Source organism: Saccostrea echinata, unplaced genomic scaffold, assembly GCF_033153115.1.
Source record: "Saccostrea echinata isolate AGI-Se365-2 ecotype Australia unplaced genomic scaffold, CSIRO_AGI_Sech_v1 ptg000018l, whole genome shotgun sequence".
Classification (NCBI taxonomy): Eukaryota; Metazoa; Mollusca; class Bivalvia; order Ostreida; family Ostreidae; genus Saccostrea; species Saccostrea echinata.
In genome coordinates this window covers 3500492-3572580 of record NW_026889767.1, presented here as the reverse complement: position 1 = coordinate 3572580, position 72089 = coordinate 3500492, and the positions used below count along the sequence as shown (strand labels likewise).

Sequence of the window (72089 nt, the reverse complement as noted above, 5' to 3'; positions counted from 1 at the left end):
TTAATCACTTGTGCCACTCTTATGTATTCATGATTTAAAAATATTAAATCTGTCTACAGACGTGCACGGGCGAGCATTTCTTCAGTTTTTTATTATTGTTTGAATACGTGCATATCAGATAAGAGCAGGGAACAAAGATATTAAATTACATATGTTCACCATCATAACAGCACTTTGAGCTTAAAAATAAACCAAACACCTGAATTAAAAATCAGTGTAAACAAATTCTACATGTCATGTGAAGAGAATGTAAAAGAAATGACTTTCCCCGTCCAATCGCTGTACAGCGACCATCAGAATTTCGGAGCGTAACAAAGATCTGATTTTAATCATATTGTTTCCCTGTCATGTCAGCTAATGCTTGCAGTGACTTGACGTCATATGCTATTATGACGTCATATCTAGGTAGTTCAAAGAAGTTACTACAGCTAGTACACTGTGATATTTTAAGGACAGCCTTATCCTAGCCGCGTATAAGTAAAGAATTCTGTAAACAAATTATTATTCGCGACTTTTATTCACGATTTGTCGATCTGAAATCCATCTGTGATGTTTAGTTTTCGCTAGAAATATTCTTTTAAAAAAAACACAATTAAAATATAGGATAGCGGTAGAATCTAATTGCGATTAAAGAAAGGTCGCAAAAACTCGCATAATTTTCTTCCACGGGTAAAAAATGACTTTCAGTAAAAAGAAAATATCCTCTCAAGGGGATCACTTTTGCTGTAAAGGATGAAATTTTAAAAAAAATAATTTTGCTGGATAGGATTAATTGATGTGTTGTCTACATTATATGTGTGTGTTATATGTTGTTATACGTCCTATTCGAGAATTTTTCACTCATAGAAAAGTCACCGGCGAAGAGCTTCAAATTTAGACTTTTTGTCGACACTCAGGGCCATTGAGTCTTTATCGCGCCAACGACGTCCATAACACAGGACATAAATTTTTAAGGTCTTATCCGAAAGAACTTTGACAATGTCATGTAAAATTTAATGCATACTGAAAATCGAATTTTGAACTCTGAAGTTTAAAGAAAGTAGAAAAAAATGTTTAAAGTTCGTATTTTGTATGTATTTTAGAATTTCTTCTTATGAACCATGTTTTATTGAAATCTGAATTTATCTCTCGGAGAAATATCATTTTAAGGGACTTTCAACTAAGATTTATGTCTAGTAACCATGACCAAAAATTCCTTAAAATCTAAAGCTGATGCAAAGCCTTCCGTGTATTTAGATGGCCTACCAGTGTACGAGGTTTTATTGCAATGGGATCAAAACTGTAAGAGGGGTAATGTTTTGAAAATTACTTACAGAAGGATTAACAGGTGGAGAGTCAAAAAGACGGACAGGCGGACAGACAAAGTGGACTTCGCCTTTTTATTACATGTCAATGACTATTTCAGCTAAAATATATGTGATGTCATTGCAATTAAAAAGAAATATACTCAATAAATAGATAAATAAAATCATCTGTATGGATAGTTATATGTAAGGCAAATGCATGTATCTACCATACAACATTCTACAAAAATAAGAACATCTTGTTTAGACTGCATAGTAAATTACATTTTATTTCGTTTAATTTTGATGTATGGATATATTTAAAATATCGCTGTCAATACTTTTTAATAAGATACGGTTATCTTCATACCCTCTTCTTTTGTGTTGTTGATGTCATTTTTACATGTGACCTCGCACTGTTCTTGAGTTTCGAAATTGTTTTCATTTCCACCGCATCCTCCGTATACAAACTCTGTACAATCTTTTTCATTAAAATAATATCTTCTGAAAAATGCTCTACATGGACCCTTGACCTTTGGCTGTTCACAGACAGAGTTTGACACTGTAAAAACGTATCAACGGTATGCATTTCAAAGTAACATTTAAGAAGAAACCATAGAGCTACACCAAATACTTTCAAGCAAGTTAAATCCAGAGAGCGCTCGTAGAATGATATTTTTTTCTCTCAAAATGTATAAAAATTCAACCTGGAAAAGTCAACAATTCTCTGTAATGGACATATTTCATAAAGTATCATTCTCTCTACCTGTTTTTGTTCCATTTTGTCCACATCGACTCAAGCAAGAATCCTCATCGTCAAAGCGGTTTTTATTACCACCACAACCACTATACCAGAACCGATTACATCGACCAGATTTGAAATTGTAAAACCATTTGACAGAAAAATCCGAACAGTTTCCCTTGTCATCTTCCATTTGGCATACTCCGAAAAGGGTCACCTCAGGCTCTAAAATGGAACCAGAAAGCTCTGATGAGACTGTTACTTGTATTTATAAAGGAAGCAGATAAATTGCACCGTAACTTGAAACTTACATGTACTTGTAGTAGGTATGGTAACGCTGATAAATTTTGATTGATTTTTTATTGTTTAACGTTCCATACGATATTTTATTACTCATATAGAGACGTCACCATATACTGGTGAAGGGCTTCAAATTTAGATCTATACTCGGCACTCAAGACCACTGAGCAGTGAAGGTTCTTTATCATGTCAACGCCTACCGTAACACGGGACCTTGATTTTTAAGGTCTCATCCGAAAGACCCGTGACTTTCACTTCCAATGCCGGGCGCTTGGCGAAGGAACAGTCACTACCTATGTTTACGTCTTAGGTCTAGACGCGATGCGGCGAACGAGAATCGAACCCAGACCTTCCGATCACGATGCAAACACACTACCACTAGCCTAACGTGACCGGTACGCTGAGAAAAAGAATTATGGCTATTTGCGATTTTCTTTTTTTCAAAATTGTGACCAAGAAGAAAGCAGTAGTGTTTCAACTGAATCCCAATATTACCCTGTTTTCATCAAACTTTAAAAAAAACCTTATTTTTGTGAAACCCGATTTAACAGACCTATGCATCTTAGTCTAATTTTATTATCTTGGTATGCAATTAAAATTGTAATCGCGATTTTAAAGATACAGAAACATTTCATATTCACTAGCCATGCAACACCATTCCTCGATATCAAAAACCTTTTCTTAGAAATGTGTAGCCTTGTTTTTCCTATGTACCAAGTTTTACTGAAATGACTAAAACTGTATAAGGAATATCATCTATAAGCATTTTACATAGATCTATATTTTTAATACTACATGTATGGCTACACCTTTCGTTAAAATAAAAAGAGACGGTTATTATGTATCTTAGTATAATCGTCTTTGTACATGTATGAAGACATCAAATTCAACTAAAAGTGTAGGAGAATCGTTCTGAAAGTATTCCACAGATTTTTTTAAAATTATTTTTATTAACCATGACAACACTCATCGTTACAATTGAAAAGACTGGAGAACTGTGTGCAGGGTATGGTGTACCTGTCTTTCAATAAGACAAAATTTTAGTACGATTGGGCATCTGAAAAATTCTGAGAAGGATTTATTTACCAACCAAGAAATGAAATATGGAATTGCTGATTACTTACTGTCTTATTCAAGCTCTATACCTTTTTTTATATTTTCTTTGAAAACCCCTTTCAAAGAAGCCCTTGATCGCCTATTCTGATATGTTCATGTGAACAAAAATTGCAAATTTCCAATATGCAAACCACACAGTATTCTAACATCATCTTCAGAGTTATTACGTAATTAATATATGTGACATCACAACTTGTGCATATTTTCCAACTCATTGATATCCAGCTCATTAAATTCACTTAAAGGGTTAATATTATATATAACCATTCTCAGAACTTTTCAAATGTAGCGTTCTGAAACAATTTCACATAAATTTCTATTTTTAGTGACCACTGCAGCTTTGTTCGTTAAAATTAAAACCAGATAGGGAGAGATATGTATCTTATAATAGTCTACTTGCGTATTAAGTCTTTTAAAATCAGAGAGGAAGGAAGACGGCTAAAATAAGAGAGAGAGAAACTTGCGGACACACCTTCCTTATCACAAGCTCTTGGGTCTTTGACCAATAAAATTTAAAAATATCCAAAGACCTTATTCTAATTTAAACAAAAAAATTATCATTGTGATGAAAGGTCTAGTAAACCCCTGTAACTATACTTTTTTGCAGAGCAAATAATGCGTGTAAATTATTAAAGATTTCTAATGTTTTGCAACGATTATTTATTAAAACTTTTATAAGTGGACTAAGCCATCAGTGCAGCTTTGAATCACAAGTGGAAATCACAAAATCATGTTTTACTGCATTTAATAATCGTAAAATAATGAAAAGCAAAAATTCACAAAGCACTTACCAATTGAATTCACACAGGACATCGGCCATATTTGTGCGAACAAAAGAATTGAAAACTTCATCTTAACCTCCAAATTGATGTGTACATGTACATGAAATAGAACAAATGAGATACACTCTTTCAAGTTTATTGACATGAAATGGAAGTGTTCGCTTTACCCCTCTGGTATCCCTCTTATGATATTCATTTTCGACATGAGTGTCTAATACTTTATAGATGGTTATAGATACAACAATTAGAATGCTGCCCCGCACTTGAAGTATCAAGTAGTTGAATAGGTCAAACAATCAGTTACCTAAATATAGAATAACAAGTCTGTGAACGTGTAGGGTAATGAGAATGGTGAAGATAATGCAAAGTGATCAATCTCAAAGAAATCTACAAACAGTACATATCCGTGACCAAGAAAGTCTACAATCAATACAATTCTGTGAAGAGGGCATAAAACACGCACCCCCGGAAAATCCAGAAGTGGGATCAGGAGGAGTAATCACCACTGTCGACCGGTTACACCCGCCGTGACCCCTATGTATTGATCAGGTAGACCGAATACTCTGTAATGAAATTTTAGATTAAGAACAAACGCCTAACAATTGGTATAAAACATTAGCCAAAGTACGACACAAAGATAGGGTACATTTGCTAACAAGTTCATTATAACGATCATGGAATTTGCTGACTTTAAACGAGGTTGTTAAAAATTCCCGTAACATCAAAGTATTTGTCAGTAGTGTACCTCGGTTTAAAACAGATCGTACTCAGGGAATACTCTTGAGTATCGAGTGTATTGGGAAACGTAAAGACCATATGCAGGTAATAGCGAAATATAATAAGGAAAGTTGACGATGGAAAAGCTAAAGTAATCTCGTCTGTCGTACAATCTAGTTCTTAGTTGGCCCTTATAGTCAGTTAAACATTCAAATATGAAACATATGTTAATCGATAAAACGTCCTTGATATATCAGAATGTATGTTTTCTTCTTCACATTTAGAAGTTTTGAATAAATTCTGCTTTATTGAAATATAAAATCAGTTCGGCTAATAAAGGTGCACCATGTGTCCCATCGGAATGCCAAAAGTTTGTTGGAAGTCCTGGTCCCCAAAAATTTCATAGATGGTTTAAATGAGGAACTCCACCATCCTTTTAATATCAACTTAAGTGCACTTGTGTGCAGAATCAGTGATTTTTAACAAATTAATTTTGTTGATGACCAAATACAAGATATGAAACATTTAAGTTTTTTTTTTTTTTTTTTTTTTTCTTATTTTTTTTTTTTTAGAAGCAGTTGTCGATATCAAAAAGCCTAGTTTTTTTTTTTTTATTATAGTGATGAATTATTATAAACATGTAGAAAATTCGTACGTTTTGATGTTAATGGCTCTTTTAAAAAATGATTTTATTTTTTTTAAATATTCTTTGAAGTTTTTGATAATCCGCATCTGATTTACACCATTCAATTACAACAGTTAATATTTTATGAGGAATAAAGATAGGTGCTTGGTAGTACATTTACTGGACCCGGCGATGTATCTTTCTATGTAAGAATTTTTCGAATAGGTCGGGTAGACTGAAATCACTTTGGCTGACGAGTATGTTAAAATTATATGACTGAAATATGATGTTGATGAAAAATCATCCTTTCATTCAGAAAGTGAACTGTTAGTTTGATTTCAAGACGTAAAACCAAAATCAGGTACTTCATCAAGGATCAAGGAAAAAGATAGGCTTTCTATAGCTAGTTGAAACAACATATATTTAGAATAATAAGTTGAACCTATAGAAGATATATCCATATATGAATGTAAAAACAAATGAAATGTAATCACTTGTAAAGGATAATTGAAATATACATAGGTTACATTTCTTTCTTCATATTCAAAGTATTTTTACGGAGTTAGTCTTAACACAATTTACAGTAGCGATTGCTTCATAAGTAAAACTTTGTAATACAAATACAAATGTAACATTGGATAAACAAGTTTGAAAGACATGTGTAAACAGTTCAATAAAAAGATGTGTTCTTTTTCTGTGTAAACAAGATAAACAATAAATGATGAAATCATAAAACAAAAATTAGAAAAAAAAAAAAGTTGACCTTTTCACGTTTCTACAACGCCATTTTAATGGATTGGGAGGAAGACACTTATGAGATCTGAAGTGGCCACTTCAGTGTTTCTACTCTGACAACTGCACGTATCTGTTCACCTAAGAGCTTGGTTACACTTCTTCAAATCAAGGCAGACACACGAACACATCCTGTTTTAGCCCGAGAATTTTTACTTTTATTTATTTTCTTAATATATGTATTGCAGAGGATGAAACTCTGTCATTTAGTAAAATAAAAGTGACAGAACTTACCGAAAAATAACTTCATGAAAGAATTTCTTCCCACATTTTTCTGGCAAGATCCAATAGACAATTGTACAGTTAAATCCTGTGTAAATCCCCACTTATCTTATTTTAAAATCTTTTGCTCTGTAGGATGGATCAGCCTCAATTAGATAACAGAAAACAAACTTTAATGTATAATTAAATATATTTATTATAACATAAAAGAGTGCCTATAGATTTAAATAAAGTACTTTTTCATGGGTTAGAAAACTAATAACGCAAAGACATATAGATAACATTCATAAAACCTCCTCTTAGAAAAAAATCAGTATTTCTTACAAAAATGTAAATTGATTGCCTCTTCTTTCTTTTAAGCTTGCACCTTTTGTATTTTAAATTTAAAAAAAAAAACAACTTTTTTTTAATGTATATAAATTTTACACTTATTTATGCAAAAGAGTGGTTTATTTATTTTCAAGGGGGGGGGGGGGGGGTATTGTTCAAAAAAATAAAATTACATGTAATTTCCTACACGAGCATAAAAACGCAAATTATATTGTAAGGTTATAAGGGAATGTTTACAAAAAACACAATACTTTACACTTAGAAATGTAATTAATGAGTACACTGTGCCAGAATTAGACGTCAATTCAGTTCAGATATTAATACAAGCACATAGAAATTTAATACAATTAGATATTAAGCTTCTGTTGGGGCTATAATTACACATGTCGGGCAGAACTTAAAAACAAGGGGGAAAAAAGGTTTCCACTCATCATGAAGATTAGAATTTGTTTGGCCAGTTATGGTGCTTGGTTTTTCCATTGCTTTCGTACTGAAGTAGACTTCACATAGGACCTAGTCTTTCCCTGTAATGTAAAGTAACGTAAGGAATGAGAGGACAATGAAGCCCTCAGTTGTTAATTACAAAAGAAAGAACGTTTATTCCCTAAGTTCTACCTCTGTATTGAAAAAAACCAAAACATGTGCAGTATATTTAAGCTACATTTGCCTTATATGAATTTCATGTCCAAAAAATTATCTGATAAGTTGATTTCACTAACATGTATGTTTAGCTTTTAACGTAAAGTTTACAGAGGAGGAAGTTGTATTTATTATTGCTTGCCTTCACGTGAAATTTCAGCACTTTTTTTCGTATCAAATTCGTATAGACGGATTTTTCCTCTTGATGGGTGTGTTATGTGAACGGTTTAACATTTATAGTGCACACAGCTCCCGGTATGAGCAAAATTAACAATACAAAACTTAATCCAGTGATGCACTTATATCATATTTAAATACCTTTTCAAAACGAGTGCAAACAGTATGCTGAAACAGGCGACACTTGTGGTTATTCCCGCTATTTCGATTATCGACGTCATCCGACGTTGTAGTACATGAACTATAATGTAAAACATATTGCAGATATATCAAATTCAGTGATGTCATTTAATTAAATTCAATTACCATTTTCCAATAAACATGATTTTCTCTCTTTCTTCTGAAAACTGAAATAACCATATCTATATAAATTGAAGCTGATTTTTATGTCGTAATTTCCTCAAATATTTCTGGAAATAACATTAACCTATCAATGTCAATTTCTGAAATAATATTCCAATTATCACTGTCAAATACTTAACTCGGTGCAATTACAAAATCAAACTCTTACAGACCATTAATCTTCCCTAAGCTAATTCATACTTCTCTGGAAGCTTTTTGATATATTTTACTTTTTATGTAATATAAAAAGGTCAATACAATACAAATCTGTTTCTTCTTCATTATAATCATACAACAACAATTTTTACTGAAACTTCACTACAAATACTAATTTTTTATGTAAAATATCATCATATATTTACATTTGGTGTGTTTTTCTACTAAAGCAACTATTAAATTGATTTGAATGTCATTTCTGTATATACTCATGCGTAGAAATATACCCGTAGAAACTCACACTGCAATGAGGTTTCAGAGACTTATCAAAATATAACTATATAGGGCCAAGAAAAATCAAAAACATGCAGTGTATTTTTGCTGCTTTTAGATATGTAAAATGTAAGTATAAGGTTTTTTTAAAACAAAAATTCGTGTGAGTTATTGGTGTGTAAATTACAAAGACTTGCACGAAGGGATAGTTTTATAGCGCGCTTCATTAAATGAGACTGTGTGATTTACAAAATTAACTTAAAAAAAATTCTTATTCATTCATTTATACATGCATTAAAAAAATTGAGCTGTATTACACGTTTTTAATAAATAAAGAAAGTACATAAAAAACCCTTCAATTTAATTTAGGATGGAATACAGGCAAAGCCGATATATGTAGTATGACATACTACATCAAGGATAAAGTTAAAATCTACACTACCATCAATACAGAATGCTCCTGCGTAACCCTCTTTACATTTCTCACATGTTCCGTTCTTTTTATCACACACTGAGAGGCAGCCTTCACTACAAACTGATTTGCAGTGACGTCCATAAGTTCCGTTCAGGACAATCTGGAAAATGTTATCAAAATAAATATTTATGATACTTATGAATACGATACTAAGTTAGTTGCTTAAAGTGCAATAAATATTCTTATTTTCTTGGGTCAAAGAGGGTCATTTTCTAACATCATTGCTTGATAGTCTTTATGATTTCTTAGAATTTTTTTTAAACAATAACATAACGACCAAATTTTGTATTTTATGTAATAATCATAACCTGTTTTCCTGTTTATTAATTAGACATAATGAATCTAGAACATATTGATTTGCTTCGAATCATGACATTAAAATGTAAGATTAGGGAATTCTCTGAGGTTACAGACTTTTTCAAAAATGAAACAAGATTCACTCAGACAAACTGTCTAGGCAGTGATTGTTTGTTTATTTATATCAAGTGATATTTTTGCTAGAAACTGCAGTTTTATCTTAAATATATTATTTACTTATAAACTATTTTATACGTTAAGCGTTTATCAAATATTTAATTGTACATGTGTGTTGATAAACACATCATTCAGTTTAGACAAGCATAAGTCTACAGGATAATAATAATACTCTACATTAAATATCTGTACAGATTTTTTTTAAAATAAACATATGTTAAGATTATGTTTTTTTTTTCATTCCAACACAAGCATAGCATTTCTATTCCATAGCAGTTATTCTGCATAGCATTTATACTGCATGTCATTCATAAATCATACATTTTTTTCTTCATTTCATGCATATTGAAAACTATTTGAAAAAAAAAAATCTTTTTATGGAATGGAATACCATATGTTAGATAGAAAATGCACTGTAGTTTAATTAAGTCATATGATGAACGATTTCATAATATTATTAATGACAATAATAAAATTCCGTTTCTTTAAAAATTTTTGTCATCATGAAATACAAAAGAAAACAACAGAAACTTTGAAAGATTTATTCCATCGAATCAATACAAGTTATATTTACATAAAAAGACATTTCTAAGAAAAATATTGCCAATAGAGGAGCGGAAGCAGCACTCCATCCTAGAACATGTACACCTTCTGTTGATTTTATGTTTTCAAGTATTTTTTTTTCTCAGTTGTAACTCTAGCAGGGTATCTGTTGAAGGAACAATCGCTCTCTACAATATTGAACATTTTATATAATAATTTGTCGAGATTATGTTTAGTAATTAAAATACATAATAAAGTAGTTCATATGTTTTAAACATTTTTTTTCTTCAATAATGAAAGCATTTTTCAATTACATACAGTGTATATCTTCCACACATCACAAACTAATATTCAGCTAATCTTAGCTCAAACTTTAACCAACTCTCAATCCTGTTGCCCATAGAAAGCAAGGGTTACACCTATTTTAACAAAGAAAACAAAATAAATTGAAGCTTATATGGATGAAAAATAGGTTGCTGAAATATCTAGGAAAAAGGAATTCTTAACATAAATGTTCAGTCATATTTATTTTCAAATGTTTAGTCATTGTTGCTCTTAATGCCACCCTTTATGTAGTGATGCACGAAAAAGATTAAGATAGCAAAAAGGAACTTTACAGCTCACACAGTCAGATAGAGTGCTTCCTGGATTTTTTCAGCAGGTATTACTAGATGCATATTCAGCACTCCACCCCATCGGTTGACTTTGATAAAAAAATGTATTTTTGTCAAAATTTGTTTTAACATGAAGTAGAACATAACTGCTAATAATTAGACAGGGCCATTTGTTAAAAAAAAAAAAAAAAAAAAAAAAAAAAAAGTCAAAATAAATGAGCTAGAAGTAATGGATAGAAAATTCCAAATATACAAATATTACTAACATGTACATGACAAATCCTTTCCGTTCCAAAATTGGACATGGCTTAATTGTATTTGGTTAATACGTTAACCAAAGATTTGTTTCACGACTTGTGTATACTTTACAAGTGTAGCATACCACGATTTTGCAAAAATGAAATAAAACTTAAATCCTCGTTAAAAAAACGTTTTATGAAAACTTACCAAGACTTACCGAGAAAAACTGTGGAAGGGATGGTTAAATTGGAATAAGGAAACGTAACCTGTAACTTTCTTCCTACTTAAGCTTATCTGTAACAAGAAAGATATTTTTTGTGCTCTTTTTATTTCAAGAAGATTTATGACAAGTCTTTCTCTCAAACACGGAAAAATTTTTTTTCTCATACATATATGTACATTTTGTTGAAAAAAGAAAAGAGAGAACATATTCTCATCTCAGAGAAACAAAAAATTATTAATTACCTGTTTAAATTTTAATGAAATTGGGGAGGAAAAGGCTTAGCCTTCATTCATAATCTTTTGTATTTCTGAATACATTTAGATAATACTATATAAAGATAGCGTCATGTCGGTACAATAAATATGCATTACTTTTCCAAGGAAATAAAGAGAAATAATCCTCAATGGCTGACCATTTCATTCGTATACATCATACAAGTATGTACATACCTCAATGGTGTTCAGTCACCAAAATTATATTCCCGTTAAAATACATATGCTTCAGAATTTTTGCGAATTGCCAACTTGATAAGCGAAAAAGAACTCAAAAAAGATAAATTTCTTAACAAAAAATTATATTTAAACAGCATATTTTAAAACGAGTAGAAAATTCTCATCTTCAAAGTGCCCAAATTATATCAAGCGATCACCTTAGGAATTTAGGAATCCAATGCAAATTACATCTTATGACCTCAAAAGCAATAAGGGAGTTTTTATTGCAGGTATTTGTTCTCCATTGCGAGCTATATGACACTTAAAATTAGAAAAAAATGGCTCTCAAATAAAAGGAACTCTTATAATCTCTATATTACATGTAAATACCTTTCTAAGTTGAAGATGTGTCTAGATGTTTTGGCTATATATCTAATAAATGTGTTTATTTAATTGTCGGGCATTCTTTGTTAAATGAATATCAAAGATAAAGAATAATCGGACTAAATATAGCTTATTTAAAAAAAGGAACTAAGATAACTTCATGCGTACAATTGCTCTATCCATAAACCTCAAAATTGACTGTCGCCCTATGTTTCATTTAAAACATCAGTATAAAGTAAATTGAATCTTTTAAGCGTCTGTGTATAAGACAATAGTTTTTGTTTTTTGCTTTTGTTTGTTTGTTTGTTTTTTGGCAGAAAACATCTTAATTTTGGTAAAAAAGAAGAAAAAAAAAACACATGAGTACACCTCTCTATCCCGAAAAACAAAATGAATAAATAAAACGTTCATAAAATATTAATTGTATGGCAAAGTTGACGAAAATCATAAAGTCATGATGAATAAAGAGAGATATACGACAATTTTGATAAATCCTTATCACCAAGGGCACTGTCAAATAAAACTGCTAAAGGGTTTTGAATTTTCAGATTAGACATTCATTTGATCCAAACTTATAGCGATATTTGATGAACTTTAAAATTTTAGATGCCACCTCTATCCCATCTCTGTATTGTTTCAATGTACTTTTGAGCTTGATAACTTTTCGTTATCTTCCTATTTCTTGCCGAAATGACAGCTTTTGAAAAGAATTGTACAAATTGTATCAGTATTTTGATGGAGAAATCCCCTTTCCCAACCCTCGCCTGATTGACTTTGTCTAATTCAACCCCAAACCCAATTTATATGTTTTCCTGCCATATTTGTAATACGAGGATTGTTAGAAACGTTCGAAGACACACTGCTTTACAAAAAATTTATTGTGTACTTTGAAGAATGACGTATGTCGTATTTTTATGACGTATTCTTGTATTTTGTTTATTAGTATGTAAAAAAATTACTAAAACTTTGAAAATATACAATGATATATACAATAGGAATCACGGAACAATTCGCTGACGTTAGGTGACGTGACAACCCGATTCGATATCTGTTAAGCTTTATCACAATTCTAAATATCTTTCATTTATTAAGAATTCCCATGCCTTTGTCCTGCTTAAAAATTCAATTCTATATCAAGGCATGTTACTTTTTTTTCTAAAATGTTTCTGTTGCGTATCAGATATTAGTGAGATCTTCAAATCAGTGTCTACGCAGTTAAGTGGTCAGGTATAGAAACAAAGCAAAATCCATAGCTGCAACGCCCATGCAATAAGCAGGGTATTGTGGTATTGCAGGAGTTGATCATCATAAATGTCAATCCTCCCATTCCTACAAAGTTGCTACCATTTGAACTCTTTGGATCTAAATGCATGTAGGCAATCTCCAGCGGTATCTTAAACGTGTTTACTCTTTTTGGGCTATTTTCTTGTCTGCACACATAATTTTTAATAGCTAGGTTCTCCAAGACGTTCAGTGACGTTGCCATTCTATCATAATTAGCGATAAAACAGTCATTACCCCTCAAATTTGATTAAAAATTTCTCCAAATGACATTGCATGAACATTGTAGCGACAAGTGAATTATCATAAATTTTAATGCGCTAGAACAGTGCAATTTCTGATTTCAATTAAATGAAATAAATGTTAAATTATATGTAATGTTAACGTGCGAAAAAGTGAGATGCACCGTGAAGCATGTTTTATCTAATTCATATAACCATATTTTTTTTTAGGATCATCAAAAAACACAAAATCTTTGCATATTTATATTGGAAACTACTTATAGTTTGTCTGCAGGGATATACTGGTTTCATACAAATCGCGCTCTCAGATTAGAACTTTTCCTCAAACTTTTCTAAAAACACTCCTAGATTACACTTAGTGTTGCTATGTTGAAATGGTAATTTTTAATTTTGAAGTATACTGATAGCAATGCATAATAATGCATTTCAAAATAGTCTGTCTCCTTCCGCCCTTTGCGATCAAGTCTCTTAAAGTTTTGCATGCATGGAGCTATAAAACAGTTTTTGACCAAACAGTTATAAATCTCTTAAAGCAATTCCACGAAGCAAGCCAATTCTGGTTAACAAGATGACTGACACAATGTAAAATAAACATACTTATCAATGCCTAGCAGCACACAAAGGAAGTGTACAGATACCCAAGCATTGGAAAAAACCTTTTTTGGCATTGGAGTGCCCAGGAAGCAAAATTTGTAAAACTGTCTTTCTTTTGATTTTTTTTTTCCAATAGTACATGCTAAAAATGAATAGCCACATATTTTAAAAGTCACCTATATGCGCATTTTTGTTGATTTTAAATAAAAAGCATTACTGGGGAAAAAAAATAAAATTCAAGCATTCAAATAGTTGGATCTAGCTAAATTGAAAAGTTTGTTAAAGCTTTTAGTGCCTAATTCAAGCTATGTAGCTTAAGCAATGTATTTAACCAGGTCTGTTTAACATGGCAAATTATGTTGAATATCCCCTTTAAATTTGTCACTTACTCTGATTGTAATCCTATCTTGCAACTCTTTCAACATATATGTCATAAGTACTATAGGATGAATTTGAAAATACCTGTCACTTTTAGGATCCGATAGATATCCGATACAAACTCACCAGCAAAAGTGTTATTACATATTTTGGTACATAAGTCCTACTGAGAAGCGTTCAATATTTAGCATTTTTGCCATACCTAAAGGATTGGATCCATGGTGGCAGACTTTTAAAAAAAAAACACTGATTATTCTATGCATCCAATAATTTAGGAAGAACCCCTGAGCATAGGAAGCATTTCAGAGTAATGTTAAAAAATTATAACGTCTTAAGAATAAGGGGATATACTTGTTTTAAATATATCATGCCAGAATGTTGAAATGTTGTTTTTAGGTTAATATTATTATCTTACGAGGTTGAGAAGTTCATTATGTAATTAAAATGCATTAATCTTTTGAAAATCTTCTTTACTTATGATAACTAGTAGACAAATTGAGTACACGGTGATAGCAAGCAAATTTTCTTTCTTTAAGTTAGATAATACATCTAACCCCTAGGAGGGACACCCCCACACTAATAAATACCGGGAAAAACGGTGTAATATCTTGAAAATAGTTAAGATCCCAACCTTCGATAATATTTCTTCCAACTTATTTCAAGATTCATTGAGTATTATGTTTAGCAAGTGCTCCCAGGTTATCCCTAATCCTCTCATTCTATAATTGTTCAGAAATTTTTAAAACGGTTGAGATCTCCATCCCTAAATCGTTTAAATTCTGGCTGCTTATGTCAAGATGCATTCAGTATTATGTTTTACAAGTACCCATGATCATTTGTACCCCTCTCTTTTTTTAGTGTTTAAATATGATTAAAAAGGTCGAAATCGCCCTATCATAACCAGATATGTTCTTGTTACTCATGCCAAAATACATTCAATATTATGTTAGACAAGTGCCCCGAAGTTTATCCCCAGTCCCTCTTTTTATTCTTACGTCATGATACATAGATGATCTTGTTGAACAATGTACTAGGGTCATCTCTAACGTCCTCAATTTTTAATTCTTCAAATATAATTTAAATGGTTCGTATTCCAACCTCTATACCAAATATATTCTTTCGACTTGTGTCAAAATACATTGAGCATTATTATGTTTGCAGTTTACGGTAACATTCCCAACCGTCACTTTTATATTTGGTCAAATATTTTTATTCAAACCAAATGCCATATAATCTTGTTAATTATGTCAAGATTTATTGAGCATTATGTTTGGTACGTGCCGTGGGGTTAACCCCAACTTTCTCAATCTATAATTTGTCATATATATTTTTTTCGACTTTTGAGATCACCTCCCCTAAATTTTATATATTCCTGTTGTTTATAAGTGCGTTTAGAACAAAGAATTCATTTGGTCAAGTGTCCCCTGCGTTTCCTTATCCCTTAATTTTTTTTTAACTATTCAATTATCTTTTTTAAAAAAAAAAAAAGAAAAAAAAAAGATAATTACATGTATATTCCAAGAGATGAATCGGCTACTGCGAAAAGATTGAAATGAGTTCGAGTTACCAGGGTTTGTAGAAAACGTTGTCCCCCTATCGCCTCGGATGAAAATCAAAATTCTGAATCTACAGGAGACAAACAATCATAATGCAAAACATGAACGGACTACTGCAAAAATGTTAAAGGACTTCAGGCAACCAATATTTTTGGGTAAAGGCTGTTTTTGACCCCCGATGGCAACCAGGTTGAAAAACAAAATTCCTACAAATTATATTGCAAAATATCAATGGGCTACTGCAAAAAATTATAAGAGTTGAGGTAACCAGATTTTTTATTTTTAAAAAAGGATCTTTTTTCGACCCCCATTTGCCCCGAGGCTGAAAATCCAAATTCCGAAACCTTATTGCACATCAAAAGGAGACCATATATATAATGCAAAATACGAACGGACTACGACAATGCATTTAAGAGGAGTTCAGGAAGCTGTTTTTTTTTTTTTTTTTTTTTTTTTTTTTTAGGAAGCCGTCTTTTTTTTTTTTATCCCGAACTTACCGCAGAATGAAAAAAAAAAAAAAATCGGAAACCTTATTGCACTTTTACGGCACATCACCAATCAAAGTCCAAAATACACAGCGTCTGCAACTAAATGTAAGAGAAGTTCATGGAACTAAGTTTTGAAGAAAAAACGTTTTACCCCTATTTAGCCCCAAACGTAAAAATTTCAAAATCTTATTGAATGTTAAGGGTATAACCGATCATTTCCTAAAAAAAAAATGTGACTGACGTACAGATTGGTTGGATAATAATAGTGGATTATACCTTAAATTAATTTAGAATGTGCGGGTATAATACCTGTCTAGATTTTTTTTAAGCAAGAATGGGCTAGCTGTTAATGTTAAGATGATTTACTTTGTGTTCTAAAGTTTGACTGACCCACATAACTATGAGTTAATATTTTCCGAGGAAATATGCAAGTTCATTTTTATTGATCTTTGAATTCTTCTACCAAAACCTGTAATTTCTATACAATATTTTATATCTGATTTTAAATTTTGGAAAAATTAAAAACATTTTTTTTTCTCATGGTAATAATTTAAGCTGCTACGAATATTCAATTTTATGATACATGTATATTGTTTTTTAAGTAAAAAATGTGTTTAACTGGCATTTGCTTACAAATTGGAACAGGTATATTGATTAGGCAAAGGCAGAATGAAATACACCAATCATCATCGATGTTCACCTTTTTTTTAATCTCAGACTGATTAAACAAAAGGGATATAAACAAATTAGAAGGATAATTGAATAAAGCTTTATTATAATATAATTGAGAGGCTTGTTACACTAGAAAGGAAGAAAAATAAACATTAAAATTGGTGATTACAGAGCGAGCAAAAACACTAAAGTTAAATATTTATTTTTGATACTTTCAAAGATTATGAAATGTTTTAATGTATAAGCATGAAAAGATGTCGTTTATTTCATCTCATACATTATCAATATACTAACTATTCAGTTTTTAATATTAATTTTGCACAGGCCCACATAAGTCAAATGAGATATTATAAAAAGATAACTCATCAACATTGCTAATTATTCTCGGTGAATGAGTAATTTTATTTACAAACGGCATATACATTTAGTTATTGTACAATTCTTAGACTCTTTCAGAGAATTCTTCTATTTTAAGTCGGTCGGGGATGTGCCGTTTGCCTTTAGTTCAGCTTTGCCCTTCTTAAAAGCTAGAAATTCTCTAACAGAGTTTAATATTTTCCTCTGAATTACAAGAAGTTGAGAAAACTCGCTTTCTTCACATTTATCTCCATGATATCCAGGTTCACACAACCCCAAACAAGATCCGGTCACGTGATGACACGGTTTGTTACCTCTGCAGTATCCACAACGTTCCTTACATTCTCTTCCATACCAGCCATCATTGCAGGCTAAAAAATAATTGAAAATAAGAAAAATAACTGATAATGATTTAATGTCAGAGGTCTCTACTGCTTGCTTATCATACTTGGTGCAAATTTCCAAAATGTAATTTAAGACTCTTCGATCTAAATCCCACATGGAAAGGTAATCTGAAGATTCTTGTTTTAAAAAAAAGAGATCTTTTCATCAGTTCCTTTACTTTATGCTAAAAGCAATTTCTTAAGAGATTAAGGACCCTCTATACACTAGAGGAAAATATTTTTTGGACATTAAGAAAATTATAGTGTGTAAAGGTGTAAGTATTGAGCTTATCTATCACATTCTCAACATAGGGTACCTTGCATTTACCCCCAGGAAAAATGTTCAATAAAAAACTGATGAACATAAATCACTCTTGTTTACTTATATTTTTAAAAGAATCTCCTTTATATTTTTTTCATTATCTCCTTCAAATAATTTATTTCAATAGTTTAATTTGCCTTGTTCACTTCGTAGCATACGTCCTCGTGAAATCGCCGTTCATTTTTTCCCGTTTGAAATAAAATTATGACAGCCTGATATAATTTTCAAACCTTGATTGCATTTTCTGTCTCTTCTGCGTATCCATCCTGGTGCACAATTTCCCTCGGGACAGGAACCATTCACGAGGTTACATGTTGCATTATTGGCACAGTGCCCACAGGCAGAGAGACAATTTTTGCCGTAGCTCCCACCTTTACATGCTGTAGTACGTTAAATTAAAAAAAAATGAATGAAGAAGTATTTTATATAGAAAATCAGAATTTTAGCTATAATAGTAAATCAAAGTATTTTTACTACGAGTTTCAACCTTTCCTAAAATTCTTACAAACGATGATTTAATATCAAGAGGGGTTTTTTTAATATCTATAAATTATCAAAATAATCATCATTAGTATGGAATTTAAGAGATAATTAGGCTGGAATGGCAAGAAATTCTACAGTTAAGTTCCATAGTCAATCAATCTATTAAATATCTACTATAGTAAATTATCTTTAAATATGAATATTGTTTGTGAGGGTCAATTCTATCAATGAAGAAATCATTTATTTTAATGCCACAAATGCGACCCTCTATGCATTACTGCCTGATTTCCTTGTTCTTTACCTTTTATATAGACCATTTCTCCGTAAATAACATGCTGCAACACTAGTTCTTTATATGTCAGATGTAATTACCTTTGAAATGAGACTTATCTTGACGTTAATGGTCAAAATTTGCTGTTGATATATCATTAAAAAAAACTGAGATAAAGAGACGACTCCAGATATACATATATCATTTTAAAATTAAAAAGAAAATATATATAAAAGTAAAAAAAAAAATGTATGTGGGTTTTTTTTTTTTTTTTTTTTTTTTTTTCTTCAGGGAAAGCAATTTTATAAGTAAATCAAACAATAGTTCTAATTTCAATGTAAAATGCATTTGGGAGAAAATAATTCATGTAATCTGTGGAAACATATTCGACTTATGCCGCTATATACCATAATTGCCTGCATATGGAGTTTATGTATCCTAGCTGATTCCATACGAAAGAGCAATTTCTATGTAAGATCAATTTCTAAAACGAGGCAGGTTACTGTCAAATAATTTGATGATACAAAGATATTAACAATGCGTTTAAAGTCAACATTTCATGAATTCTTTTGTTGATGTATAACTTTGTTTGCAAATGCAATCTAAAGTTAGGTCGAATGTTGACTGAAACTATAATATAAAAAAACATGTTAAGCCATTATTCTCACACTATATTTTCCACTGAATTTTTCTTTCATACGACCATGACAACGAGCAAAAAGTGGGTGTTGCCTGTTGGCAAGAAATAGTCACTCCTCTACGGCACGTAATCCAATATCTGTTTTTAGATGTCTGCGTTTGTACAGTTTAAATGACTTTTGAGCGCGATTACTGTACTTTACCCTTACATATTTTTTTTTCTAAATAAAAAAACACTAATATTTTATAGTTAATCTAAACACATGGACAAATGAAGTGGTACTTGGGGCACTCATCGGACAATATATATATCTGCAGATGAAATTGGTCTTTCATCAAGCTCGAAAAGGTTGCGTCGCTAAAAAGAAAGTGAAAGGAGGGAATATAGATTTCAGAAGTTGCCTATACATTTACATTTCAATGTGCGGTAGAGTTTTGGATATGTAGTACACTATAATGTAAATATCTTTTTGAGGGCAATTTATATTTTCTAGTCAGAGTGTTTGTAGGTTTTAAACATGGTTTTCGTCTGGTCTGAAAGTATCTGAGAAAGACTAATTTAGAGTAGTAAGGAGGGATCTTCTACTTTAAATTCAAAATAGGTCGTTAAAAAAATTACAAAAGCATGTACTTGTACCTTGATTACATCTTCCATCAGGAGAATATATCCAACCTGATTCACAGAAACTGGAAGGACAGGTACCTGTTACGTGATTACATGCTGCTTTGTTTTCACAGTGTCCACAGGGAAGACTACAATTCCTACCGTAGAAACCTTGCTGGCATTCTAGAAATATATATTTATTTTTCAAGCATAATTATCATTTCTTGTATAATATTGAACAGTACATTTTTTTGCAAGTATTTTTCTTCAAACTGCTTCAATCCAGTATAGTATTCCTGTAAATTTCTAAAAATATTTGTATCTTATGTTTTCCCTTTCATTTATTCCATGTATGTTTTTATATGATATGAATATGTTGTTGTTTTTTTCTAAATCGGAAATATTTTACGTCAGTTCTAATACAAAAAGAACCTTTCATTAAAGACAATTAAAGGGACCAAAAATTCATGCGTTGAGGGGCTAAAATCGTTTTTGACAAAATTACAATTCTCACATTTATGAAGAGAAACTTTTCATCTTATAAATAACTCTATAATAGCAAATGAATTAAAAATCAAGCTGTAAAAGTAGGCAATGTTTTACTTTTTTAATGTTTTTAATTAGCTTATTCATACTTTATTAGTCGCCCGCGTGGCACAGTGGTAAGAGCGTCTGCTCTAGAGTCGCGAAGTAAGGAGTTGATCCTTACGTTGCGGGTTCGAATCCCACTATGGGACGTGGAGACCGGTCCTTCGGATGAGACCGCATAAACCGAGGTCCCGTGTCGCAGTAGGTGCTGGCACGAAAAAGATCCTTCATTGCTCAATGGCCGTAAGTGCAAAACATAGGACAAAATTTGCAGCTCCCCACCGGCAAGTGGTGGCGTCTCCGTATGAGTGAAAAATTCTCGAGAGGGACGTTAAACAACATACAATCAATCAATCAATCATTCTTTATTGTTAATAATTTTTGTACCGTGTACAGCCTTCAAGAAAGACCCAATCTATATGAATATTTTTTTTTCTATTTGGAATAAAAGTAAAACATTCTTTTAAATTTTACTCACCCTTATCACATTTCCTGCCGTTAGTATGTGTCCATCCTGCTTCACAATTTTCATCAGGACAGGAGCCAGTCACCTCGTTACATGTTGCATTATTAGCACAATGTCCACAGACAGAGTTACAATCCTTGCCATAGCTCCCACTTTTGCATTCTGTGCAAGTTTAAGATCATTAATTATAAAAAACTTGAAGGTATACAAAGCTATGTTGGTGTCAATTCTTTCAATGAATAAAATGTCTTAGAAAAATTTCTCAACTGTAGTAATATTCTGTTTTACTTGCATTTTTTTTTTTTTTTTTTTTTTTTTTTTTTTTTTTTTTGCCTTTTTCAAAAAAATCAAGAGTTTGTTCCATAATATGAGGTTTGCTTTTTGACTTTTCAAAGTTGTTCCTAAGAAGAACATAATTACCAGTAAATGGCACGGGCCTACATTGGGTGTTTCTTAATTATCTGCTTTTGAAAAAGACATTGCTGTTTAATTGAAGAATCTTAATTCCGTTTACCTAAAATGTTTTATTGCAGGTTTGATTGAAATGGTTCATGATTCTCGAGAAGAAATCAAAAATAATTTAGCATATGATACGATACACATTACACGTTAGACCGTAGCTTTTAGTTTAAATGAGCTAAAAGAAAGAAGTGGAAAACCTCGTAAGATATGTGAAATCTAGTTAAGTAGTGCAATTTGGAAATGAAAGAATAACTTGTTTCTTCTAAGAGTTCAATTTTTGAGATTAATTTTTTAAAAGGGTACATGTATTTTCTACGATTTTTATTTTTGTTTTTTTTTTCACCATGCCTCAAACTTTCATATGGCAACATTTTTTTAAAAAAAGTTTACAGGCTTCACAGCTTAGATTTGTTTACAAAATATCTTAGAATTTAATAAACATCGAAGATTCTAAAACAGCAGACAAACGAATTACAACAAAGTATGGTTTCTAAGAATATTCCAGATTTATTCTAAATAAGATTGCATATATATTTTACTCTATTTTTTTTTTAAATGTACGATTATATGAATTCCAGTAAATAGTGTTAAGATAACTTTTTAAACTACATTCCGAAAGCAATGACTAAGTGGAGATCAACTGGTTAAATGTATTCAATATCTTTGTCCAACTCTTAGAAATGCAAGAGGCACTCCAACATATTGTCTCTCAGAATTTTTGTTGTTTACGTACTTGTAAATACATAGTTAGAAAGTTGCACTGTAATTCATGATTACCTTATGATTACCTTGATTGTCGTGTGATCGATGTTTTTAGCGTTCTCAAACACACGTGTTATACTGAAACTTCTGCCGCCGCCATACTTTGTTTGCTTGTGTATTTTCCCATGATGCTTTACGGTGTGTTGATCTATGTTTACCGTAGTTATTTTGGCGGAAGATTTGATTGTACATTCTGTTTAATGAAATCTTAAATGTGCTTTTAAAGCGTAAATTTATATTTTATTAATTTATTTACTTATTGTAATAATTTTACATACGATGTACGAGAGTGAGATTTCATTACGGGATGATAATTATGTATGATTAGCTTATTGCAGGTTTTGGAAGTTCTATAAATACACAGACGCTGAATATCTGGTGCTCTCTCGTTTCCTTTGTGTCCCGAAGAAAGTTCGCCAGTTTTTGTCCAGTCATTGTGTTAGTTTCATTTATTATTACTAGTTAAGAACTAGTTATTTCTATTTTCTTTAAGAGTTAAAAAAATATTTCTACTGCATACTAGTAGTTGAACTAATAGCGGGAATATTTATTTGTAAATTTAGTCATTTATAAGTTTATAGAGAGTCTTTCCGGTTTAGTTTGGTCGAGGGAATTTATACATAAATGTTATACTGGAAATAGTGCCAGTTTATATCCGTCCGTATCAGTTGTTGATTTTTGTCCTTTGTCCCAAGGATTGAGACTGTTATTCATTTTCGCTGTTGTTTTACTGAATAAAATTATAAAAAAAAAAATATATATATATATCGGAGATTTTGTTCTCAACACATGGCAGGCGTTCCGAAGCTTTACAGTAACTAGAGTTAGATACTCCGATTGATGACGTCAGAACTTTTTTATCAAAAATTTGAGAAATATACATGCAATGTAATGAGAACTGGAAATTTAAATATGGGGTCTCGAATCAAACATATTGGGTATTGTACGTGATTATATTGAATTCATGTTTGTTAACCAAGAATATTAACTTATTTTTCAACAACCATTCCTCTTTGTGAAGACAATCAATAATTCGCTAATCCCGGCCGGTTTTTTCTGTCATTCGTGATCACAACAATGCGAGAAAAAAAAAAAACTATATGTTGTGTCCTATCCTGAGCTTCTCTCCTGGGGAAAAAGCCACACAGGTTCCCCCTTGGAGTTTTCGGTTTTTTCATTGCACTCGGTACTTTTTTCTTGGTAACATTAAACCACATAATGACCTTACTGGGCTACTTCAGCAGACCTTTTATATAGGGAGAAGTATTTCTTGTAGAGAATGTAATTTACCCCCTTCGTTTGTGCTATATTGGGACCAGTATATAAAAAAGTGGACTTTGGCATATTGCAATATTAACGAAAGAGTATATTGAGGAAACGATTTATTTATTCAATAGCACCATGGGAACAACATTGTTTAAAGTACACTAAGGAAAAAAGTACTTTAGATTCTAATGAATAGATGTGTGTAAAAACACAGGCATTTAAAGTTTCTTCTTCATTCGATTAAAAAGTTTTATTTCATACACTCGTTTATTTTTTTTTTCCACTGTACTCTAGATGAAACATGGATATATATTTGATTACCTTTACAGTATGGCGGAAGATACCCATCACGAACGCAACCAAATCGATCACATTGTCCCGTTACATGGCAATCCATTTTACAATTTCCACATGGCATACATTTTTCTCCGTACTTCCAACGTGGACAACCTGTAATAATTAGGAATTGTGATACCATTTTAAACCATTCATCGAGATGTAAATAGGAGATGGTCACCTGATCAAATCCCATAAAACAAGAAAGGCTTTATGGTAAATTTGACGATCATTCATGACTTAAGAATAAATTTCTTATCATGTGTAATCACCTCTTTACATTGATATATTTCTAGAAAAGTAAATCCTTTTTTAATGAATTATGACATTATTGTTCATTTAAAAAAAAGATCGTTTGTAAGAGAGTAACAGGGAAAGAGAAAGAGGTTTTCTAAAAAAAAAAAAAAGAATGCGAAGTGTAAAAAAGTGGAAAAGAATGATCGATTGATTGTATGTTGTTTAACGTCCCATTCGAGAATTTTTCACTAATATAGAGACTTCACCATATACCGGTGAAGGGCGTCAAATGTTGACCTTTACTCGGCACTCAGGGCCATTGAGCAGTAAGGGACCTTTATCGTGCCAACACTATCGTGACACGGGGCCTCAGTTTTTAAGGTCTCATCTGAAGGACCCGCAACTTTCACTTCAAAGTACCGAGCACATGGCGAAGGAACAGTTACTACCCATTTTTCATCGACTTAGGTCAGTCGCGGCCGATATTCGAACTCACGACCTCCCGATCACGGAACAAGCGCTATACCGACTGAGCTAACGTGGTAAAGAATGATAAATACTCGAATGCATGATCGACATAGTAATTAAATTTGCAAAGGTGTCGTATTTTACCAGAATTCTTCAAATCAGACTTGGTTGAACAAAATTAGACTTTACAGCATACTTTTACACTTTTAACATCTAAAATTTCTACTTCCCAGATTACACGGGAAGGTAGGGGTTTCCTATTAAATCTTACAGTGCAACACAAGCAGGCAATTTTCTGAGCTACAGACATATGACTTCATACTGGAATTTGATATTGTCACTGCAAGCTTGAGCTGCCATGACGGTGAGTGTGACATTAACTACACTGCTTATTTCAAACAGAGTGTTAATATAGTATTATATTATCATTAAGCTACATGTCTTAATTGTTGTCTTAAGTTTGAAATTGCAATTATTTTAACGAATATTTGCTTTTATCTATCTATTTTGTTTCTTTGCCCTTTACTGAAATTAAGCGTATTGAATAGAAAAAAAATCTTTAAAACTTTTCCTGTTTAATCTCAGTGGTTAGTACGGAAGCGTAAAGGCCTCTATACTTGTTGTATTATATTTTTGAACACTGTCTTACTTTTTATTGTCTTATCAACATACACTAGACAAAATTGCTAATGCACCACTTATTATTCTTATTTATGAATTGATCATTTTTCTGATTGATAGTAGTGTTTAAAATATGCCATCTTTTCCAAAACAGTTGGATTGAAAAATGTCTTGGTGTCATGTCAAGACCCTTAAAGGATCTTCTTGTCCGAAAACCAATTTCCCGACGAGCACTGCGCACCGTTTTTGCCAAGATATGAAGTTGGTGATTACCGATGGTGGTCCATGACGTTGCGACAGTAGCAGTCTCCCACTTAAAAATCAAATGATATAACTCTGATTGACTACCATATCGCTTAGTAGTCATCCAGTGCCTTGGTGTCCCTACCAAATCCACCAACTTCCGGTTGCCCCGATTTTGTGAAACAATCTTGTTATTAAAAGTTGTTATCAAAGTTATTGTGTTGCTTACTTAATGTCGTCGATATCTATTGTAAACATTTTTATGATCGTTAATTCATTCTCAACAATTTTTCACCAGAGAAATGCATAATCTTTTAATTGTTTTAATTTTTCATAAATTTCTTCAAAGGAACCCCCTGCAGACACCATACTGGCTGCCTTATCACGCTCTTCTACAGTCATACGCCGCATACGGTGTAACTTTTTTTCTGAGTTTTTAATTACTGCAAACATAAAGAACACAACCATAAAAAAAATTTAGTGGTTACGCTTCCGTGAACATTATTGTTATTCATCAGTTAAAACATTTAAATGTCTTATTTTTTATTAAAGTAACGTGATGTAGTTAGCTCGACACACAACAATAAAAATATATGCAAATAGTAAAATTAATTTAAATATGCTAGTATTTCTATGGGAAAAGTTTGAAATTATTGTCCTATAACTAAAAAAAAAAAAAAAAAAAAAAAAAAAAAAAATCGCGGGCGCGGGAATTCCAGTGAAACGTCAAATCAGTCAGATTTATAGCCGGCACATGCACAATGTGCCATGTGTCAAGTGTCAAATATTTGTATGATTATGGAGAAAGATTATGATTAGAGTATGATTATTGTAGAAGAAGGGGGTGAGGGACATGATCAGTTAGATTTTCCCCATTGAAGCAGTAATCAATTCACATCAGTCTACCGGTAATTAATAATGAATTAAATATATATGCAAGTCTTGTAAAAATTTAATATTTATTTTTTTTCTTACGATAGAAATTCATCAAGATCTCTTTGAAATAAAAATTGTTTGCTTACAAAGTATAAATATTAATGTGACTAAAATAATTATTGACGGCTCCACCCCCCTCCATTGTTTCAATGTTCCATTCATAAATACATTTAGTACTAGTCCTATTCGGGGATGAAGCGAAAGTAACAACACATGTATTATAAAAGTGACACTGGCTAGGTACTCAGTAAATATTGAAGTTTTACTACGCTGTGGTAAACATAGGATCTGCCACATAGACGTGAACCTCCACAATCTTGACCCCTCCCCCATCTCGAAGTCAAAAAAATATAAGCAGTGAATCATGATAGAATATATATCAGATAAAATATAACTATGAGCACATCAGATCTAACTTCTTATTACTTAGAATTGTGTAAAATAATGCGTGCTTCATTACAGCCAATCTGCATAATTTTATAGTCAGAAAGTAACCGTAAAAAGGGAAAAGGATGGGGCTCATTCAAATAAAATATTTGAAAAAAGGAATCATCCAACCGCGAGAATTCTTCTTAATTTCCGGGATATACTAGCTGATCTTTAATATACTTAGGTAGCATAAAAGATACTCTTGCTCCCCCCCCCCCCTCTTCAAAGGTGGTGATGGGGACAGTAGCCCCCTATGATTATGCATATGATCTAACTGCTGATGTCCCTGCATCCCCTTTTCAAAACATTTTTGAATCAGTATCAGCCTATAATTGTATACGATAGCAAATACATGGTACAGCATCTTTCCCTGAATCCCGAGTGAAGTGAAGATTCATTAGAATTCCCGCCCCCGCGAAGTTAATTCAATAATAATATTTTCTCACTACTCTCTCGGAAAAATTCATATATTTATATTGATGTCTCGATATCTTTATTTTTACATATCAACATCACTATATTGATATGATTAAATATCTTGCTTTGATCAATATCTTAAAATCAATATATATTTTTTTCAGTCGATAATACTTATAAAAATAGAATTAATTAAATAAAAGAAGGTGCAATAAATCATATAAAAACATCTAAAATCAATTCAAAATACGTGTATAAATAAGGAGTTATAATACTTTATATGTTGATAAAACAATAAAATATAAGACACCATACATGTTATATAACACAACAAGTGTAGAGACCTTTACGCTTCCGTAGGTTAGAGGTTGAATTATTATCCGTATATAAACAAGAAAACATTGATATAACCATCAATTGTCGCCCGGGAAATAAATAAAGTAAACAATGGAAATGAGTCTTGATCATCAAACCGCTTCGATATGTGTGAAAAAGGCATGCGTCTAAATGATGGAGACGACAGTAGAGAATATTTTGAAAACTTATAATCGGATGAAAATCGAACAAAAACGATACCCTTTTAAACTTTATCAATTCCTCAAGTAAATGTTGGCTACATAAAATATAATTTGAAACCAGACACATGCATCACCTATTTTCAAAAATGTCTTTCACTTTAAGATTATAAAACACGAACTGTGTAAAGTACATTTTTACGTTTTTATGCGATAAGTAAAATTCGATGTTCTAAAAAAAGGGACCTGTCGTTTTTCGATAGTAAATGATAAGCAACTTTATATATTAAATATGAAAAACATATATATTTTTACAGATTCACTTTATGGAAGTAAATATATCGTGTTTCTCGTAATTTATAAAGGGAAAGAACATTCTGATTAACAATCTTTTTAATGTTTAGAAAACCTTTAATTCTGAATAACTTCTCCCACCTCAATCCCCATATACCAACATTTAAACTTATATGTATAGAGCAGCCCGGTCCTCCGGGCTGCAATAAACAAAAATAGTGGTTAGACGTTCGAATCCTCTTTGTGACGCAGACACCAGTCCTTCGGATAAGACCGTATAAAACGAAGGCCCCATCAAGTAGCCTTCAAATATAATTTGTCATGATTAATTTCGTTCACGGGTAATTCTTTGACATTTTCCAAGTACACAATGACTTGATGACTGCATTAAAGTAGGAAAAAATCCCCATGATTGATTTCGTACACTAGTAATTCTTTATTTCCTCCCAAACCCTTTTCAATTACACTAAAATATGAAAATTGTACTTATGTAGTAAAACGTACTGCGACGAATCTATGTAACACTTAATATTTTTCTTGTCTATCTACTGATCGATAAAGTCATATGATATATCAACAACAAACTGTATTCTTATATATAGAGAAATACTATATGAATATTGACTGTACTTGACTGTGTACATAACCACATTATCAAAACGGATCTCGCAATGTAATGATACTTTTAGAATGTTGTACAAAGTTTTCGGCAGCTGTAACATAGCTTAGCTCTAGAAAAAAGCTGGGGGCTACTCTTGACCTTTAAAAAAGTGTCATTACGGCGGGTCTTTTTTCACAGTCGGGAAAAATGATAATTTTAAACACTTTCGAAAGGTTTTGTTCTCTAAATTAACAACCTCTGACGATGTTGTATACATATCTTTAATTTTCTCTTTCTCTAGATCTGAATCTACTTCAAAGATGTTCCTCAATTCGCTAGCATTGAAAGTTAATTGAAATCGTTCTTTTTAAAACTCGCATGCAAAAAGCAATACCAAAGATTTGTAGTTCGCAGATCTCCAAAATGGCACCATACTCATCATGGATCTTATTAGTGTGAATCTTAATAAATCGAGCTGTCCGAAAACAATTCACTTCAAGTACTGTTTCAGGGGCAACAATTCCTTGGTCCTGATAACATGTGTCGTTTTCATCAAATCCTGGATTTTTAGAGGCAAGTATGGAAAATCCTTTGAGTCTGTAAGCACGAGCAGATCCGCCTTGAAAGATATTTTAACACTTTTTAACAATTCAGTGTAATAGAAATCATCACAAACTTGAAAAATGCACTCGCCTTAAATGCTCAAAAAACAAGTATATTTGTGTTACTTCTACACTTATTATAGAATTTAGTTCCATGAAAACTTACTAAATGGGATTATAATATATATATATATATATATATATATATATATATATATATATATATATATATATATATATATATATATATATATATATATATATATATATATATATATTGCACTTTGCCACTAATGTGACTTTAATTATAGAAATTACTTGTAATTAATTATGTAATAATTGGTCAAAAAATCCATAAAATTATTAATTAACTTCTTATTATCTACATGTATATCAAAAATTCACAACAGAATGAAGTCGAATTATGAATATGATTGATATGTAAACAGTGATTACCTAATATGTGGCGTAATTGATTACATAATATATAAAACCTTCTTGTGGTCTGAAACCGAAAACTACCTATAACAAATTCAAAAACAAAGAAGATATAGACAGAATTGGACTTCCTCTTAAAAGGAAAAGGTGGCGGGGTGGAGGCGGCTTAAAATAATTCGAAGCTATCCAACACACATGTACTTTTCACGGCGTCCTAAAAGAAACTGAAAAACGACGCTATCTGGACGACCGGGTCCAGATTTTTGCCGCGCATGATTTTCATTGGGCATTTACTAAATGTTTTCATTTCCAAGAATCACTTGCATTTGCCTCTCCTAATTTGGACACGCCACAAACTTCCAAGGATAATGCAAGCGCGATAACTCTAATTATACGCAGAGCATTCCAATGTACATAAAATTTTTTAAGTAAAACTTAAAATTCATTTATGTACAATTGCCAATGCAAATTCAGTTTGATAAAAATAACTAATCTGTGGAACTTCTCATTCTTTAACATTTCCGTGTACTGTCATGAACCCAACTCACAGTTATTGTACTATCGCAGAATTTTGAGAAACCGCCTTCATTCTCCATTTTCATAAACAACAAAACACTTAGGTATGTTGCACTTTGCCACTAATGTGACTTTAATTATAGAAATTACTTGTAATTAATTATGTAATAATTGGTCAAGAAATCCATAAAATTATTAATTAACTTCTTATTATCTATATCAAAAATTCACAACAGAATGAAGTCGAATTATGACTATGATTGATATGTAAACAGTGATTACCTAATATGTGGCGTAATTGATTACATAATATATAAAACCTTCTTGTGGTCTGAAACCGCCATGTACTTGATTAAATTTATACTTTAAATTAAATTTAATCAAGTTCAGACCCCAAGAAGGTTTTATATATTATGTAATCAATTACGCCACATATTAGGTAATCACTGTTTACATATCAATCATATTCATAATTCGACTTCATTCTGTTGTGAATTTTTGATATAGATAATAAGAAGTTAATTAATAATTTTATGGATTTCTTGACCAATTATTACATAATTAATTACAAGTAATTTCTATAATTAAAGTCACATTAGTGGCAAAGTGCAACATACCTAAGTGTTTTGTTGTTTATGAAAATGGAGAGTGAAGGCGGTTTCTCAATTTCTGCGATAGTACAATAACTGTGAGTTGGGTTCATGACAGTACACGGAAATGTTAAAGAATGAGAAGTTCCACAGATTAGTTATTTTTATCAAACTGAATTTGCATTGGCAATTGTACATATATATATATATATATATATATATATATATATATATATATATATATATATTGATAATATGTGTACAAAACATATTCAAAAAGTGCAATCATTTTTTTTTTTCATTTCCATCAAAAATACACGTGTAAACCTCACTTACTATCATCTCTGTACCATATTTCAACGCTTTTCAAATTGTAAATGTCTCCAAGATCTATCGTTAACCAAGCCTCTGACCTTCTTAGGTCTGTGTGCAAGCAGTTCGTGTAATGTTGATTATAATTCCCGTCAATTGCATAGTCGGCAGATCCTCTGGAAACTAAAGTTTTATATGTCGAACTGCTTTTCACTTTCGTTTTCCTGGTATCTATAAGCTGCTCTTTGAATAAAAGGAACACATAAAGATAAAATGCAGGATTACATATTGTGCAAATATTGTATGCCTAAGAGAAGCTCCTAAAATGATATTCTTACTCCACTTGCAATGCCACGCATTGATAGAGTGGGAATGGTCATAAGTTAGTGCACCAAACCCAATAGATTAAATATATTTTACTATTTATGCTATCTTTATTTGTCAGAATACGATGGAACAGAACATATACGTATGTAAGATTATGTAACACTACATATTGTTCTTGATGATGAAAAAAAAGGCACAACAATATGTATTCCATATTAAGGGATTGGTTTATGAAATCCTTTTAAATTAGTATTCGTCTCAAGCCAAAAACTTGACAATGCGGGTTTCTCCCTAAATATAAATTTCATTCCTTTCCAAACTGCTGTGTTGTTACAGTTATTAATACCACTGACTTAAACAATAAACATGTATAGTGACACATTGTTTACTTTTAAAATAATTTACTTTGATTAATTATCTAGAAATATTTACTTTAAAGTATTTGAGGAATTATTTAATCACATGAAACAAATATGCTCGTAAAAATATATATCATTAATAGATAACTATACTAACCATAGCAATTAGCAAATGAGATAATCATTACCCAGAGAAATATCAGACTTGTCAAATAGATCCATGTATCAACATCCATCTTTGTTCAAACCCAAATAATTTTAAAATAATGAAAAAAAAGTATTTCTTTACTTTAAATATAAGGAAATGACATCTAAAATTTTAACCGGACATCTGTACTTTTATTCATCATATTCTGTAGGGACATATGGTTGTGGAATGAAAGAATGTCAATTTTATTTATCAAATTAAACAGCCTGCAGAATGTAAGTGTTATCCCTAGGGGCACATCTGGAGCTTATCTTTAAAATGTCGATAAGACCAGTATTTTTCCTGTGCACTTCCTGTGCCAAATAGTTAACAAGGACAAGCATTCTTTAAAGGACATGTACATAGTAGCATTGTCGGTTTGTTTTCAATTTTAAGTGTCTTTTTCCTTTAAAAAAAAACGATACATTTAATGAGTTTATGAAATAACATGAAAATTTATGAAATTCATTGACCGGCATTCTTCATAGCATTCCATCACATATAAACACGGGCTCAAGTTCTGTTATTGTCAATGATCATATTTTACTGGGTGTGCTCGATTTGCTGACTCTGCACACATCACGGAACACGAACTGACAATACTAGTGTGTTGGTTTTGCTTCTCAAATTTCTAAATATTCTTTCTTAAAAATTTAAATCCTATAAAAAACCTTCTTTTTACAATTTTCTTAAATACATGTACCTAGGAGATAGTTTACATTTAAAAAGTACAATGATACATGTATATAACAATCAACCATGCCCTATTTTGAACTCTTGATAATTGTCATAAAAAAGATGTATATGAATAAAGATTTATTATATATCGATCTGCAATTCTCATGCAAAATGTGAGTCATAACATAATTGTATTCTAAAAAAAAAATGCCTGTTTTGGAAATGGTGAATTAAAGTTGACAAAGATTGAAAGACACAAGCAAAATTTTATGAATATTCAAAAGTCATGTATTTTTTTGATATGAGCATGATAAATTTTAAGAATATTCAGAAGTCATGTATTTTTTTGATATGAGCATGATAAATTTTAATGCATTTGTGTTATTCAGTTATACCTATTAAACATTAAGAACTAAAAGCAGTATACACTCGTGAACGATATTGAATATCCTTTATATATATAAAGGTAAGATGAATATTGATACTCAATTAATCGAACCTGGTTGTTTAATTAAGTAATTTTTTTTTCTAATAAGAACAAGGTACGGTTTCAATACATATCTGGTCCTGTATTTTTCTAAAATTTAGAAGTGATGAGAAACTTGAATTGATCCTTTCTGAATTATTGAAATCCCATGCAGTAAGAACATACAAATCGTTTTTTCCAATATGACCTCCTAAATGCTAATTGTGACGTCATGAACTTGTGTATTTTCCCGTATTTTCTTTAAAAGTTGCAGAAGACATCAATTTTGAGTGGAATTTTCTTTCTGAAAACATATAGCGTATGCATCGCCCACAAAGATTTTGAGATATGTGCTTTTTCAAAGCATATTACACAATATATCTAAAAATTGAAATGGGCGAGGGCTGCGGACACTATTTTCTAAAGGAAAATAAGCACAGAAATTTGTCATTTTTAGGATACAATAAAGCCCAAACCGTACCTCCTTCTTTCTCATAAAGCATATATATATATATATATATTGTTAACTATCGTTAACTATGTCAGCGAAAAAAAAAATGCTTGCCTTTCATAAATAAAATATATGTTCTAACGCTAACTGTACTTCTATTGCATCGTTGATTTATCCATCCGTCTTCACACCGTCCGGGACAACTTCCATCAACTTTGTTGCACGATAATCCATCTGCACAAAGTCTGCTGTATTTAGATCGAAAGTAAAAACCAAACGTTTCATCATCGTATTCTGAAATTATTTTTTCAAACACTGATATCTCCATGACTAATACCACAGATATGTCGAATTTATTCTAAGCATTTTAACCTTGATATCTCGACTACTTGAATATATAAGTTTTTCATCGGTCCAGTTGAGTTCGAAATAAGGATGTTTAGCTGTGTGTTTCAAATGAGAATTGTAGGTTTAATATCTCCTTTATTTCTTTACCTTTTCACGTCGTTTTACAGGTGATTGCTTCCATCCGGGTTCATGGTGACCTGGTTGACAATAATCTGTCACGTGGTGGCATGTTAAGTTTTTAGAACAGTTTTCACAGGAAGAATGTAATTCCTACCGTAAAAACCTTTTTTTTTTTTGCATTCTAAGAATAGACGCTTCTGTGTTATGTTACACTAGAATATTAAATCCTTGACATATTTTATCGCCGAAATATGACTGTAATACTGCCGACATTGTGTTAAACAAACAAACATATCAATCAATATACTTTTTTTAATATCTGAAAGAGAAACCCATTTTCACGAAACTCCATTATGTATTTTTATGTGAAATTTGTAATCTAAAGAAACACAAGTAATATATTGATATGAATAAATTTACTAGTAGTTTTCACTTTTTCTCAATAGCTAAACAATTTCAAGACTATCTCTCATCACATTTGAAATTGATCCAACCATCTGCACAAACCCCGCATAAGACCGACAGTACTACCCAAAGGATTTGTACTATCGATCTGTAAAGTGCATATAACTAGTCAGCTAAGAGTTCGGTTGCACTTCGTCAAATTAAAGCAGATCCATTGACAATTACTTCTTTACGACGATAGATTTTCACCTTGGAATTTCTTAACTTGGTGTGATTTTACATGTAATTATGAGGTCACAATATAATGACAGGAACACAGCCCCGTAAGAACACGCATTTAATAGCACAGGGTGAAACTGTCATTCAGTAAACTACAAGTAACAATATTTATTGATACAAGGTTTCTTTCCGTATCTTGTAGTAAATATTCAACTGACGGAATTGTTTTCCTATGCAAGTGTCCATTTGTCCAATTAAAAAAAAAAAAAAAAAAAAAAAAAAAAAAAAAAAAAAAAAAACATAGGATGAATCAGTTCAAGTTTGACTATATATAAAGGATAACAGACAACACTCTTTAATGTGCAATTTTATATATTCATTTTAACATAGAAAAGGTGGTTAAATAAGTGAAGAAAGTATTTTTTTATTAAAATAATGAAAGCGAAGGCATATAAATTACTTCATGGAACTTTTACAGATAAAAATTCATCATTTCTTACAAAACAGGAGTATCTGTGATTCTACTTTATTTCTTGCCTGCACCCCGTAAAATTTTCAATTGGAAAAAAAAATCAATTTTACAATGATTTAAACTAATTATATAATCGGGTAGGGGTGGGCAAAACATACTCTACAACTCCAAAAGTTTACAAATTTTGTAAAAGGAAAAAAAAAATCAAATTAATATATTAATTTATCAAAATATTAAATTATATTCATATACTTATTAACACAGGCATAAAAACACGAATGTAAAATACTTTTTTAAGATTAAGAGAGGGTACATACATAAAAGGAAAATGAATTTACGCTAAGCAATACAGAAAATACATATACTGTACCTCAAGATAATGAGTTAATATAAGTCCTATCTTATTGCATGCAAATGAAAATACAATCAAACATTAAACTCTTTGCTAATATTTCCCATTGTTTCCTTAAAAAGTTGTGGTAAAAGTTGGGATTACATACACTTGACTAACTTTACAAACAAGGAATATAAAAGGAGAGTTTTGACTGATTATAAAAATTAAATGGGGTTTCATCAAATTTTGTAGCCTTGCATTCCGTTGCTCGGTATTGGATTACAGTTCACATAGGAGCTAATCTCTCCCTGTAAAAGAAGATTATATCTTGTAGTATGGAATTAATACTGAATTGTTAATTTCTTACACGAACTATGGTGCTAAAAAATATGACCGAAGATTTTATAATCATTTTCGGTAAATATAAATACAAACCAAACGTAAATGTTTAATATCATAATTGTGAAATAATTAAAAAAAAATCTACGAAAAAAAATCCGATAAGTTGATTTAACTTATGTATAAGCTATTCACGTAAAGTTTATGGAGAAAAGAAATGTATTTTAGGTATTTTTTTAATAAAATTGATAAGAGACTGAATTTTCACCGCTTTTGATGAGCAACAGCTAAACACGGTTTAGACAATGTAACAGTTAATGTGCCATCAGCCCCTCGTATGAACAATATAGGCAATACGAAATTTGTTGCAATTATAAGTTTATTCTTATTGAAGTACCTTTTCAAAACAAGTGCAAACAGTATGCTAAAACAAGCGACACTTGTGGTAATTCCTGCAACTTCGATAATCGATGTCATCCGCCGTTGAAATGCATGAACTATAACGCAAAACATAATGCAAATTAACATCACATTCAGTGCCGTATAATTTATATTCAAATAATATTTTCTAATAAACATGATTTTTTTCTCTCTTTTTGTGAAACCTGAAATAATAATAGGATATATATCTTATATTCGTATCGTAATTTTAATGACCTAGACATTTTTTTTTTTTTTTTTTTTTTTTTGGTCAAACCCTTTCACATTCTGTACCCGATATGTCAAATGTCCGAAACAAGCTTTTAGAGATCGTGGATCTTATTCAAACCTTATCTGGAAGGATTTTTAAGATATCTTTTTCCTTTAATATAACGTAAAAAAAATGTCGATTTAAAGGGAAAATTGTGTATAGTATGAATGTTATGTTAAAAAGTTTCTGTAAACGGTCATTTTTTCATGATTGACGCCAATCAATTAATTATTATTCATCACAATGAATATGAACAACATCTTTAAAATAGGTGATGTATAATAATTTTTTAGTAAAGGATATACATAACTGTTGCAACAATTTAAGAACGATTGGTTTACAGATTGAGCCAATATGTGTTAACTAGACTGACATATTACATAACGGTTGATATAAATACAATACCATCAATACAGAATGCCCCCGTGTATCCCTTTTTGCATTTTTCACACGTTCCGTTCTTTTTATCACACACTGAGAGACATCCTTCACTACAAACCGATTTACATAGAGGTCCGTACGTCCCATCAGGGCATGCTGAAAAATATGATAGAAAAGAAGATATAAAACTAATAAGAAGTAAATATAGCGTATTTGCTCAATTTCCTTTTTCTTCTCTTAAACATAGCGGGCCATACCAAAAAAAGTATTTTTTTATAATCTCATTGTTCAGAATGAAGAATAAGAAAAAAAACAAATTTGAATTTTTTGTAGTTTTGCCTCGGTAAATGAAATCAAAATATAACAGAAGGGAAAGCTTCCGCCTTTCAGATTTTTAGAAAAGGAGACAAGCATCTCTCTGAAAAAAAAAAAAAAAAAAAAAAAAAACTAACTGGACAAAATTCACTTTGCTGATATATATCAAGTGATATTTTTTACGTTTAAAGTTGATTTCTAATTGATAATACTTAAAGTGTTATTGAATACTAAATTGCAGAATCATAGAAGTTCATAGATAAACACATCATCAGTTGAGCCAAGGATAGGTCTATAGGATTGTTATAATAATATAAAGTAAATATCTATACTGATTCATAAAGTTATTATGGATTATGTTTTCGTCAATAATGCGATGACTTTCCAATACAAGCATATCTTTTCATCTCAATACACTGTAGCATTTGTTCTGCATAGCAATAAAACTCCATGTCATTCGTTAACCATAGCATTTATGCTGCAAAGCATTTATCTGCATATCATTTCTTCCAAATAGCAATAAAACTCCATGTCATTCGTTAACCATAGCATTTATGCTGCAAAGCATTTATCTGCATATCATTTCTTCCAAATAGCATTTAGCTGCAAAGCATGTATACTGCATGTCATTTATGCTGCATAGCATTCATGTTGCATATAATATTCGAAGAAAATAGATCATTTTTATAGAATAGAATATTATTTGTAAGAACGAAAATATTTTAAGTCCCGTGATGAAGGATTTTTTTAAATTAAGATAAATTATAAAATTCTGGTTTTTATTTTTTGTCATTCCCAAACACAAGAAAAAACATAAGAAACTTGTAAGGATTTATTTCATCGAATCAGTACAATGTATATCCAAATAAAGAAGGTCTTTTTGAAAATGTTGTCATTATAGGTGCGAAAGCAGCACTCCCTCCTAATTCGTCTATACTTTCTTCAGGTTGTATGTTTTCAAACATATTTTGTCAGTTGTCAGTCTAGGAGGACATCTGTTTTAGGGACAATTATTGTTCTCTACAATATACAAAATTTAGATTAAAATAATGTTGAGATTTCTTTTAGTTAATGAAATATATATAATTAAATCGTATTTTTCCCATTTATTTTAAATCAAATAAAGATATAATAAATCAATTAATTATATTTGCCACATATCACAAACGTATATGCAGCTTTTTATAACTGAAAAAAAAAAGAACAACTCTTAATTCTGTGACTTCAAGGCAGCAAGGTATTTTCCCTGTTTAACAAAGAGAATGATATTCATTCAAATTAAAGGTGTTGAACATTAGCATGATTAATGTGCTTTAATTTCTAGGACAAAGGTAACATAAACGTTAATGTCTATATTATATTTATTTACAAATGATCATAGTAACTGATGTTCCATTGTCGTTCAATATCTACTCAACGTCGTCTTTTGTGTGATGATGCACGAAAAAAAAATAATAAAGTAAAAACGTACTTAGCTACCATAATCTTTATAAAGTGAATCAACATTCCACTTAGCGGTTGACGTTTTCTTGAGTCTAAAATGGTGTGAAACATTAATGCTAATTGTAACACATAAACATAGAATGTCAAAATATATGAGTTAGAAACAGAGAAAATTTCAAATGTACAAATTAACTTACTGCCTTGTACTCTCTTTTCTTATTATAATATGATATATTTTAGCCTTTCTCTCAGCTACCTTGCTCGCTGAATACAATTTTTTCTCAAATCAATTGTATAAAACTGCAGTTAAAAATAGATTTTAAAAAACATTTCTTTCCATGAACAATAGATTTACAATAAGAAGCAGTAGACGGGGTAAATAAATCGAAATAAAGAAATCTCACCTTTCTTACGAAACACATGAATCTATAACAAAAAAGAAAATTTTGAGCTCTAATTTCATGAATACTTCAAGCATTGAGTTCTCAAAAAAAAAAAAAAAAAAAAAATCAAAAAAAAAAAAAAAAACAAACAAACAAACAAACAAACAAAAAACAAACAAACAAACAAGAAAAACAAAAAAAAAAAAAAAAAAAAAAACAAACAAACAAAAAAACACGATTTTTTTTTTCAATTTGAATATTTACGCAAATATGTTATTTTCATTTTTATTTTTCAAATGAGAAAAAAAAGTAGTGTAAAGATGAAAAGGAAATGATACCCATTTACCCTTTAATCATTATTTTCTGTAATTCGATTCTTTTTTTCTAATTGTATATTACTTCTTTATTAAAAAAAAAGCTGCGATGTCTGTTGCTAATTATAACCTTACTTTAAAAGCAAAGAAACAAAGTGAAAAATGATACACTACCGAAAAATCTCTATAGTTAACTATAGTTTATTATAGTTATCTATAGTAAAAACTTTTATACTTTGATTTACGAAGGAACTTTAAAACTTCTTTTTTTTTCAGATATAGGGGCCTTATTATTTCTTTAAGTACACATCAATGATGTAAATGTTAGAAACAACATCTGAAAATACAAGTGATATTTTCTTTAAAATGCACACATTGCATATAAGACTTGACTAAAACTGAAATATATTAGTTTGGAATTTATAGTAAAGATATTTTGGTTTTCGATAGTAAAAACTTTGATACTATAGTTTACTATAGCACAGAGGTATTTCTCAATAGTTCAACTTGCAATTCACTTAAGAATTCATAATACACGCAGACATACCTTAGTAGTGCTCCTCCACAAAAAATAAATAATCCCCACTAAAATATTACGGAATTGTCTGAATTGTCAACCTGCGATGCAAAAACTTAAGTGAACAAATAGCTATGTTATATCCAAAATATATGTAATATTTGCTTAAGCAGCATGTTTTGAAATGAGTAGAAAATTCTCATCTTCAAAGTACCAAAAGTGTATCAAGCAGCCATCTTAGGGAGGCATCCAATAAAAATTACTTCTTCTCAATTTGGAAGCAATAAGGAAGTAATTTTTGTAAGTGGACATGTATGTTTTCTTTGTGAGAAGTAAAGCACTCAAAATCTTTTTTTTAAACATAAAGTGGCTCTCAATTAAAAGAATTAAGATAAATTTCCATAAAATCGTCAAAAAATTGACGAGAATTTTAACATAACAAATTCTGAGGTATATTCGACCCTTAATCGTAATTTGCTGTAAAATCACTTTTCGTCGTTTGAGAAAAATTCATTGGTTTGTGGCCGGGGATATGATTTCGTGGATAATGAAGATTTGCATTGTTATATATAATATGGACATTTTAAATCGTGGAGAACATCAATTCTTATTTATTTTCATACCACGAAATCAAGGAATATTAAAACCCACGGAAATAAGTGATTTCATAGTATATGAAAGCGAAGCGATTACATATACATCCCAAAACAGGAGTCATTTGAAAAACGTTACTCTTTTCTGTAAATTCATAAAAATGTCTAAAGTCATTCCTTATTAATTACTTGAGCCGGTCTTTTATTTACACACATACTAAACTCTTCCTCTAATCGAGTAAATTGGAAGATATCAAAGTCAAGTTTTTTCCTATATCATATTGAATATGCTTAATTTTAATCCAGAGAAATGAAACAAAGTAACTTTTTAAATATTCAATAATATTGCGGTACCCTCAAGCTTAAAACGCCAGTCATGACTCGTGAATTCTACAATAATGTGTATTGTTTTCAATGAGTCATAAATGTTTTGACACTCCCCTTACTGACATATCAGGTTTGCAGTTACTTGAAGTCAAATTCAATTAGGTTGATGCTTAACGTGATTGTTGATTTGAATTTCATACAACACACCGTTGTTGATCTTGAGCTTTCTTATCAAAACCAGATCGATCACGTTCTCTTTTTATGACATAAATATATATAGTTCTTCTTTGAAAAGTATTACATACTGTAATGTCAAAAGACAAAAAACAGAAAGTGTAAGTTTTCATACTGTAATTACCTAAGCTTTAAATCCCTTCAAAAATTGGTGTATGCGCAATACTGTTAATGCAAACTATGAGGATATCAACGGAATATAGACGCGTACAAAAAGATGCGGATTCTAGTTAAAGCAGTAGCACTTTAGAGGAAGCAAAAGATACCTTTTTAAACTGAATTAGTTTTTTTGTAAAACCATTATTTCATCACATAGATTTAAATTGATTGAAAAAAGAACCATAGTAAAATGCCACTTTGTAGTGAATTTAGTTTGGACAACAAATTTGACAGTCTCTTGATAAATGCAGATAATGTGTACTGCATAGAGGTCATAAACAAATTTTAACATCGCAAGGGGATACCCTCCGTCAAATTGATATTTTAATCTGTAAATTGTTTCTATATATCTTGTGTTTTCTGTAAAGTGCGACTGCTTTAACTAGAATTCGCATTTTATAAATATAAATTTCAAGTAATGGGACTTCACCTGAAAAAATGCAAGACCTTTACTAAGTATTTTATGTGTTTATTAAGAAATGTTTTCAATTTCACGAAAGCAGTTGCTCTTTTCAAGTTAAAAGACGTCCGTGTTTGCTCTGCTCCCGATTTGTATTGTTTTAATGGACTTTGGTCTTGAATACCATTCGTTATCTCCATATTTCATTCTATCTATATTTAAAAAAAATGGTTAAGACCTATTAAGTGTTTGGCCTTGCGCTTCGGCGATTTATCGAGGCACCTCGATGTTAAATTTCCCATTCCTTTACACAAAACACAGGATAATAAATTCAATATACTTTCTCGATAAAAAAATTAATTATGGCATTTATTAAAAACATACACACAGGAAGTAACAGTCTTTTTACCTCTGTAAATAATATTCCGTTTAATTATAAAATGCATTTCTCACTGTGAAAAAATCATTTGATCTGCCACGCATTGCACATAAAATGCGTTAAATTTTACCATGATGACATCATGTCGACAAATGCATTGCTATCAACGATTTCTTTATATCATTCTGTGTGGGATTTAACTAGCGACAAAAATAGAAGCAGTGGTAAGCTTAGATGTTATTTGATACTATTATACATTTTCAAATTGCAAATTATTTCTTTTTATGATATTATTAAAAACTGATATTTTTGCGTGATGTCACATTAAGCATTTCCCTATGAATTAGGTCACGTCTCTTTTATCTACCCTTAACACTGCTGCGTGGGTGTGTGTCCATTTTTAAGAAGATAACAGTTATCCAAAATAAATATTAAAGTAGATGTTAACTTTGTTGAGGATTAATTTTGTCTGGACAATAAGATGTAGACCAAAAGTTTGGGTATTAACAGTTTTAGGAAGTAAACACATAACTCTACTTTTGTGTCGTAGGAAGAAAAAAGGTTTGTGAGAGGTATAGATGGTTCATTTTATAATACACTATGTAATACAGTTGTATTAAACTTTTAATACACTTTGTAAGACAATTAGTAGAACTCCGGTATCTAAAACATCGATATCTCGAATACCATGGATGTGTCGAAGTAAGCTGTAAATCAAAACGTCTTTTTCTCTATGTATTTTAGCCTGGATATCCCGAATTTTCGTGTATCTCCAAGTTTTTCTCAATCCCATCGAATTCGAGATAGCAAGATAGGACTCTATGGTGAAATAGCGCAACCTTTTAAATGTGAATTACATATAATATGTGATGCTCCCAATATGCATAAAGAAAATCTTAGACGGTCATTTATAATTTTATATTTTAAGTGTTGAATCTGTGTCTCTTTACGACATATTGCGTGTATGTGTGCATACATGCGTGCAGCTCTCCAAAGGTTATTTGTCTTTGACAGTAGTAAAAGTTGATGTTTATATCAATCATGCTCCTTGCATGCATGTGTACATTAAGCATGATAAGAGCAAATGTGCACTAAAACGTTAAGACTACTTCTAGTCGAAATCATGAAAAGTGTATATATATATCTTATTTTGGAAATAGGTGCACTATATACATGTTTGAATGTTCGTGCTTAAACTCTCATTTCTTTACAACAATATTGTACTGTGAAAATTGACTAATCCGACACCTTTGCAATCCGTTTCACTATGAATTTCGACCTAATTTACATTCCAAAATTAAACTGTGCAATCCGACATCCTGTCTATTTCTGACACAAATTTTGTCTCCTTGTGCATGTCTGATTAGATAATTTTTACTGTATCTGATAATTATTTTTTTTTAATTAATGACACTTCTTTCTTTTCAATTTCAAAACTAAGTTCTTTTGTTACTTAATTTTTTTCTTGAAAAGTAGGGTTTTAGAACAATTACTAAAAAAATCATGTTTTAAGGTAGAGACCGATAGCAATCACGTGATTGATAGAATTCGCATATTAGCACGTGCTGTTTTTCCGGATTCCGCAAAGCCGCCAAATAATAGTCCTCATTTACACATTATTCTCTATGCTACAAGATGGCCGACGAAGCAGTCGAGAAAATTTCCTCGTTTAAAAGACAAACTTTCCATATATAATAAATCTTCACGGTCCTCAAAATTGAACCACCTTAATAGAAATTGAAATGGAAGTGAGATTGAAACCGACCATGAACATAATTTTGGTGAAACTACTCCTTGTCCACTGCAGCACCACGTGGGTGCCGGTACGTGTTTCTGTGCCTGATGCTTAATATAGACATTAAAGACCATAACCCTGCAGATGTTAATTGGTATGATGGAAGAAGTAAATTTTTTGCAGAACAAATTATTTGTTTGCAGTGTCCGTTTCAGATACATCAGGTGAATATTTACGGCTATGTTTGTTTAACATACAGGTCTGGTACAATCTGACGCTAGATTTATCTACGTAGCTTGAATTACCTACATAGGTTTATTTACCTACCTAAAGTAGTTTTATTTAAGTCAAACTTATTTTATGACCAGTATATTACTTCTTGAATGAAATAACAAGACCAGATATTTCTGGTGAACATGATAAAGGCTGGATTGATAATTATTTAGCACAATGTGAAGTAATCATACTTTTCTGTAATTAAATGCACACGAGGTTGTGTAAAGTTACTCAAACAATATAAATCCATATTTTGCTTAAAGCGTTCAAATGCAGAAATGTGTAAACTTTCTCTGCTTTGGATCGCTTTTTAAATATTAATCCCTTGTATAAATAATAGTGGACATTAACTTGCGATTCTAGATCTTTTGTCTTTTTGAAATAAAAAGCAAATTTGTAAAGAGTTGCATTGAAATAGCTAAATAAAGCTACCCGAAGTAGCTAAATAAAGTTACAGTAGCCGTCTGTAGGTAATTCTACCTATGCAGCTAAATGTACTGATTGTACTGGACCTGTTTATTACTTAACATTGCATATTAAGTATTTTACTTGTTAATTTATGATCCATATACATAGATGATGAATTACAGTTTCAATGGTGCTGTATTCAATTTTTTTTGTAAATAATTATGCAAGTTTATGTAATATTTATGCACATGTAATAAATTTATGTAACTATGTATTTGTTGTATGCTCAAAAGAGCCCTGATTATAAACAGATATCATAAATATTAAAAGAAATATTAAATACAACAGGTGAAGCAAGATATGGACTAGGCTAAGGTAGTGTATTCAGCATTCTCTGCAGAAATAATGTGGCATTCAAATCAAGTGTCATCTGGAAAGAGGAATATCAAGGGTTCTTTTGACATTAACTCCAAAGTAGCCATTGGTTTGTATTTAAAGCTTAATTTGTTTCCTCTTATTTTTTCCTTTCAATTTACACTTGCACATGTATCAGGGAAAATCCAGAAATTTTTCCAATAAGAGGGGGGGGGGGGTAAAAAGGAGGTGTTTTATATTATTATAATTCTATTAAATTTCAAATTTTTAGTCCTTATATTTTTAAGTTACACACCATAATGTACAAACTATTGTATACAGTCATGTAGAAGCATTTTCTCAAGTCAATAATTTTTCAAAGTTCATATACATATTTTAGGAAAATTCAAGACAGATCTGCTACAGTAACTGTACATAAAGTAGCATACATGTGTGACAGGAAAGGAGGAAAATGTATGGCTGGACTGAGAGTCTAACCTGGGACCCCTGCATCACTAGCCAGGTGCTCTATTGACTTAAATACATGTACCGGTGAATGCTTGTGTGTAGACATACAAAAAAAAAAAAACATTGTAAATTGAATTAAAAACTGAATAACTAAAAATTATAAAATGTAAAGATGTTTTCTAAATTGAATGTGATTGTTTCAACTAAAACACCAAAGAATTGGTATGATAATCTGAAGAAGTCAGTATTGTTAAAAAACTTATAAGAGACATGGTTTTTTAACAATACATGTACTGACTTCTTCACATTATCATACCTAAATTTACAAAAAATTAAATTTACGAATTAAATCAGAATTGTTAATAAATTCTACAATATCTTTTAAATACATGTAGATCATGTTATCTACTTTATTTTTATCCTCTTTTCTTCATGTTACAGATCTTATGGACATACATGATCCTTGGCTAATCAAGTGTCATCTACAGTGTTACAAAAGAATATTGGAATTATGTCAATAAGGTAATTAGGAACAAGACTGGATTAAAAACCATGGAATAAGAATGATGTAAAAAATGCATTTTAATTCTACATATAATAGGTGCAGTACGTGTACATAAATTGGCGTATTTAAAATTTTGTGCAATTACTGGGTGTAGAATTGTTGGCAAAATCATGAATTCGCGCTATATATGTCCCTGCTGTATATTGTGTTTATGATTTCTTAGCAGTATTCATGAATTAGCGCATTGTTGTCTGCACCAAAGCCACTAAAATATGAAGCCTGCTTTTTTAAGTACACATACAGTATGTTGCTAGTTGCTATATGTATTGTTTCGCATTAAAAATGTGTCATGGACAGGTACATGAAGTTTTTTCCCCAAAAAACTTTATCCTTTGGCCTTAACTATTGAACAATTAGTGCTGGGTCTTTGTATTTCACATGTTTATTTCTTTTTTTAACCCCATGATCTTGGCCTTAGAGTGTGACCTACATTGAGAAATTAAAATATTTAATCTTTATCTATATATACCAAGTTTTTTTTTTTTATTTAGACACTTCATTGATCCAAACAATTTCCGACTATATATGCATTTGATTAAACGATTCATGACAATTTGATGAATACATATATAAAAAAAATGTATTGCTACAGTATAATCTGACAGAAATGTTTTATATTCATAATACAAACATAGTCATACCATGTTTGCAGTGTAAGAAAGAAGTAATACATGTATTTTAGTTCTTTAAATATTAAAATAATTTATTCATTTCAGAGAAAGAACTACCAGAAGGATATAGTAAAGAGGAACAGACGTATCCAACCCATTAGATATGTGCTTCAAAATCTGAATATACAAAATGAATTCCGCTCATTGGAGCTCCTTCTGAAAATAACACCTTTGTTGTATTGACATAGAATCAACAGAATTGTCTGGTTCCTTAAACATGACACAACTGGCTGCATATGATGGCAATTAAAGATTCATACATGTTTACATTGATCTCCGTCAGCCAATAAGCCAAAAAGCTACAGCTAGCAAAATAACAAGTTTATCTTATTTTCCAAATGAATCTTAATAGTAATACATGTACATGTAGCATCAACATTCATCAAGCATTGTTATATTTCTTAGATTTTCTTAAATCAAACCATCCTTTTCTAGTTGCAGGTCATAATGTTGTATCAAATGACATTCCAATTTTCTTGAAATTACTTGAGGAGTTTGGACTTCAAGAAAAACTTAGATATTATTGAATGCATTCACTTTATTTTGTTGAACTACATCCTGAGTTTAAAAGTTGTACACCATCATATACAGTTTATGGTGGGATTCCTCTAACTTTTATGAACCTGTGTGTAAAATCTATACTTTAAAGTTACAAATTATTACCTTTAATAGATTATTTGTTCTTATGTAAATTATTACACTATTTTTGTATGTATGTAATGATAACCGAATCACTCTATTTCCCCGCACTTTTTACCATTTGATGCTTTAGTGTATTAATATCTGACTACTGATGACCAAGCAGTCTTCATTAAACAGTGAAACACATAACTCACGCTTTTATTTGAATATCTTTAAAACAAGAATAACATACTGTGGATTGATTCTGTTTACAAAACTTCATAATCACTGGGTTTTCATATACATGTATTTGGAATGAAAAAGGAATTGTTGAAGGAAAGTGAAATTAATAGTAATGTTGTCAAAGGGAGATTAAAAGACCAGTTTATTTATGCACAGGATTGGTCAAAAGATATTGTCATTGATAATTCATCCAAGAATCATATGTATAATAAATCTATCAAAGTCAATTTTAACGATATAAGGAATTTCAAAGTTCATATCTTTTTGAATGTAAGTGCAAAAAGGTCAACCGGGCAACATGTGTCTAGCTATAGGATGTACATGTATAAATATTTGCTTTTGTGATATAAAATGTAATTTAGAAGAATATTACAAAGAATTTACTCATTTTCTGTGAAATATTTTGATGAATTCTTTGATAATCTCTCTTAGTCACCATATTCTTCAAAAGTGCATCCTTTGTAAAGGAAGGGGGTAGGGTAAGGTGTAAGATAATAAACTTGTGACAGGTTGAAATTAAACCCCATTATGTAGTATGATTTTTTCCTGAAATTTAAGATACTTATTGACTAACTATAATATGCAATAAAAAAAGAAATTTGATGGGTATTTTTTTCACAGCAGAAGTGTGAGTCTTTGAGCAATGAATAGGCAATATTTTAACGTAATTTGACCATGCATGTTGGTGAATGTAATTCTGTTTTTCACTTACAATGCTTGATAATTTTAAGATTGATGTCAAATATTAATTCATATAGACAGATGTTTGAATTCATATAAGACAAATAATAATTGATATATCAATAAAAATTTTATAGCCCTTTTCATATCTTTTTATATTATTTTACCCTGCTTTTTCAGCTCCTCAATGGGTGATGAAGGCTATATCAAAATTATCAAACTTCTCTTAAACTTACCCGATGACCTTCCTTGAATTTTAATAAGATTTAGAACAAAGACTCAACACAAACATATATAAAATTCAGAAAATTTCAATGGTTAGTTTTTTTTGTTGACAACCTGTCAATCTCTACCTTAAATGTCTTAAATTGTCTTCCACAGTGGTCAATTAAACAACGTCAAGCAGAATGAAGTAAACCAATAACAGGAATGATTCCTGCTAAAAAAAAAATTGATCTCAAACTAATTATACAAACGTTCAGCAATAAATGTTTAAGCAGGAAAAATGACTACACAATAACAGAATAGCTTGTAACCAGAAGACAAAACAAAAAAAAAAAAACAACAACAAACAAACAAATAAACAAACAAACAAACAAACAAAAACAAACAAACAAACAAACAACAACAAAAAAAAAAGAACAAAAAAAAAACCCGGGAAAACATAAGTATATGATTTAGAAGAATACAGATTAAACAGCAATCGTTAAGGTTTAAAATCTATCTTAAATTTCTTCCGACCTTTAGACACCTTAATATAGCTGCGAAGAAAAAAGAAAGTTGAAATAATGGTTCCGATAAAGGAAAAAAAGTCTGGAAACCGCAAAATCATCGTGAAGTCATACATCATGTTACACCTTAATTTATGTTGTTATCCACATGCACATACATTTGCTAGTTTCTTATTTCATTAAATGTCATTCATGAGTCCCGGACTTGTAATTCTGGTCCGGGGTTAATTGTTGATTAATATGGATCAACTGATGTCCGATTTTACAAAAAAGTATCTTTGCAAATATATGTTAAGAAACATCTGAAAATAAATTGTTCACGTTCTCTGTTTCTAAAACTTTATCCATGAACTGTAATGGCCATTGCTTATCTGGCGGTGTGCATTTGCTTGGCTAAAAATAACATGATGCTCACGTTATATTTTGTAACAGGATACTTGAGATCTCTGAGCGCATTAAGAAATTTACATACTTTCTTTGTTAGCATCGGGATCATTTCACTTTAATTTGAAACTAGAATTTTATCATGAATATTTATGTATAGTCATTAGCAGGCTACCCAGCTTCAGTTGAAGCATTGTAGAAGATGAAAAAAGGTAGAAACAAAAAGAACACTGGACGCTGAAATACGAGACCGCCCTGGTCTTTACCAACAACACCAATTGGGCAGCCATACGGAAGTGCATTACGTCATCAAATTCTTTTTCGTTGGACATCTTTGTGCATAACATCTATTATTTGATAGATTCACTATCATGTCTAAGGAGAATGTCAAACGTCTCTTTAAACTGTAATTTTAATTTCCACTTCCAGAATCTTGTCTTCCATTACTCGGCTGAAGAATTGAATCATAATGCGAGGGTTCTCTCAGCTCTCCGAGTTCCTGGTATTCAGAATGAGCATTTTTATCACAATTTTCATAGATATGAAGTGCTTCACTTTGTACAGGATTCAAAATTTGTATCTTCATTTTTTGTACCCTCGTTTCCGTTCTTTTCCTTTGAAAATGAACATTTAAGAAACATTAATCACAATTCCATTAACAAATAATATTTTGAGTTATTTATTGAAATATGCAGTTTACTATCGTTAATTTTACATTACATAATATTACATTTCACATTAACTCTTGGATACTTTACTTACAATATAATTAAGAACTATACATATTTGATTTAAAATGCGACTCTACTTTTCACTTCTCTATTCAAATCATTTATTCTACTAAATGTTATATCATTTGTGTTCGTTTTGGGGATAAATTAAAAGAAGAAAAAAATCATGTGTGATAGACAATGAGTGCATTGCAATTTAAGGCTATTTTTTTCGTAAGATTCTATTTCCATAAATATTTCAAATTTGTCAAAATAATATATTTTCGCTTTTTGAGACTGCAAGGGTGTCATTTTAAGAAGTAGTGTTCTTACTTAAAATGTAGAAGTTTTGAAAGATATTGAATTTACCAGACATACGTCACGGTAATTATAGATTAATTATTTCCTCCTTTCATCTGCATTTACTTGATACATTGAAATTGAATATAAATTTTGACAGGTTATCATTGATTACAAAGCTAAGTATATGAAGCCCTAGTAGGACCATTACTTGTAACGGTAATATGTGCTTTACTGAGTATTTATCGTGCTTACATTTCATTCATTGTCAGTCTATGTTAAGACTATCATAATTCGTCACGATTATGTCCAGACTATGAGGAATGTTGGTAGAATCGACTGTTTGAACATACATGTATATCAGAGTTATACGTATGAAATAAAGAAGCAAAGCCAAGTAATTGACTTGCATCAATGGTACATACAGAAATAGAAACACTACAAATCATAGTTGAGAACCGTAAGAAATGAAGTACATTTGTATTGTAAATCACGTTTTATTCGCTATAACTTTATTTTCGCCTAGTTACTCGAGACCTATTGCTCACAAAAATTTCATTTTCCCGTATGAATCTTCTTTGAAGGTTTATACAGAGTAATTACCAATATTTGTGAAAATATTGTTTCACTTGTTAGTACCAAACAACAATCTCGAAAAAATAAGGGAACTCGAACATTTACTTATCTACAGTATAACAATTTGAATTGAATAGTTAGCATACTTTGATAATAGGAAGAAATATCTTTATTTACCGTCGTTTTCTCTTTAATTTGATATAGCAAAACTCCTGACACTTGATTTACTTTGGTAAACTATGCTATTTTTTTTTATAGGATCATCGTGAGTAAAGAACGATAATGTGCACCAATACAATGAATTAAGCATACACATATATGAAAAATTGTACTATTGAATCAAATTAATATTACCTACCACTTCATGTATATATAAGCGACTAGGACTACATTGGCAGTAACGGAAACAAAGGCAGCACCAAACGTGCCATAAAATCTATACTGCCAGGTTGATGCTTCCTCTGTTTGAACTACAAGGTTAAATAAAGTATGCTTAAATAGAATTAATGAAGACACCAATGTTAATGACGACCATGATGATCCAAACCTAAAACCTCGTTTGCAGGGGTATGAAAATATATAAATATTAACATCCGTTTATGTTAAACTACAGATATTGACTAAACAAAAGAGATGCATTTTAAATATCTTGCCTGCTTCGGTTGCTGTCAACATTAATATATAAATCTCAAAAAGTAGTGATTTTTATATATATTATAAGGATAATTATAATTCAGGTTTAATTCTACTGGCAACTATGAAGAAGAACTGGGGTAGCTTATCAGGTCTAAATACATTTAACAAAAGGATATTTTAATTAATTTGAGCTTAAAACAGTGGGTACGTAAGGCAGGTTTTTGTGTACACCTTGATCGCATCTTTTATCCTTTGTATGTTTCCATCCTGGTTCACAGCAACCGGAGGGACAGGAACCCGACACGTGGTCACATGTTGCATTTTCCGCACAATGTCCACAGGGCACACTACAATTTTTACCATAGAAACCTTTCACACATTCTGAAAAGAAAGGAATCTCAAATTGCGAATGCATTTAAAGATGATGCTATATTTGAAAGACAAACCTACGTGTATGTCTGTGTAGAAACTAGACATTTCATTTGCAATTTAAATCGTAAGTTTAAAGACCAGTTTAGAACATGCATCTAAATATATTCCATACCTCTTCTCTTTATAATAAAAATAATCAAAAAATAGTTTTTCTTTCATGGTTTTCAAAATATAATCTTCTCTTTCTTCTTTCTTTTCGTTCGTAAGAGATGTAATTTTTTTTATTCGTACAAGAGCAAATAAGCTGTTTATCTATATGTAATCTCAACTCTGACCTTTCTTTTAATTTGTCAAGATCTTTTACTCCTGTCATCTGTGAAGATACAACACTTCTTAAATCAAACATACGAAGTTATTTTCAATGTGAATTAAGATGCATGCATCCACCTTGAATATGTAAATATGCATCGTTTTAACCGGCCTTTATGCAAGATTTATTATCTAAAAAAAGTTAAGTCCGTTACGAGTGAAAAAAGGTTCAAATTTATTTTGAATTGTCAGAGTCTAAACTAGGTTCCAAAGTTATGTTTCTGCAATAATGGCTCAAATTGAGCAGTGTGTTTGCTTAAAGTGAGAAAAAGACAATAAACTATATTGTAGGTATTCAATGTACAATGTACCTTCTTTAAAATCATTGAGGTGGTCCAGTAACTGTTCACAGTTGAACTTTGGTATCAAGAAAATCGATGTCAAATACCGTGAATAAGTCAAAATGAGTTGGAAGTCACTTTCACTATTTTGGATGTATTTTTACCTTTATTTCTTGAATTCTTGATTACACGTTTTTCACATCGAGTTTTCAAAAAAAAAAAAAAAAAAAAAAATTGACTTTCCCTCTTAGACAAAATTCATGGTAATTCTGATTCTTATATCAAGCTTAAACTTCTGTAATCATGAAATGTTTCTTTTTTTTTATCTACATCGTATTGTTAAAAAAATATTCTACATCAGGGACCATATCACTTTACTCAGTGCTTAGAATTCGTATATGAAGACATGTGTATTGAAAGTGAGATGACTTCTTGTATCACTATCGATTCTGACATGATAAAAGTTTCCACTGCATTGTCGAGTTAAACAAAATAACTTCCATGATCCACGTACCTCTAATCACTTGACTCGACACTAAATCAGTGTTTAGTGTTTAGTGTGATATATACAAGGTTTGATTATGATTTTATGTTTATGATTACGAACAGTGCAATTGTAAAATTTATAAAGGATTGCAGCACTTTACACAAACTACAATGGGTGTTCAAAATATTTACGAAATAAACTTTACATGGTTATGCCCTTGCACTATTGAAATTTATAGATGACATCAGTACTGCAAGTAAATTTGCTTTAAGCACGTGACTGCCACGACACGTGACAAGTCTAAATAGAAAAATCTAATCGTCCTTAACATGTAGTTAATAACCATAATTACTGTAAAGGATCGTCATCCTGACTAAGAATGTATTTCTTAATAATAAAAAATACCCGATATTTCGGTTGGGCACCTGCGTGGTATATGTATAAAAGGGCTGCCCTAAAAGTTCGTTTACAAAGACGATATTGTCTTTGTTTTTTTCTTTATTTTTATGACTACTCTGCCAAATGTATACGATGATATTTTAATAAAGACCATAATACTGAAAGTAAATTTAAAAAAAAATCAAAATAATACACAATACTTCTCGAAAGATTTTGGGGTAAAACATGTGTGTATACAAGCATGACCCTGCTGAGATTAAGTTAGTTTCAAAATAACGTCAAGAATAGGGAATTTAATTAAATGTTCGTAGACGCATGCTTTTTTTTTTCTTTACAATTTTTATAATGATCATACAGTCAAGTATGAACGACAGTTTTTCAATATATATCATGACTGAGCAAATGTATGAAAATCATAACAATACACAGTGTTTTACGAACGTCATCAGTATGAATACTTCCTTTATACAGGCTAACTTAAAAATTAAGCTAAATTTATAATTAAGTCAGGAAATAAAGATCTTTCACTTCCTTCACATGAAGTGCCATCCCCATTGCATGCACCGTCAAAAAAAGATTATACAGATTCTAGATCTATGAACTGAAATAATCCGATAATTTAATTACTTCTCTTGATGCCGTTTATATTTTGATAGCATTGTTAACGTAGCACACTTTGTGAGATGGAAAGTTTGTGGATACAAGTAATTCATTTGTATTCTGGGCAAGTTTTTTACATAGAGATATTAAAATGTATTTCATCATTTCAATATTCTACTATAACCAATTTGTAAAGTTTATCCATCTCCTTACCTTTTCTAGTCGTCTCTACAGACCAATTGTGGATTTAATGCCATCCGACAACAAATTCACAACAGGGGAGTTTATTGGTCTACGATTATTGGAGACGAATAGAAAAGGTAAGGAAGTGAATAAAATATACAGGTGGGTCAAAGAATATGCCTAGAATTAGGGAATGAAAGGTCGCTGATTGATAAATGCTTAAATGCGGCGAAATACATCCCCAAAGTGCACAGAAAATCTTGCGCCGTAAATTGCACACTATATGCATTACGGGATCTGTGGCGTTATGGTCAAAGACTGAAATATAAAACCATAACGCTACAGTTCTGCAGCTACTGGTATCAGTTATTGCACGTTAATTACCTTACAGACATGTACAATGCATATTTAAGTTATCTTTAATGAGTTGAATATAAATATATGAAGTTAGACGAAAACAATGTACATTCTAGTAACCGTATATCGATTGAATATCAGACACCACGGCCCAACGGCACCTCGGGCCACGGATATCTAGGCTCAATGACACTTCCGACCAGACTGGTTGGCCCAAGATTTTCGACAAGTCGGTCCATATATAAGACACCTCGGCCAAACCAAACTTTATTATACATTTATACATTTCCAATTTGCGATTTGAATAAAATATTGATTGAAAAGAAGTATATACAATCAAGATTTTTTTTTCAATTATAAAAAGACCTTCCACGAGCTCATTGACGATAATCAAGGAAAGAGAAGACAATTAATTGAAGTGCTAACTGATAAACAAACAAGATATCGCGGTGCAAAATACCAGTAGCTGCAAAACTATAGCGTAATGATTTTGGAGTCTCAAGAGTGTGTCATTTATTGGTGTCACTAAGGGGCTGATAACTGTTAATTACGAGCAGGCTTAATTGCAAAACAGTAATTAAGAACATTTAGATCCACTGAATATTATTTTCTTTATTTCTTAAGAAAACTATCCAATTCATACATTCATTAATGTTGGTAGACTATTAAGAAGCCGTTTTTCCAGGCTACTTGAAACAAGGGGCCTTAACGGTCACCTGAGTACAATACAACAATTTAGAGGACCCATAAACTGATAAATGAAGCTTTGTTGCCCAAAAGCCAAAAAAAGTATGATTAGCGTCAACAATATAATTGGTCTAGTATCTATCTGTCCCCTATTTATGAATATAACCATGGATAAATACGGTAAGCTTGGTCGACACCGCATGGAAATTCAAATAAAAACACGCATGATATCTTACTGGTCAAAAATAATTACTGGAAAGGAGACAAAAATTGTAAAGTGATGCTATAAATTAGGCTTTATTATAAATCAAGAAATAGGAAGACATCATGAATAGTAATAAATACTGTTTTATGAGAGAAATGCGTTCGTTTATAAAGAAAATAGATTAAATATGTTCCCCAGTCTAGAATCCCCATGCTTCACATTTATAGCAAAGTACTAATTTTTGATTTTTATTATTCACGCATGTTATTGCTATGTATTAAATTGTCCATAGGTTGTAAGTCTCTATATACTATTGTAAAATGGTGAAGAGATTCAAATTAAATGATTGATTAACAGCCATGCTTCTGAGATAATAGAAATATCAAAACTTTGGTCAGGATATTTTATCTACAAAGTTATGTTTCTTTTCGCAACATGATTCCTTAATCAGAATTTACATATATTTCGTTTTGAATATAGAACATAAACATATTCAATGGAATGTCTCGTCTAATATAACTTTTAATATTTCATTCATTTGATGGACATTGATACGGTTCACCTGATACTATCATTCATTTGTTTTAGCTCAGTAATATAGTAATTAGACAGGAAAGTTATGTGTGAACTGAGTGCCGGAAGATGTCATGTTTAAAGATAAATGTATCGTGCTTGTTAAATATTCCATAATCTTCACTATTTATGACAACTTTTGGGCACATTTGTTCGAAGTATAAACACTATCATGTAGCTATAGGAACTATACCAATAAGTGCTTGCGATTTCAATGCTAATTTCTGTAGGTAATATAATTTCACATGCAAATGAATCCAGGAGTACAGAGCTCGGGGAAATATAGGAAGGAATTAATATTAACGTGTAGTTTTATCTCTGGGAAAAAAAGTGCTTAAAGTCTGAAGTGTAGAATGTGTATTCAACTGGCACTTTATTCTTTTTCTATGAGACAAAATGTATCTAACATATTTATTTATATATTTTTTTATTTCCCTAATGACTGTATCAAATTTATTCCTGACTTATTTTATTGCTGGAAATGAAAAAAAATTATTATTCTGCGATTGTTAAGGACAAAATAGGCTAAGGCCCACTTTTGGCTCCTAATTTTGGGTGCCCATACGAACAATACTGCTATCAGTTACTTTTATCATATGTTTATCCTCTTTTTTATATGATTTGTGAGGTTATTTAACACAGAAATAAAAATTTCATTTAACGTTCTCTTTTAGTTCATGAGGAAACTAATTTAAAAAAGAAAAAAAAAACTTAACACTTTTTAATCACATCATGTTTTTATTTTGACCTCTGAACTCTATTCTAAAAAGACAGAGTGAGTTCACTTTCATTGCAAGGGGGATTTATCCATCCATCTGCACATCCACCAAGACAAATTCCATGTACTTTACTACATGGCAATACTCCAGCACAGTGTTTACTGCATTTGGATTAGCAGTGTAATCCAAAGGTTCCATTATCACATTTTGAAATCAAATGCATGAATAAAAAACTAACAAAGGCATGATATGCAAGCATTATTGCATAATAAAGCATTAGAAAACATACCTTGGTCACATCTTTTATCAAGTGAAATCTTCCATCCTGGTTCACAGTCTCCATGAGGGCATGAACCTGTCACGTTATCACATGTTGTTTCTTCTGCACAATGTCCACAGGGAAAATTACAATTCTTTCCGTAAAAACCTTTCTTGCATACTAGAAATATAGAATATTGTGTCGTCTCATGTTTTCGGAAAGATCAAAGACATTAATTTTTTTTTTCCCCATCAATGGTAATAGGGTTTGTGCTATTTTTCTTGCTAGAAAACTAAGTTAAGGATAAGTGTTCAATACCATATTATTGCATCAATAATAAATTCCAATCATGCCAGATACACATATCATTACAAATATGATGACTTACCTTTGCAATATGGAGTTCGATAACCATCCTTTTTACAACCCTGTTCATCACACTCTCCATATATGTTGCAATCATTCTTACAGTGGTCGCAAAAGACGCAGTTTCCATAATTGTCCTGGTATGAACAACCTGTTGTGGTATATTTGACTGAGAATTTTCAAATTCTTTCATCTAGTTTAATAAGTTATTCATGATACATCGATGAAGGAAGAAATGGTAGAGAATTATATACCCATGATAAAGATTAAAAATAAAATAAAAGTAATTGCATCTAGACTTGTAGAATGAATTATGGGAATAAATATTCAAATGTATATGGAAGATCTTTGAATAATATTTTTAAATACTAGTATTGTTTTTTCTCATATTATATAACCTCGTGTTTACAATAAGAATTATAATACCGCCCTGTCTTGTTGTTGCTCCATCCATATTGACCAAAAAGGAAAGATGACAAATGTTTTGTTAAATAGACAATGCAATGATGACATTCTGATTGATAGAACACTTTGTAATATTTTTTAATAATTTAATTTGGGTTGTAAAGCGTTATTTGATTGGATAAAAAAAATTAAGAAAATATCCCATAACCTAGGTTGCCTACGTCACAATGACTTACGTCAAAAACGTATCAATCCGCCTGACGTTACATTTAAAATACGTACAATTTGAAGGCATTTTTGAAGGAAAACGCAAGCAACGGGGCATAGTTGAAAACCACATGAAATATCTTTGGATTATTTGTCCAAACTTTAACGATTTAGACGATTTTATTTTATTTTAGAAATATTGTATAACATATACCACATGGCTTCTTGCGTGCCTTTACCAGAATTTTTATCCCCTCCGTGACAGCTGAGCCTTGAAGTGTTATGTAACCCTCTGCCTTCGGCATCAGATAACTTAACACTCCATGGTTTTCCTGTCACCTTTGGGCAACTATTCTGGTTTTTTTAAATGATCAGATATTGAGATGCTCTCTGATTGGTCTAAATTCTCTTTCCTGGGGTGTTCCTATGAGTGAGTTCAACTCTAAATGGGAAGTTTATTCGTTTTTCCTTCTTGACCAACCATTTATTTGCTAACATTTTTCGACCAATCAAATTGCGCGTTTTCAAGCATCTAATTTATTGAAGAAAGTGAAGAATTCAAACATGGCAGAGACCTTTATTAGCAAATGGTTGGGTACTTATTGCTTTAAAATATTGTTCTTGACTTTTAAACAGTTGTTAAACCATTGAAATATGATTATAATGTGTGGTAACACTACACGTTATATAATTGGTGTTTGTATTTGTTGGAGACAAGAACTAAAGTATTATTATTATTCTTTTTTTTTTTTTTTTTTTTTTTTTTTTTTTTTTTTTTTTTTTTTGTAAAATTCCTGATTATTTAATAAAACGGTTATTGACTTTTAAATTCGGTATATTCGTGACTATACAGACCTGATCAGGTATTGGTTAACCTCGGCCTCGGTCAACTAATACCTGACCAGGTCCTTAATGTTATAAGTAGACCTCATCAAAAGCCAATAATTGTATAATATCACCCTCGAAGCCATGTATAATATTTGATATGTCAGCTACTGGATTAACAATGCGTATGTGTTTGTTTAAATGAATTTTTAATACTTCATACTTTTATGTGTTGATTTTGCATATATAGCCAACCTTATGTTAGCATTGATGAATAAGAAAAAATGCATCAATTATACAATCATGACGGCAATAAATAATTATAAAAGCCGTCTACCAAGCATCTGAAGCAGCATAACAAGAAACGACTGCTTTTAGATATCACCAGAAAGCATAATTAAAATCTTAGTCAGGAAGCTTAGGGGCTTACGAAATCTGTAACAATATTATTTGAAAAGGTTAATTAAATATTGTTAAATAAAGCAATTCTGACAAAATATTGCTTACCATACACCTGTACTTCGCATATTTCTAATATTGCTCCGTCTTCTAATACTTTATTAGTATAAATCCAAATGTACTTGGCAGCTCCATTACACTCTTTTTCAATAACTGGAGGCAAAGTTTTGTTGTGGTCATCCTGATAACAAATGTTTTGCTGCTCACTTTGGGTTGTGTTTGATAGGCGGATAGTAAACCCTTGTATTCTTTTTGTATTTATTCCTGGTTATAGTAAGAAAGTAAAGTACTGGTAGCAATATGCAATACATAGACTTTAAAATTCTATTTTCACAATTATTGATCAAAGTAAAAGCCTTTAAAATCTCTGATACAGTTTTGTAAAGAACATGGACTCTTTTTTTTATTTTTATTTTTCAGTTGGGCACAATCTGATTGAAATCAGATCCTTTGATCTGCTCACATAGATCGCTACACTGTGCTATGACAGTGAGCTTTTCAAAGGTTTTGATTTTCATCAGATTGAATTGGGCAATTATCATACTTGAAAAGCAAAGGAAAAAAAAACTCCTGGAAAAAACATTAAGGAAGTAGAAAGGGACACTTGAAAGCCTAACGCTGAAAAGCCTTATCCACGAGCCCCCCCCCCCCCCCCTTACAGATTTTTTGCTTTTTTTTGCTTGTTTTTTTTTTTCCTTTTTTTTTCTTTTTTTTTTCTTTTGTTTTCTTCTTTTTGAAAAAATATCGTTGGACGATATAAACATAAGTTAAAGCAAAGTTTCCATTCTTAAATAACAATTTAAATATCAAAAGTGTATTGTGAAAATATCAAAAGTGATATATTCACTGTGAACATATCAAAAGGGATATATTCTCTGTGAACATACGCGTATCGTAAGTGATATTTCCACGATGAATTGTAACAAATATGTATATAACATATATAAATATAACATTCTTACAAATAGTATGAGAGGTACAATATGCTTAAAAAGTTTACCTTTCAAGTCATTCCTGTACCAAAATTTGACGGAATTGACATTGTAGATTTTTCTTAGGTTAATCCTAAGCCAAGCCTCTTTGTGTCCGGGAGCTGTATGCATGCAGTATGTATAGTTACTCTGTATAAGGACGCCATCTATTGTTTTGTTTGGGTATCCTCCATAGCCAACAGAACTACTATATGCTCTGGTATATCCAGGTCTTACAAGCTGGTCTTTTTAAGAAAAAAAAGATCTGAAACAATTGATCGAAGAAAAAAAAGAAATATCGCGTAAAATTTAGATTTATAGCTGATAATTCGCCAAACTTAAACAAATATACCCTTGAACATGAAATGTACTTTTCTTCTAAAGAAATCTAAAGAGGATTTTGTAAGTTATGGTTTATCTCAAAGAAGTTTATCTGGAGAAAGAATTATCAGCATAGTGTGTTGCCTGTGTGTGTTGCATTTCTGGCCCTTTAAACTCTAGTACTGCAAGCTATACAACTAACATCTATCAGATTTTTTTCTTTAGCTTTGCAGTTTCAACTTTAAAAAAAGACTGTTGGCTGATATCAATGAACGAACTATTCATAAATTTATTAATGAAATCAAAATAACATAATATTTAGTTTATATATTATAGCCATTTAGTGACGAGAATTTCAGTGATTATTTTTTGCAACTACGTACTAGTATCGATCTACAAAATCCTTGGTTTCGTCTAAAAGGCGATCGTGGTTATTTGACGTCGAAAGCAGGTATTTCATATGGTGAATAACATTAAACCGCATAAATCATACTTATATTACTTACCAAAGGAATTTGCCAAAATACTATGCCAAATCTGAGTGCACAAAAAAATTAACACATTCATGGTGTTCTGACAATGCATGGATAAGAAAGGTACACAATTATCTCTTGTATGTGTATTGACTGAGAGGAGCTTCTCAACGTATTTTTTCTGGTAATACAATATGTTTACATATTGTGCTTTTCACACAATATCCACAGGGAGGGTGCAATTCCTTCCGTTAAAAAATCTTTCCTGTATGCTAAGAAATTGCTTCAAGTGCTTTTTCTAAAACAATTGACGTTCTTTTCTATAATCGTATGAAGAGTTACATGTTTTCTTGCTTTAGTTAGTAAATGCGTTTAAGAATGATAGATAGCATGTTTAAAGGAAAAAAAAAATGATATTGCAACAAATACTCACAACTTTGATACATATTTAAATACATATTTTTACATACATGAAAAATTTTCTGTACACTATGGAGGACGATATCCATCCATTTTACAACCCTGTTCATCACAATAATTGATGTGTTCATCCATGCAACATTTCATCTGTGACCGGGTTACAGTTTGACTGCTTTACGATTTGCAAAATCTTGAAATTAACTTATATAGAATAAGAAATAATTGATAAATAAATTGATATAAGAATTGTCTTTGTTATACATGGAAGTGCACAAAATCATTAATTTTCCCTGGGGATGAATTACCTCCTTTAAACAAGTTGAAGTTAAGTGCAGACCATAGTCTTACAATCTTTCTGTTTCTACCTTTTTTTCTTCACAATATTGTAAAGGGTTAATCTGAAGCTAATTATTCTTAATAGATTCAAATGCTTGGCAGATTCGAGTAGAAATGCGGCGGTGACAACGTCTTTACTAAATTGATTCGCTTACTGCCCAAAATTAAAAAAAAATGCCATCAATTTCCCGAAGATAAAAACGAATGTTAATTTTCATGTTTTCAGATTTTGATTGATTGATTGATGTTTTTATGGTCCCATTCGAGAATATTCCATTCATTAGAGATGTCACCGATACCGGTGACGGGCTTAAATTTAGACCTATACTTGACACTCAGGGCCATTGAACAAAGAGGGTTCTTTATCGTGCCAGCGCCTACCGTGAAATGAGACCTTGGTTTTTCTCATTCAAGACCCTTGGCTTTCACTTCTTAAGCTGAGCACTTGGCGAAGGAACAGATACTATATATGTTTACTGAACACGACTCGTAAATAGACATACGCCATATTAGATTCACTATCTTAGACATCAGCACTAGGGTATACCTTCGCAATTGGTACACCTGCCTGCTTTATTGTCACAGATACCGGCATGGAATGGACAACACCTGTTCGTGCTGGTCTTCTTTACATTCCCTTTGTTCACATTTTATAGCAGTTGACATGTATTTGTGTTTGTTTGTATACTCCACTGATCTGTGCAACTGTTGTAAGTTTCTTTGGTATCTTTCTTTCCTGTCGTAGAAGTAAACAGTTATTTTTGTCGCTACCGAGTGTTTTACAATAGCTATAGCATACGTCCGTCTACTCAGGTGACAACTGATTACACTGAACAGGGACTAAGTAAACGGCTTTTATAGCGGTCCTCAGATTTAACCACTGAATAAAAGAATATGGCGGACAAATTCCTTTTACGAATCGTTTGAGGTTGCGCGGTGAACGAGAATGGAACCCGGATCTCCCCATCACAAAGCAAACTCCCTACATGTACCACTATGCTACCGTGACTGCTTTCAAATTATGAAATGATTGTAATAAATCACATTTTTATTTGTAAACACTCCACGGTTCACGGCAGCTCAGTCGGTAGGGCGCTCGCTTCGTGATCGGGAGGTCGTGAGTTTTTGATATTCTAAACAATCAAATTGAATTTGAACTACCATATCTATACCCATACCTATACTTGGTTTCTAAACAACATAAAAATCCTTAGAAAGATATAAAGCAGGCCCTAGTCAATGTGCTACCAAGCCTCTTTCTCACTGAAATTATAACAGCGGTGAAGGAGAAACTTCGGAATTTCTGTACAGCAACAACATCAAGAAGCGGTGTAAATCAGATGTGGATACATACACATCCCAAGGATCTTTTAGAAAATTGGAAGGCACAACATTTTGTCAAAATAAATAGGATTAAAAACGTACGACTTTTTCAACATTTTAAACAATGATTCCCCATGATATAGTAAGGACCAGGTTCCAGGATTATGAAACAGACTTAGACATATGCTGATGCTGTACCTTCACTTTACAGCTAACCTATTCAAATAAATTTTATCTGATAAACCCTAATACATCATACCGCCGAAATATGGCTAAAATATCGCCGACTCAGTGTAAACCAATAACAATAATAACCTAATTCATCCTAAGTTTTAGTCCAACATAGAAAAGAAACATTGGTAAGAACAATCCAATATCTACCTTTTTTCAATAATCATATCGCATGTCGTCAGCAAATATGCGTTATAAAAAAGCTGTCATTATGAGTAGAATAAGTAGACTGAGTATCTCAAACTTTATTTTAAATGTAACAACCATAAAAAATATATTTTTTTTGTTATATTAAATGAACATTATAGATTATACCCACATTCTCCACAAGAGGAGAGATACACAATTATGACTTCCTTCTGCTTAATGCGTTTTAGGAGAAAAATGGCGATGTGAAAGCTCGAAACGAACATAGAAGCAATCAAGTGCATATTTGTTATTTCAAGTGTTGTTTTTTTTTCATATGTGAAGAACTCTTTTTACAGGATGATTTTTGCGACAAAACAACTTCCTTTTTGAATACTTATAAAGGCGTTTCAAAAATGCTAACATTATTTTTCTAAGATGTAGCATTGGATTTTTAAGTGTTTATGATGATAATAGTTATTTTCCTAACTATCGAATAAATATTACGTTGATGTCTTATTTACTTTGAATTCCAGAAAAGTACAGTAACTTGAATACTTATAAGAATGCTATTAAGAAAAATGTAAAATTAAGAAACTGAAAGTTGTGATAGTAATAGACTTCAAGATAAAAGTACGAATTAGCTCCGCATACCTAGAAGACTATTTAACTCACATGTTTAAATAATTAAGAATATAGTTCCAGCACAAAGTGTAAGACTAGAGGAGTGTCTACATTTATTTCCATGATTGTCCATGCAATAATTTATCCTATTTCCATGTTAGGTAAGCAAATCACCGCTAGTTTCTGAACAATGTAAAAATCTCTTTCCTGACATAGGATTTCACATGGATACAGTAATATGGAAGCTCACTCCTCCATGTCACCTGATCCAACCTCTGTTTCAGATGTCCGTGTTTGCTCTGCTCACAATTTGTATTGTTTGTTTTAACTTTGAGCATGATTGCTATTCGTTATCTTTCTAAAATTGATTTTAATTTATTTTTTCTTCAATATCTCGATTCAAATCTTCTCATGCATTTCATCTAGATCCACTTTGTTTATGTAGATCTAGATAACATTTAATCTAATATCAAGAACTGTCATAATAACATAAATTTGAAGCACTGTGTTGTGTTATTTTCATGCTTTCTCATTTTATTATTTCAACACTTTTTTACGAATCAAGACTGCACAAATCAATCTGTGAAATTTTCCTACTTCTGCTAATCTTCTTACGTTAAACTCTCAAAAACTAAAGAAATATTACATGAAAAATAAGTGACTTGATGTTTTAAAACAGTTCAGAACACTTTGTGCAAAAACATATGTACAGCAGTCTTTTAGTTTACAAAGTAACAAGGGTCGCTAAATCATTACATGGTTTTTATATTATAGAGAAAAATAAATATTCTTATATGTTTTCTTTTGTTGTGGTTGTTAATTTTGGAAGTGAATTGTTACACCCTGTCGTACTGTTTTAGAGTAAATGTGGAAAGAAAGGAACATCCGCACTTTTGAGGATTTCCTAGTATATCAGGGCTGTTCGGAAATTGTTAAAACGTCGTGAACATTCTCCTTCATAATAAACATATTTCGATGAAAATTGATTATAGCTTTAAAAAACACAAACAAGATAAAAAGCAAGAAGCAAGAAAAAAGCAAGAAGATTTTTTTTTTAATTTAAGCTAAAATGTCGATTGTAGCGATATCAAGCGCAGTCACGAAATCAAACATTGAAAAAGTAACACCTATATTAAAACTCCCAATGAACCCAAAGTAAGTTTGAAATTACTCAAATTATTTATTTAATTTTTCAATTTAATTTTCAATTCATTTTGTGCAAGTTTGATAGAATTTCGATCAGAAATATGGAGATTAATTTTTTTTTAACCCTGAATAAAAATGTGATTACTACGGCAGAATGTTCGCCTTCGTGGCACATAGAGCGTTGATCTAGATTTGCGGAGTATGGAGTTAATCCTTACGTCGCGGATTCGCGGATTCGAATTCCACTGCAGGACTTGGAGATAGGCCTCTCGGATGTGACCGTATAATCGAGGTCCCGTGTCGCAGTAGATGCTGGCACTAGCAAGTTCCCTCACTGCTCTAAGGCCCTTAAGTGCTGAGTATGTTCTAAATTTGCAGCCCTCCACCGGCAATTGGTGGCGTCTGAATATGAGTGAAAAATTCTTGAAGGGACGTTTAACAAACAAACAATGGAAGAACTAGTAAACTAATTGTTCAGAGAACAATTAGAGGCCTTTCCACCTTTTTAAGTGTTTCCGTGTCATCTGAGCTGGAAAAAAAAGAAGAAAAATGGAGGGAAAAAAAAAAAAAAGCTCCTCCAGCTGGGCTCGAACTCAAAACCCTTGGATTGAAAGGCAGGTGCGCTAACCATTCGGCCACGCATTCCGCTGACATATATAAGTTAATTGTTTAAGACTATAGAAGAAATGCAAGCGCATTTTTAGAATCGGTAGGGGAAGAAAGAAGTTCCGTGAAAGGAAATAGTTCCTGAACTTGCAAGCAGTATATAAAATAACAAGGGACGGGCTGCGTGAGAAAATGTTAACACTGTTCCCTAATGAAAATGTATTAATGGACTGTAGCCCGATTCATCGATATTGTGAGCATGCTGGATTTTTTGTAAATAGCTTTGTTGTAAGCTTAAAAGATCGGGTTCGGATTTTAACATTTCTGACTGAATATCCTGAAATAAATATGAAACATTTAAATAAGCATTTCTTTGGGTTAAATTAAATATGTGTAGCACAAATTAAACTCCCAGCATGCATTTTTAGAAGAGAAACACGACAATGAAAGCGAGAATTGTTTTTTTATATACCGAAAATCGCTATTTCTGGAAACTGATTAATTCTAAATAAAAATCAAATAAATTCCAAATGTAAAAGAAAGAGAAAATGCTTGATATTAAAATGTCGTATCATATCAGGAGAATTGAATGCTACTAACGACATCTGAGGAAATAGCCGATAAAAGGTTTAGATTATTTCTTCGTTCACCTGCACTTAAATTTCAAACACAACAGAACTTGTAGTTTTTGCCGTGAAACTTCATGACTTCTATAAACTTATAAGACTCACCGTAAAACTCTCCAGAAAGTTTCTCTGAGGTCTATTCTACATTTTAAACCGAATTTGGTGTCGATCCGAGGTCTGGTTTGAATTCTAGAGTAATATTCTACGTTGTTGTTGATGTGATTTTTTTTTTTTTTTAAAGAAGGGGGGTGAATTATTTATTTTATGCCTCTTTTAAACTAAGAATTGTAACTACTTCCACATCCTTAAGCCTTATTGTGACCTTTGGGTCAAGGTCAAAGGTCAAGGTCAAAGATCAAGGTCAAAGGTCAAGGTCATTACAAAAAAAAAAGAAGAAATCTTTACTTTCTAAGTTTTTACCTGATACTGGAGCTGAATGCATGTCCTTACTTTTCCATTTGTCCCAAAGTCAAGGTCAAAGGTCAAGGTCAAAGTTCAAGGTCATTTGGTGAATTGCTATATTTTACACATATATAAGGAATTTCTTATGTTTTTAAATGACCTTGACCTTTGACCTTGACCTATATTTCAAGGTCAAAGGTCAAATATTGCGATGCAGTTGGTCCCATGTCTCTAGGATACACCGTTTTAAAAAAAAGTTCATTAAATGTAAGTAGCATAAACTTTCAGGGGCAGTAACTCATACAAGGGACCAAAGAATGCTTTCGCAATGATAGAATGAAGAGAGTACTAAATGAGTCGAAGACACTGATGAAGGTTTGGAATCTCTACGGTTTACGGTTTCGGAGGAGTAGCGATAACAAAGTTTTGTTGCAAAAGGGGTGACAACTTTTGAAGGGGTCAAGCTCGGGGGACAAGAATGAAATCTTTGAAATAGTTTTAGAAGGACATATTAAAGATGCAAAGATATTCAGTATATGTTGAAAGACAAAAGAGATATTAAAAAAGCTAATTTTCTCATAGTTTGAATGACCTTGACCTTTGACCTCTATATAAATTTCAAGGTCAAAGGTTGAGATATCCAATGCCATTGGTCCCATGTCTCTACGATTAATCGTTTAAAAAAGAAAAAAATATTCGTAACCATCAAAAACTTTCAGGGGCAATAACTAATTAAAGGGGTTCATGCAACCTTTCGCACTGAAAAGATTGAAGAGTCTAATAAATTAGTCGAAGACATTAGTGAAGGTTTCGTATCTCTAAGGTTTAAGGTTTCGAAGGAATAGCGATAACAAGCTTTTATTGCGAAAGGGGTTATAACTCCTTGAGGGGTCAAAGTTCATATACGCAGGGTCAACTGCAAAAATCTTTTACGAAATACATTCTTATGGACTATAAATCTTTTCGATAACTTATGAAACAAAAAATCATTCGGCGGAAAAATAATAATAATAACTAGTAGACTAATTGTTCTCGAACAATTAGAGGTCTTTCCACCTTCTTTAAATTTCATATATTTTTCATATTTTACTCTCTGAAATTAATTTTTATAGAAAAAGAATCCATAAATGGCTTGAAAGATAGAAAAGATGAAAATTTTAAAATTTTGAAATGACCTTGACCTTTGACCTTGAACAAATATTCAAGGTCAAAGGTCAAGGGTCACATTGCACTTGACCCCATGCTTCTATGTCTTTTACTTTTAAAGTTATGAGGTTTAATAGTAAGCGCAAAGACGTTAAAGGGCGATAACTCATATAAGGGGTCATTGGATACTTTTGCACTGAATAGATTGAAGTTGTGTCTAGAGACCCTGAAGACATTGGTGAAGGTTTTGTGTCTCTACGGTTTACGGTTTCGGAGGAGTAGCGATAACAAGGTTTTCAGTAAAAGGGGCAATAACTCTTAAAGGGGTAAATCTTAGGGGACAAGCATGAAATATTTGAAATAGTTTTAAGAGGACATATTAATGGTACAAAGATACTTAGTATACATTGAAAGACAAAAGAGATATAAAAAGAGCTTAATTTCTCATTTTTTGAATGACCTTGACCTTTGACCTTGACATAAATTTCAAAGTCTGAGGTCAAAGAATCTTATCCAGTTGGTTTCATGTCTCTACGACTTATCGTTTTGAAAAAAAATTATTTTTTGTAAACTTCAAAAACTTTCAGGGGCAATAACTCATAAAAGGGCTCCACGAGTACTTTCGCAATGAAAAGATTGAAGAGTCTCCTCAATTAGTCGAAGACATTGGTGAAGGTTTCGTACCTCTACGGTTTACGGTCTCGAAGTAGTAGCGATAACAAGCTTTTATTGCAAAAGGGGTAATAACTCTTAGAGGGGTCAAAGTTCATATACGCAGGGTCAACTGTAAAAATCTTTTAAAGAGTACATTCTTATAGACTATAAATCTTTTCGATATATCTTGAAACATAGAATCACATCAGGGGGTGGAAAAATAATAATAATAACTAGTAGACTAATTGTTCTCGAACAATTAGAGGTCTTTCCACCTTCTTTAAATTTCATATATTCTTCACATTTAACTCTCTACTGCTTATTTTTATACAAAAGAAACCAGAAATGGTTTGAGAGAGGGAAAAAATGAAAAATTTAAAATTTTTGAAATGACCTTGACCTTTGACCTTGAACAAATATTCAAGGTCAAAGGTCAAGCGTCACATTGCACTTAACCCCATGCTTCTACGACTTTAACTTTTAAAGTTATAAGGTTTACTAGTAAGCGCAAAGACGTTAAAGGGCGATAACTCATATAAGGGGTCACCGGATACTTTCACACTGATAGATTAAAGTTGTGCCTAAAGACCCTGAATACATTAGTGAAGGTTTCGAGTCTCTGCGGTTTACGGTTTCGGAGGAGTGGCGATAACAAGGTTTTACGCACAAGGGGCAATAACTTTTAAAAGGTTTATGCTTAGGAGACAAGATTGAAATCTTTGAAATAGTTTTAAAAGTACATATAAAAGATGCAAAGATAAACTGCATATGTTGAAAGACAAAAAAGCTCTAAAAAGAGCTTTATTTCTCATATTTGGAGTGACCTTGACCTTTGACCTTGACATAATCTTCAAGGTCTAGGGTTAAAGAATCTAATGCAGTTGGTTTCATGTCTCTACGACTTATCATTTTGAAAATTTTTCATTATTTGTAAACTGCAAAAACTTTCAGGGGCAATAACTCATCAAAGGGCTTAACAAATCCTTTTGTAATGAATAGATTGAAGAGTCTTCTCAATTAGTCGAAGACATTGGTGAAGGTTTCGTAACTCTACGGTTTACGGTTTCGGAGGAGTAGCGATAACAAGGTTTTTCGCACAAGGGGCAATAACTTTTAAAAGGTTTATGCTTAGGGGACAAGATTGAAATCTTTGAAATAGTTTTAAAAGTACATATAAAAGATGCAAAGATATACTGTATATGTTGAAAGACAAAAAAGCTCTAAAAAGAGCTTTATTTCTCAAATTTGGAGTGACCTTGACCTTTGACCTTGACATAATCTTCAAGGTCTAGGGTTAAAGAATCCAATGCAGTTGGTTTCATGTCTCTACAACTTATCGTTTTGAAAATTTTTCATTATTTGTAAACTTCAAAAACTTTCAGGGGCAATAACTCATCAAAGGGCTCAACAAATCCTTTCGTAATGAATAGATTGAAAAGTCTTCTCAATTAGTCGAAGACATTGGTGAAGGTTTCGTAACTCTACGGTTTACGGTTTCGGAGGAGTAGCGATAACAAGGTTTCTAGTGAAAGGGGCAATAACTGCGAAAGGGGTCATAGGTTATACGCGTTGGGTCAAATTTGTTCATAACTTTTTATGACCTTTACGATGAACAAAAAGTCTTTTCGATAAATGTCGAAACAAAAAATCAGCGGAAGAAAAATAATAATAAGAAGAATAAGAAGAAGAAGAATAATAATAATAAACAGAAGAAAATCAATAGGTCTTTCCACAGAAAGGTGGAAAGACCTAACTAGTAGACTAATTGTTCTCGAACAATTAGAGGTCTTTCCACCTTCTTTAAATTTCATATATTCTTCACATTTAACTCTCTACTGTTTATTTTTTTTTACAAAAGGAACCAGAAGTGGCTTGAGAGATGGAAAAAATGAAAATTTTAAAAATTTTGAAATGACCTTGACATTTGACCTTGAACAAATATTCAAGGTCAAAGGTCAAGGGTCACATTGCAATTAACCCCATGCTTCTACGACTTTTAGTTTTAAAGTTATAAGATTTATTTGTAAGCGCAAAGACGTTAAAGGGCGATAACTCATATAAAGGGTCAACGGATACTTTCGCACTGAATAGATTGAAGTTGTGTCTAAAGACCCTGAATACATAAGTGAAGGTTTCGTGTCTCTGCGGTTTATGGTTTCAGAGGAAAAGCGATAACAAGGTTTTTTGCACAGGGGGAAATAACTTTTAAAAGGGTTAAGCTTAGGGGACAAGATTGAAATCTTTGAAATAGTTTTAAAAGTACATATTAAAGATGCAAAGATATACTGTATATGTTGAAAGACAAAAGAGCTATAAAAAGAGCTTTATTTCTCATATTTGGAATGACCTTGACCTTTGACCTTGACATAAACTTCAAGGTCTAGGATTAAAGAATCTAATGCAGTTGGTTTTATCTCTCTACGACTTATGGTTTTGAAAATTTTTCATTATTTGTAATCTTCAAAAACTTTCAGGGGCAATAACTCATAAAAGGGCTCAACAAATCCTTTTGTAATGAATAAATTGAAGAGTCCCCTCAATTAGTCGAAGACATTGGTGAAGGTTTCGTAACTCTATGGTTTACGGTTTCAGAGGAGTAGCGATAACAAGGTTTCTAGTGAAAGGGGCAATAACTGCGAAAGGGGTCATAGGTTATACGCGTTGGGTCAAATTTGTTCATAACTTTTTATGACCTTTATGATGAACAAAAAATCTTTTCGATAAATGTCGAAACAAAAAATCAGCGGAAGAAAAATAATAATAATAAGAAGAAGAATGATAATAATAATAAACAGAAGAAAATCAATAGGTCTTTCCACAGAAAGGTGGAAAGACCTAACTAGTAAACTAATTGTTCTCGAACAATTAGAAGTCTTTCCACCTTCTTTAAATTTCATATATTTTTCACATTTTACTCTATAAAGTTAATTTTTATACCAAAAGAATCCATAAATGGCTTGAAAGATAGAAAAAATGAAAAATTTAACAAATTTGAAATGACCTTGACCTTTGACCTTGAACAAATTTTCAAGGTCAAAGGTCAAGGGTCACATTGCACTTGACCCCATGCTTCTATGCCTTTTAGTTTTGAAGTTATAAGATTTAATAGTAAGCGCAAATACATTAAAGGGCAATAACTCATATAAGGGGTCAATGGATACTTTCGCACTGAATAGATTGAAGTTGTGTCTAAAATCCCTGAAGACATTAGTGAAGGTTTTGTGTCTCTACGGTTTACAGTTTCGGAGGAGTAGCGATAACAAGGTTTTCAGTAAAAGGGGCAATAACTTTTAAAGGGGTAAATCTTAGGGGACAAGTACGAAATCTTTGAAATAGTTTTAAGAGGACATATTAATGATGCAAAGATATTTAGTATATGTTGAAAGACAAAAGAGATATAAAAAGAGCTTAATTTCTTATATTTTGAATGACCTTGACCTTTGACCTTTGCATATATTATATGGTCAAAGGTCATTGAATCT

The 72089-nt window shown here is 31.4% G+C and overlaps 2 protein-coding genes and 2 long non-coding RNA genes across 5 annotated transcripts in view; all 4 read right to left on the bottom strand.

Moving 5' to 3' along the window:
* LOC133189450 (actinia tenebrosa protease inhibitors-like) overlaps window positions 1–4281 on the bottom strand; it is an 8965-nt gene extending 4684 nt beyond the window's left edge. Inside the window, exons 1-3 of the mRNA XM_061324821.1 lie at window positions 4233–4281; window positions 2050–2250; window positions 1654–1845 (exon numbers count right to left, since the gene is read on the bottom strand). Of these exons, the coding sequence (XP_061180805.1) occupies window positions 1654–1845; window positions 2050–2250; window positions 4233–4254 (415 nt within the window). The 5' untranslated portion in view covers window positions 4255–4281. The remainder of the gene's footprint in view (window positions 1–1653; window positions 1846–2049; window positions 2251–4232) is intronic.
* Window positions 4282–7031: 2750 nt separating this feature from the next.
* On the bottom strand, window positions 7032–9054 carry LOC133189401 (uncharacterized). Its single transcript, XR_009721467.1, has 3 exons — window positions 8939–9054; window positions 7867–7966; window positions 7032–7433 (listed from the first exon to the last, which is right to left on the bottom strand). It is a non-coding gene; the product is annotated as an uncharacterized LOC133189401 (long non-coding RNA).
* An 8487-nt stretch (window positions 9055–17541) lies between these two features.
* On the bottom strand, window positions 17542–32171 carry LOC133189449 (multiple epidermal growth factor-like domains protein 10). Its single transcript, XM_061324820.1, has 8 exons — window positions 32093–32171; window positions 31274–31492; window positions 29186–29410; window positions 24016–24144; window positions 21217–21366; window positions 20184–20333; window positions 18384–18533; window positions 17542–17819 (listed from the first exon to the last, which is right to left on the bottom strand). Exons 1-8 carry the CDS (start codon window positions 32169–32171, stop codon window positions 17557–17559), a joined length of 1365 nt encoding a protein of 454 aa, XP_061180804.1. The 3' UTR covers window positions 17542–17556.
* A 2992-nt stretch (window positions 32172–35163) lies between these two features.
* Window positions 35164–40135, bottom strand: LOC133189396 (uncharacterized). Of its 2 annotated transcripts, XR_009721460.1 has the most exons (6): window positions 40029–40135; window positions 39189–39210; window positions 38813–38876; window positions 37051–38361; window positions 36352–36451; window positions 35164–35923 (listed from the first exon to the last, which is right to left on the bottom strand). It is a non-coding gene; the product is annotated as an uncharacterized LOC133189396 (long non-coding RNA). The 2 variants fall into 2 exon arrangements; XR_009721461.1 differs by lacking the exon at window positions 38813–38876.
* Window positions 40136–72089: the final 31954 nt, after the last annotated feature.

Bases quoted from the DNA above. Each gene is read 5' to 3' on its own strand.
- LOC133189449 (XM_061324820.1), bottom strand. From the start codon at position 32,171: ATGGATGTTGATACATGGATCTATTTGACAAGTCTGATATTTCTCTGG. The intron at 24,145-29,185 runs GTATTGCTTTTT...TAATTATTACAG, and splicing joins CTGCGAACTACAAATCTTTG to GTTGTCCACGTTGGAAGTAC. The intron at 18,534-20,183 runs GTACAAGTACAT...AACGTACTACAG, and splicing joins TGATGGAAGATGTAATCAAG to CATGTAAAGGTGGGAGCTAC.